The 72,089-nt window shown below is 37.0% G+C and overlaps 2 protein-coding genes and 2 long non-coding RNA genes across 4 annotated transcripts; 3 read left to right on the top strand and 1 right to left on the bottom strand.

The window, feature by feature from the left end:
* The first annotated feature begins 5,634 nt into the window (after window positions 1–5,634).
* Window positions 5,635–7,139, top strand: LOC109148721. Its single transcript, XM_019296452.1, has 2 exons — window positions 5,635–5,997; window positions 6,948–7,139. Exons 1-2 carry the CDS (start codon window positions 5,694–5,696, stop codon window positions 6,962–6,964), a joined length of 321 nt encoding a protein of 106 aa, XP_019151997.1. The 5' UTR covers window positions 5,635–5,693; the 3' UTR covers window positions 6,965–7,139.
* A 28,076-nt stretch (window positions 7,140–35,215) lies between these two features.
* LOC109148796 lies at window positions 35,216–58,697 on the top strand. Its single transcript, XR_002048884.1, has 3 exons — window positions 35,216–35,228; window positions 45,922–45,929; window positions 58,605–58,697. It is a non-coding gene; the product is annotated as an uncharacterized LOC109148796 (long non-coding RNA).
* Window positions 47,225–48,564, top strand: LOC109148797. Its single transcript, XR_002048885.1, has 2 exons — window positions 47,225–47,329; window positions 48,176–48,564. It is a non-coding gene; the product is annotated as an uncharacterized LOC109148797 (long non-coding RNA).
* LOC109148794 (FT-interacting protein 1) lies at window positions 51,743–55,347 on the bottom strand. Its single transcript, XM_019296525.1, has one exon. It carries the CDS (start codon window positions 55,149–55,151, stop codon window positions 52,083–52,085), a length of 3,069 nt encoding a protein of 1,022 aa, XP_019152070.1. The 5' UTR covers window positions 55,152–55,347; the 3' UTR covers window positions 51,743–52,082.
* Window positions 58,698–72,089: the final 13,392 nt, after the last annotated feature.

Below are 72,089 nucleotides of genomic sequence, written 5' to 3'. Positions count from 1 at the left end.
TATTCACCAAAACACAATTTGTCTCAAATTAAATATACTAGTATAATTTGGAATTTTTGGTCAAGTTAATTATAACACAATTAACGAGAACAAATCAACCAAATTTTCCAACTAGTTGAATCAAACTCATATAATCGTTCTTAGAATATTATTAAAAATATTCAATACTTGAGCTGTGATGCTCACGATTATATAGTTATTCCAATTTTTTGACAAATTGATCCTTGAAATCCGTATTGTTCTACATGAACCTGAACCAAAGTTCGTTACGGGATCTCAACATGTAACACGCTTGTTACATTTCGTTCCGGCCGTTAAGCCATTTTAGCATTTTCCACATAATGCTCCGTGATGCACTACGCACCCTTATTGAATCTTATATATATTAAAAATATCACACAAGAATATTTTAAAATATACAAAGTTCAAAACACACAAATGGAACAATTCATTTTATTCAACAATAAAATGTATCACAAGGATACTACAACATTTATTTAACAAATAAATAAATAGGAAAAATTACATTGGAAACCAATTTCCATTATTCCTATGTAGTAGTCCTTCGAACCCGTGTACCTTGTTCCATTCTCAACCGTCCACTCCACAAAGGGTGGTCCATAGCGCACAGCGGGGGTACCTCGGTTGTGACCTCACTCGTCCAACCATCCACATGTCTTAAACATAGCGAAGTTGTCCTCAACCTTTTCACCAGGATGACGGTTCGCTTTGTAGTGGCATTTCTCCTTCTTCTCGTAATCTTCTTGAAAGCTAAGCTTCCGCTTGAGTTTCCTTCGATTACGGTTGAAGTCATTGGTAACACTACCATAGTCCTTCGACCATGTAGTCATTACACCATCATAGGATCATTCGTGGCTTTTAGCCGATCCGTTAGACAACACAATAGGTACCAATTGTGTGTCACCAGCCACAGGTCTACCGGTTCGTGAACCAACGTTCTCCGGAGCACCATCGTGTGTCTTTGCAACTCCCATGGAAACAACATTTCCAACGTTGCTTCCATCAACTGGCATCACGGAATGTGCAACTTCGTTGCCTTTCCGACCATTTGAATGTGCACCTCCGGCAACATTCACGGATCCAACACTTTTGGAATCCATCGACTTGTTCATTATCAAAATTGATAAGGTTTTAAGATTGTTGGTGATAATGAACCAAAATCGATTTAATATCCGTAAAATAAAATTTATATATATACACACGAAATATATATAAAATATTATTGGATATATATCCGAAATATATATATACACACAAATATATATATATAACGGACCCAACGTTATATATACATGTATATCTCCGAAAAAGATATACCAATATATATCAACCAAAAAGAAAATATAATCCTTAGATTATAATTCCAAAACAACAAGAAAGAACAGATTTTTGCTTAGAGCATAATCCAAAACAAGAAAGAAGAAGAAAGAAAGAAATGTACGAGTTAGGCAAAGTGCATGTCTTTCCTTAAAACCTTATTTGCCACCTCCCAAAAGTGCTAGGAGCGTTGTGGCCTAGGTTTCCCAGGATAAAACGTACAACGGTTCGACGTTTGAGCACCCAAACGAACGAACCCGGCGAACTAGAGCACGGGCAAAACACAGTAGCAAGAAAAGGAGTAGGAGCAGAGGTTTTGAGAAGGAAAATTGCTTATCTTTGTGTGTTGTGTACTCTCGTGTTCTTCCCACACTTGTTGTAAATCACTTGCTCCTACAACCTCTTCTTATATAGGAATTGGAGTACTAAATAGCATTTAGTAGGCATTCATGGCACGTTGGTAACATCTGAAACAGCTGGTCATTAGTGCAGGTTTAATTCAAAACTCAAAATGAATTAATACAGAGATTAATTCCTTTAACGGATGAATTAAATCTCCACTGTCCAGAAACAGCTCTGGTAGACCGAAGTGCTGTTCAGCCGCAGTGCACGAGAGCAACTCTCGTGCTGCATGCTCTCGGCCAGGCCGCAGCGCACGAGAGCAACTCTCGTGTTGCTTGGTCTCGGCCAGCGCACACGAGAGCACCTCTCGTGCTGCTTGTTCTCTGTTCGACCACACTCTCGTGTTGCTCTCTGTTCGGCCTAATGCTCTCGGGCCAGGTCGAACCCAGGCTTTCAAGTGGCTTAGAGTTTGGAAAACTGATACCGAAAGTTGGCATAACTTAGCCCGCAAGGCCAGCCGATTTCCGGACGACATTCGTGCCCGTAGGTGCCGGCGCACACGAGCTCGGGCTTGAATCAAGCCTCTCCGAAATCATCTCTAGTTGGAATTTGAACCATATCATCACCTAGAATAACTAAACCAAATTAAATATTTCCTAACCTATATGTGGCGAGCCACTCCTTAGGTGATATGTGATAAGAACATTCGGAATCAAGAATCCACGCATTTGATAGTTAATAACTGGATGAAATCAGAAGAACATCACCTTCATTACAATCTGAAGTGTTATTCTTTTATCTTTCCAAATTCTAGTTCATTTGAACATTTTATCAAAAATCGTATGAAACTCTATTCGACCCCGCCTTCTAAACTTTCTTACTGTTGGAAAAATTAGCTTAAAATGACATAAAATGGCATATTAAATGGCTATTTTGTGGAACAATTATCAGTGGGGTCCACTTCCGATTTGGGTCAGGTCAAAGTGGATTCGGATTCTTCGTAGTAAGACGAAGAGATTGATATATTGTACGCTCAAAACGGATAATGCGTGAATGAGATATTGATTCTCAAAGTAGACCCATTTGAGTTGGGAAATGAAGGGAAAATAGTGGATTTTGTCCCACATTGGTTTGGAAACAAGATTTGCCCCCCTTATATACCTGAGCTCTTTTGAAGCTTGTAGAATTGTATAGCATAGAGGCTCTCTCGCGTGGGGGGGGGGGGGGGAGGGGGGGAGGGGGGGTGCAAATCAAAATCCAACTAGAGGAGATTGAAAAAGGCTTTATTCAAGCCCACCTGCGGGCTAAGGCGAACTGAGAGCACGAGAGTGGTGCACTCTCGTGTTGCCTGGTCCGTGTACTCTCGCCTAAAGGCTTTATTCAAGCCCACCTGCGGGCTAAGGCGAACTGAGAGCACGAGAGTGGTGCACTCTCGTGTTGCCTGGTCCGTGTACTCTCACCTGCACCCCAACGGTCTGAAACCCGAAAGTTTAGCCCTACGGAATTAATACTGTTTTAAATTCTGAGTTTAATCCTACTTAATGGGTGGCTGTTACAGGTGTTACACAATTGGTTTAATTCCAATTAAAGGCCATGTTAAATGCTATCCCTTCCAACAGCCCTGCCCTATATAAAGAGAGGTAGGGCAGAAGCATTTTACACAGTACAGAAAACGAAAGGAATTCCAGTAGCTTTCAGCTTCTCAAAACTCTGCTTCTGCTCTCTTCTTTACCAACTAGTGTTCACTGCTTTGCTTTGTTTGTCGGGTTCCTTGTTTAGGTGCTTAAACAAGGAATTGTAGCACGTTTTATCCTGGGAAACTTAGGCTACAACGCTCCTAGCACTTGTGGGAGGTAGCAAATAAGATTTTAAGCAAAAGAACTTTGTGTTCGAACTCGTGCTAAACCTATATCCAAACACTCCACATTTTCCTTCCCAAATTTTTCTATTTTCCCATATAATATTAACCTTTTCATAGGATTATTATTTTTGGGATTTTTTCAACCATATTACCCAACACTTAGTACCTTGGGACCAATACACCATATGTTTAAAAGAAAGAGACAGTGAGCACAACTAAATCATCACATTGTCTTCCTCGCTAATCTCAACATCAAGCGGGGCTAGAAATAAGATTATTTGACTAAAGGAATTAACCCGCTAAACTAAGCAGAATCCTTTTGCATTTTCAACCCACAGAGTCTCTGCTTAACATAAAGTTTGTTCATCACAAACTTCTATATGATTTTAGTCTCCATAATTTATCCCAAATTTCCTTAATGACCCGTTTGGTTCACGGAATAGGTCGAGAATGGCATATCATTCCCAGTAATAGGCCTATTCCTTTGTTTGGTAACCATTTCTATTACCAGGAATAATATTCCTGGTAATAGCCTATTACCTCAAATAAGGTAATAGCTATTACTAGGGGCCCCTCTGGTATTAGCCTATTACTGAACGCTCAGGAATAGATTTTAGAATCTATTTTCTTTTTTACCCATTTATTTTACCTAATTTTTTAATCCTATATATAAATTTATCCTATTTCACCACCGTCGTCGCCACCACCACCATCACCGCCGTCGTCGCCGCCGCCACCACCACCATCGCCACCGCCGCCACCACCACCACCATTGCCACAACTGCCGCCGATCCCACCACCACCGCCGCCCCCACCACTGCCACCGCCACCACCACCACTACCACCCTAGCACCACCACCACCATCACCACCACCACCACCACCATCGCCGCCGCCGCCACCGCCACCACCGCCACCAGAACCACCACCCAGCAGCACCACCGCCGCCGCCGCCGCCGCCACCACCGCCACCGCTACCGCCACAACCGTCGCCGCCCCCACCGTCACCACCACCACCGTCGCCCCCACCACTGCCACCGCCACCACCACCACTACCACCCCAGCACCACCACCGCCGCCACCACCACCACCACCACCACTGCTACCACCATCGCCACCACCACCACCTCCACCACCACCACCACCACCGCCACCACCATCTCCACCACCACCACCACCATCGCCGCCACCACCACCGCCGCCGCCGCCACCACCACCACCATCACCACCATCACATATTTTTATAAGGGTATTCATGTCTTTTAAAACATATTTCATTTCTATTCCTTAAATCAACCAAACACTGTAATATAATTCCTAAAGTTTATTCCTTCCGCGAACCAAACAATAGAATACATTTCATATTCTATTCCTTGCATATTCCATTCCTTATGGAATAGCATTCCTATTACCTCAAAATTCATTCCGTGAACCAAACATGTTGTAAGAATTTTCAGAGACATAATGTGGTACATAACATAATCCGTGAAGTACAACCAAATAGTTTCTAATGCACGCTACTTTAGATCCTCCCAATCATCCCCGCTTACCGTTGCCATATTCTTAACCGTAGACTATGGTACCCAAATTTTCCTATACCATCAAATTTCAAATTTCAAATTTTACACTCCACATAACCTTCCTAACAATAATCTAATACCAATTTGTAGAGAAAAATTAAATGTGAACAAGAGCAAAAAAATAAATAAAAATAAAAATAAACGAAGAAGAAGAAGAGTGTACATAATTCGGCTGAGAGCCTACATCCAAAGGAGCGAATGAGATTTTCTATTAACTGTGATGATAAAATATCTAAGTTTACCAGCATCATATTTATAGGCAATAGTAACTGTACATTAGTATCATACCACGGGATCACGGTCTGGCACCCTCCACTCTTTTCGCTGTGACAGATGTTATGTTTCATAACATATGAGAAATAACATATTAGACTAGGACGGCCATAACAAGAATGATAATAACAACAATAATTGCGTTGACGAGTGGAGTTATAGTCAATGGATCTTACTTTTTAAATGCTTATCACAACATACATTTTTTCCTATAAATTCAGGTCGGCATGTTGTGGGGATTAACACAAATTGAGAAAAAACTATTAAAACAAGAGACCAGAAACATCGTGAGAAAACAAAATGAGCAGTGCAAAGGTGGTGTTTGTTCTCTTCAGTCTTTTCCTGATGGGTTTTTGGGGAAGAGCTGATGCATTGACGGCGGCGGAGTGCAAGGAGGAGAGGAGAATTCTGGTGAATGCGTGTAAGGCAGTGATCACGAAGCGGCCGCCGACGGCGTTTTGCTGCGAAAGGCTGAGGGTGACGCACGTTGAGTGCGTTTGCCCAGTCATTACTCCAATACTGGCGGCCCTTATCGATGTCAATTACGCTATCAAGGTTATCCAAGGTTGTGGAAGGCAAGTGCCTCGTCATTTCAAGTGTGGAAGTAAGTTTCAAAACAAATTTCCTTTTTCTATGCCTATTGTTGGGTTTATTTCAGAGCTTATAGTTTATTTTAAAATACAAATGAGTTATAAGCTTTGCTTGGTAAAACATGAAGTGCTTAAAATAGTACTCTTTTTGTCTCATTTCATCCGTCTGGTTAACTATTTATTGGTCAAACTAACTTTTTCTTCTATACTTATTTTCTTTAGTATTTTTTAATTATTTTTAAATTTAATTTCTTTTTTTTTTTTGTGTTTTATAGTACTTTTAATGTAGTTTCACTACTGGAAATTCTGAAATTTCCGACCACCTGAAAGTGATCTTAAATCAAGTCAAAAGCCTTGTTCCGACCACTTTTGGTATCCGGGAAAACCTTTGTTGCTATTTCCGACCACTTTTTGGTATCAACTTTATTTAAGACCATTTTCAGGTGGTCGGAAATTCCATAATTTCCAGTAGTGTTTCTAAATATAGAAATTTAATATATATACTAACTCTAAACTTAATATTGTGAAAATTTTAATTCAAAATAACTACAGACAAGCCTCGTTAATCAAACCGGCCGGACACATAAAATGAGACGGAGTGAAAAGCTTATTTTGAAACGCTACCTTAATTAGCGTCTCAAAATAAGCTCCTTACTTTTTAACTTTTTTTTTTTTTTTTAGCTTTAATATAGAGTACGTAATTTACAAAAATAACACCATCTCTATTCTTCATTAATCAAAATCATAATATCTTAGTTTATCATTTTATGTCTTTTTATACTAATCAACTAATCAACAATTAATTTTACAAAATATTTTTATTTCAATTACTGTAATTAGTTTATTAGCTACCAGCTTTTCAATTTTCAATTTTCAGTTTGTCAAACAGAGTCATCGTGATCACAGAAATTCCTATGTACACTAATAACCTGTCTCATTTTGTTTTTCTTCCTTTTGTCTGCAGGCATCACAACTCCATAGACCTGGGTAGACAATTATCAAACGGTTTTAAATGACTTATGATATATTGTGGTTCGATATATTATGATACAACTCTAAGGGGACATGTTGTGTATTGTGAACAAAATAAGCAAAGAATTCAGTAATATATATACTTGCTATAATAATTTGAAATAGACTACTGTATTTAAATTTTTAACTACTATACAAGTTGCTCTTATCCAAAGATAATCATCTATAAAATTAAATAAGATTACAAAGGATTGCCGCCCCCACCCCTCAAAAATTGGATTACGCATACTTTGGTATGGTACTGAAATTGTTTTATTTTACCCCAAAAAGTAGTTGGTAATGTTTGTTGCATTATTTTTCTTTCTCTGATCTCTATAAAATGTAAGGAAATTTCATAAAGAATCAAGCTAAGGCCAATTCAAAGCCAACTCAAGAACAGTAGAATCGGGATTAATCAATAATGTTAATGGAGTGTAGACGCCAACACAATCAAAATTATAAGAATTAAAAGAAGTGTACGTGTTATCTTAATTAAAAGTTTAATAATAAGACTATAATTTTATTATAAATATATAAATACACAAACAAAGAATCAATTTCTGCCTTACATTCATAAAATTCGGACGAATAAGATAAAAAAAAATTTTTTAAAAAAACGCGATGATATTTTGTTAGTTATCGCCAACTTTAAAAAAATGCAGTGGTGTTATTATAGTTATCGCTAATTTTATTGTGCAACTTTTAACACTATACAATGCACTTTTTAACAATATAAGTGCATTTTGGATCTTTTTTTAAAAAAGAAAAAAAAAATTAATTCCACCAGAGGTCCTTTGTATTTGGTGGTAGTTCCAAATTTAGTCTCATACTATCGTTTTTGCCATTAAACATCCCAGACTATTATTTTTTGGACACTTTTAGAACTTCTCATGACTTTTTCTATTTTTAGTAAGGCTTTTTTGTCTTTCATATTTTTCTATTATTATTTTTCCGGTTTCAATTGATTTAATTGGTTTAGGACTTTAAGTAATCTTTGATTTTTAGTAATTCAATTGATTTTTAGTAAAGTTCTAAATCAATTAAACCAGTTGAAACTGGAAAAATAACAAAAGAAAAATATGAATAGACACAAATAACCTTACTAAAAATAGGAGAAGCCATGAAAAGGACTAAAAGTGTCCAAAAAATAATGATCTGGGATGTTAAATGACAAAAACGATAGTCTGGTACTAAATTTGAAATTGACACCAAACATAAGGACCTCGAGTGGAATTAACTCTTTTAAAAATATTAACAAAAACACTAAATTTTATAGCTAAATGGTAAATACTACACCTAAGCAGTAAAAAGTGAGGTTCTAAAATAAATAAAACAAAAACAAATCATAAACTCTAAAATCCAAACGCTAAGAGCACTGTCCTTTTTAAAGTGCAATTTTTATTACTATAGAGTCCATTTTTTAACAACATTATGTGCATTTATAGAAAATCATGAGAAGTGCGAAATGTAGTATTACAAGTTGTACGGTAAAGGGTTGAACCCCTCTTTTGTAACCAAAAAAAAAAAAAAAAAAAAAAAAAAAAGTTGTACGGTAAAATTTTCAATAGTTACGAAAATGCCACTACAATTTAGTTATTATTTTAAATTTGATATTATATTTTCATATTTCCAAATTTAAAGTTAAGATTGGTTCTTAATTTTCTTCAGGAGGTATGTTGTCATTTGATTCTTTCTATATATAATTATATATAGGTACTGGATCAAATGAGAACAAGTCCTTAGAAGAGAAATAAGAATCAATCTCAACGTTAAATTGGAAAAATCATACGGATCAAGTCAAATTAAAAAAGAATGCAGAGACTTTTATGTAATTATCACCAATTTTACTATGCAAACTTGAACACTAAAATCTGTAATTCTCAGACTTTTTTCAGATTTGCACATTTAGTATTAACGTTGTGCACATTTAGTATTCAAATATTGCAGTTACAAAAATGAGAAAGTGCATTGCACTTAGGGTTTCAATTTTAGAGTTTATGATTTACTTTTTTGTTTTATTTGGTTTAGTGGTTCACTTTTTACTGTTTAAGGTCTAGCATTTACGGTTTAGATTTAAAATTTGACTTTTTCGTTGATTTTATAAAATTTATCAGGTTTGCATATTTGAGTATTCAAGTTTGCTAGTGTAGTAGATGATAATTACAAAAATGCCACTACATTTTTTTTAAAAATCTGATCAGATCCGTTGAATTTTTATAGATGCGTCGAATTTTTACAAATGTAAGGCTGAGATTTGTTCTTATTTATCTGTTATATAGCTAGGATCAGGATCAAATGAAAACATGGTTCTTATGTAAAAAATAAGGAATGATCTCAGTCGTCCATCAACGTTCATTAATAGTTGAGGGTTATACTAAAAAAGAACACGTGTTCAATTTTATAATTATTGAAAACTTTTAAAAGTGAATTTTATTTTATATATAATTATTGTAAACTTGAAAATTTATTAATGATAAAATTCTAATTAAGTTTCAAGACGAAGAATGTGGATGTGTCCATACATTTTTTAGAGAAAGAATATGAAAGATCAAATTTAAAGTGGTAAGATCAAATGAAAATACGATCCTCTTATAAAATGTGCGTACTGATTTCACGCAAAATTTACGTTCATGAACACATAGTATCGTCCTTATTTAAAGTTCACTTGAGAAATGATATTCTCAATCCTCCAACAAAAAAGACAGACTCGTTATCTTCGATGGCACAATAATACAAACAGTCTAAAAATAGACAAGTTTTAATTATTTTAAGTTATGATCAAGTCTAATTAATAAAATAGAATAGACACATAAATATATAATATACTCCGTATCATATTAGAATAGAAGTTGATGTATGATTTAGTTTATTAATTTTCCATGAGCCTATGATGATGAGTGCTGAGGCTAGAACAGCTAAGCTGATAACGAACAAGCTAGCTAAGTTTTTTTTTTTTTTTTTTACTTTTTTTATTTTTATTACAAGTGAAGGGGATATCCAAATATATAAACTATTACACATCTACCGAGCCTCGAACCCATCACCTCCTACATAAGAGAGCAACTTGATATCATTGGACCACAACGTCCTTGGTACAAGCTAACTACGTTACTACAACACATAATATAAATATGACTGCAACAGAAGAGTCCTACTACAACACAAACAATATAATCCTAATACCCCCCCTCCCCCCCCCCCCCCCCTGCCTCAAACACAAGGTTGATGAGCCACAACGTTGAACTTGTTCCGTAGAAAAGTAAACCGTGAACCAGATAGTGCCTTAGTGAAGATGTCTGCTAGTTGATCCTTGGTAGATATAAAATTAACCTGCAACTCTTTCTTGGACACTTTGTCACGAACAAAGTGATAGTCAATTTCTACGTGTTTTGTTTGTGCATGAAAAATGGGATTGACACACAGATAGGTAGCACACAAGTTATCACACCATAACTTAGAAAGAGAAGAAGGAGACATACCCAGATCCTTCAAAAGAGAAACCAACCACGTTACCTCCGCGAATACATTTGCTAAAGATTTATACTTAAGCCTCTGTTGAATAATGAGCTACTGTACACTGCTTCCGACAAGTCCAAGGAACCAAATTATTACCCAGAAACACTGCAAAGCTACTTGTAGATTTTCGGTTGTAACACCCTAGATTTTCAAGACTTTTAAAACTTATATAATAAATAAAGATAGAATCTCATTAAATCCCAAAATACGATACAAAGAGTACGGGGTGCTATGCCACACCCGAGCTAGAGAACTCGGGTGCACAAGCTAAATTCTAAAACCTCAATTAGTATCAATACGAAATCATGGCACGCAGGCCGAAAGGGAAAACTATCTAAGCTATGCCCTAAGCTTCTAGCGCGCTCCAGTGATCTACTCGACTGTGCCTGAAAGCCAAATATATCTGTTCAGCGAGAGATGCTGGTAACCCACTCCAACGTGTTGAAATACAATACATATATATATATAGATATACGAAAACCATTTTCAACATGAAGATATATCCTACGAACTCTAACTTTTAAAACAGGGATAGACTCAACAGATAGAGCTAAGCACAGACAACAGTTATACCCGGCATATACAGTTCACAACAGGCAAGACAGATAAGACAAGCACGATAAATAATCATAACCCAACATGTACAATCCCCGGTACAGTTCCCATAGTCTTATCCCAATTTTACTCATAACAACAACTCATCCATACTTCTTGGTTGGTTATAAGCCTTCTTGGTTTTTCTTGGAGTTTGGCTTGTCGCTCGTTCTTTGTTCAGTCCTTTGGTGACCAAGTGCTTGGTGATGTATTTCTCTTCCTTGGAATGCATTGATTGACTGCCTTTGACGTCGCATGCTGTTTTGGCGATTTTGTGTGTTACATGTACTTCTTACGGTGTCATAAAACCATCAAGGTCCTTGTTCCCAGGTAAGACCCTTATCACCGGGAGGCTCTAGTTGTATGATACTTTCCATGCGTCTGTTGCATCTTCTTGTCATATCGAGTTCTTTTCGACAATTCGTGCTAACGATTGGGAAAAGACGCTGTTTATGTACTACTTTTATTTCTTGCATTTAATTGGCGTTCCCGGTCTCCGGGCTGGGATAGTTGCGCCCATTCTTAACCAGTTCCGGAAGGGTTCGCTCATGCTGGAGGGAGCGGTCTCCCACTTTCGTTACTCTTTCTTTCGGGTTTGTCCCTAAATTCCCCGTTTGGTAGAAGTTGGCTTTACTGGTGTAGGCTTCGCTGGGTGTGCGGGGTTTGCTTACAATTAGGGCCTTCTGGGTTTCGTAGTTGTGGTCTGTCACAGACTTCTTTATCTTGGTTGTCTCTGTAGGATCTAATTCAGGCGCGAAACAAGCCAGTTGGATGGATCGTTTGTGGTATTCCCTGATGGTGGTCATCCCTTGTTTTAGGTGGAGGATTTTCCTCGTACATGGTTGCCCTTACAGGTGCGGGGTGGAATCGTCCCCGTAGCCGTGCCCCTAGGCACTCCTAGTTGAACCCCTGGTTGTTGCCCATAAGTGGGTTCTTCGTGGATTTATCAAAGATCAGCCTCGTGTCTTGAAGTGAAATGAGGTTATCCCTACGCGGCGTTCCTCTGGGTATTCCACTAATCCCGAGGACTTTGTTGAAGGTTCGGGTTCATTCTTCGAGGAGTGTGGGATCCTTGACTGACTTCTTGTTGGCGCCATGCTGCTGGTTTTCAGGGTCAATATTTATTGTATCGATGAGTTAGTGTGCTGCACCCTTACCTTTGTGTGGTAAGCGTAGGGGGAAGTTATTTTAAGTTTAGAGAGGGATAAGGTGAGGGGAGGTTATGTGTAGGTTTCACAATCTCACAGCGCGTCCTAAGATTCCTGAATCCTATGTTCCTAAGTACCTAGAGTTCAAGCCTAATGTCCTAAAGTTCGGTCTTAAGAGTCTTATCCTAGGGTCAAACTTAGGCTCTGATACCAACTGTAACACCCCAGATTTTCAAGACTTTAAAAACTTATATAATAAAGATAGAATCTCATTAAATCCCAAAATACGATACAAAGAGTACGGGGTGCTATGCCACACCCGAGCTAGAGAACTCGGGTGCACAGACTAAATTCTAAAACCTCAATCAGTATCAATACTAAATCATGGCACGCAGGCCGAAAGGGAAAACTATCTAAGCTATGCCCCAAGCTTCTAGCGCGCTCCAGTGATCTACTCGACTGTGCCTGAAAGCCAAATATATCTGTTCAGCGAGAGATGCTGGTAACCCACTCCAACGTGTTGAAATACAATACATATATATATATATATATATACATATATATATATATATATATATATATATATATATATATATATATATATATATATATATATATATATATATATATATATATATATATACGAAAACCATTTTGAACATGAAGATATATCCTACGAACTCTAACTTTTAAAACAGGGATAGACTCAACAGATAGAGCTAAGCACAGACAACAGTTATACCCGGCATATACAGTTCACAACAGGCAAGACAGATAAGACAAGCACGATAAATAATCATAACCCAACATGTACAATCCCCGGTACAATTCCCATAGTCTTATCCCAATTTTACTCATAACAACAACTCATCCATACTTCATCACAGAACACACTTTGTTGGCGCCACAGGACCAATCGCATGCCCATACATGAGGGTGAGCGCATATAGCTCTGACACGGCCCTGCAGCACCCTGCCCCGTCTCACAGCACGGAGGGGTCGATCGCAACCGACCGATGAGCCGCAGCTCTATATAATATTTATATACCTGACCGGTCTTTACCAGCCTGGTTAACAGTTGGGATGGTTCTCAACCCATTCAACTGCCCGTATAGTGGACCTTTGTCCTATATAATATTTATATACCTGACTGGTCTCTACTAGCCTAGTTAACAGTTGGGATGGTTCTCAACCCATTCAACTGCCCGTATAGTGGATCTTAGTCCTATATAATATTTATATACCTGACCAGTCTCTACCAGCCTGGTTAACAGCCGGTATGGTTCTCAGCCCACCCGACTGCCCGTATAGCCCGATTGATCTCAACCAAGTCGGGGTAGCATGCACACATAACACATAGCAAGCACATGCAACCCACATTAACACATTGGGAAGGGGGAGAAGACGTATAATAAAACCTATGCGTGATCCTTCACATACTAAGAATATTCCTAAGGGGTGCATACTTCTTTCACCTAGGTCAACTGGATACTGTTAGGAATATATTGTAAATTTTGATGAGCCGAATGTATTTTTGAAAAATCAAGTAGTCCCCATTTTTATTCTATTTAAGTCAGTTTGAGTCTACGGAGTATGGTGCACCCATATCATGCAACCCATGTACAAGTCTGGAAAATCACATGTTGATTTTAGATGTTAAGCGGGATTATAGCTTAACACAATTATGATGCGAATAAGTCATTAAGAACCATGCTAGAGGAGTTGGAAGAAACGCGTGTGAGCTATGTCAAATGATCCTAAGTTTGAATCTTAAGTGAAGCATTTTTAAGCTTGGGAGACTAGCTTGGACCGTATGGGAGACTAGTTTGGGCCGTATAACAGTATGGGAGACTAGCTCAAGGTCAAGTATATTGGACCGTATACCGTATGGGAGACTAGCTCAAGGTCAAGTATATTGGACCGTATACCGTATGGGAGACTAGCTCAAAGTATACCAAACCGTATGGGAGACTAGCTTGGAATGGAGACTAGCTAAGATTGGAGACTAGCTAAGAATATGGAGACTAAGTAAAATGCACAAGTCTCACAAAAGCCATGCACCATATGGAGAAACACACCAAGTATGGTGAACCAAGCTAGAAATTCGAAACAGAGCATCTCACCATGAACAACAGTGAAGTTTTTACAGAGGTTCCAGTATATTATTTTACAAGGATCATGAAGGAGAAAATATCTGATATATTTTCATCTGAACATCAAATTTTTACGGTGGAACCGGAGACGCTCAAAGAAGGCTGATTCGCGGAGAAATTATTTTATACTCAAGTAAGAATCAGCAGATAAATTATTTGATCAACTTGACATGTCAGAGTATTTATGAAGGACCAGAAATGTCAAAAATTGCCGCGCCGAACTTATTCAAATTTTGGAGGCTACAAAATTCAAGAAACGGCAACGGGCAAATTATTCAAATCATCTGACAAAAGGAGAAAAGACATCTACCTAATATTTCAGATCAAGTTGACAATATTATTTGATCAACTACAAATGAACGATCAAGATCGAAAGTTGATCAACGGGCAAATAGCTTTTACTAGCTATAAATTGTCCAAGCAGACTTGAAGACAAGGAGCACCAATAGATAGACGAGAAGAGAAGAAGAGAGCAGTTAAGCAAGAAAAACCCCAAGAGATTGAGCAGTTCAACATCTTGAACAACGGCTAAAACATACAAGCAAAAGATACAAGCTATATTTTTTATTAGCCGAAAAAGGGGGAAACAGAGCTTCATAGAATAAAATTCAAGTCTGAGTGAGAGAGAAATTTTATTTCTTTGTAATATTCTCTACTGAGTGTAGAAAGAGGGCGGAGTAACTAGAGAGAGTGAAAAACCCTGGTTGAGTGTAGCTTTGTGCGTAGCACTCGTGGTGAAGGGCAGAGTAACAAGAGGAGCTTGTGAAAACCCTTGGAGGACGTAGCTTTGTGCGTAGTTCTCGTGGTGTAGGAGTACAGCTTGGTGCGAAGTACTCGGGAAGGCGGAGTAACAAGAGGAGCTTGCGAAAAACCTTGGAGGAGTGTAGCTTTGTGCGAAGCACTCGGAGAAGTGTCGGTGGACACTTATTCACTATTGTATCTGGGTAATCGAAGAATAGTGAATTTCCTCCTTGAAGTGAAAGGAGAAGAGTGGACTAGGAGGATTACACCACCTCTGAACCACTATAAATCTTTCTCTCTGTTTACTTACTGCTCATACATTTCATGCATGCTTATTCTAACTGCGAACTAACCCGATTACGATTTATCGCATATCTTTATCTGTCTGGGTTTGATAGTTCCCACGTTTGCATGCAAGCCAAACTTTACATACATCATCCTTGAACCATATCAAGTGTTTCTAACGTGTTGCATGTTTAGAATATCTTTTTGAGCACCGCACTTATAAGCATAACACTTTACCGCTACCTATTCCGCTGCACACTCTAAGTTGCTTATCTTGTTAATGCTTGTTACTTAGAGTTGAAATTACCAACGTGTTATTTGCCTTGTGTGTTTTCGAAGAAAGTTGAAAAAGTTAGAGAAGTCTATTCACCCCCCCTCTAGACTTCTCGCCACCCTTTCGAGACCAACAGATACCAATTCAACTAGCATGCAATATATAAGACTCATACGACCTACGAACGGTACCCGAAAATCAAACTAGACATAGGCACGATAGACGGAGTCCGTTGGGATGCCATGGGGGTCGGGGGAACATCAAACGGGGAAGCCAAAATCCCAAATTGGGGTCCAAACCAGCGGGAAGCCGGTGGGTGAGGGATCACCCGCCGGCGGTAGCAACTTCGGGCAGCGGGTGCCCGGTGGGCAGCTGCCCGCCGGCCGGCTGCCCGCTGCCGGCGTTGCCCAAGAAGGCCGCGGGTAGGTGGCGGGTCCCCTACCCCCCACTGACTCTTTCATCACAAAAACGCCCCGGGAACCTTTGTGGAACCCGAAACCGTGTGTAGGTACTTTCAAACGCATTGACAACACATGTAGACAATTAACGGATCAAAGATCGAGAAACATATGGCACATAACCTATCACGCTTTTCTAAACATAATAAACACCAATCATGCGAATTCCCACCCAATATACCAAGAATAATTCCATACGATACAACCTAGGGTTCTAATCACTTTTAAATCAACAAGGACACAATTCACCTTCTAATATCAAGATTCGGTAAGAATATCACATAAACATCAAGAACATCCTACAATCATAAAGAACATCATATAATCATCAAGAACGTCATATAATCATCAAGAACACCATAACTATCAAGAACCTTTCATCATCAAGATCACCCATGGAATCATCCCACCAATCATCAATAATAATATCACAAATCATCAATACACAATAATCTGGGGAATTCCTAAGAGGGGAATCATAGATATGAAAATAGGTTTTGTTGAGACATGGGTTACCTCTTAGCCTTAATTAGTTCCTTGGCTATGAAGGGTCTTTCTTTAAGCTTTCTTCTTTCTTGATTTCTCCATGGGGATTCTTGGAACTTCTTGTGTGGTGAGAGATTATGGTGGTGAAAGATCTAGGTGTCTCCTATATCCCTATTTATATATTTAAGACTCCTAATTAGGGTCTGAATGGTATGGGTTTACTAATTCTATTCCTTATAGGACTAAGGGCTTATTTTAGGGATAAGGGTCCATGGTCCATAGTGGACCATATTAATTAATTAAAGGGAATCATAATCGTAGTCTGAATAGTAAAAGGCCTACTTCCTGTATTCCTAATAGATAACTAGGTCTAGGATTCCTAATTAGAATCTGAATAGTAAAGGGTTTACTTTCTTTATTCCTAATAGGCTTAAGACTCTAATTTAAGCAAGGGTCCACGGTTCATGGTGGACCTTATTAATTAATTAAAGGAAACCTAACCGAATTAGATCATATTTAATTATTATTAACGGGATTAATTAAATAATTAATCCGGGATTGAAGGCCGTAACACGGGGTGTTACATCGGTCACCTGGATCACCAATCCAATCCGAATCATAAAAGGCATGAATATCAACAAACTTGGATTTACTCATGCGAAGACCATAGTGAAGTGTACCTTTAACGTAACGAAGAACTCGTTTGAGCGAACCCCCTATGCAACTTGGTGGTGCATATATATGCTGACAAAGCTTAATAAATGCAAAAGCAAGATCTGGGCGAGTGACTGTGAGATACTACAGCACACAGCAAGACTACGATACTAAGTAGGAACATCATACGCCACCTCAGATTCCTCCTTGCTACGAACCAACGAGACAAGCGTGGTTAAGGCCTTGCAATCAACCATTCCAGCACGTTTTAATATGCATGCTTCATATACCTCTGTTGAGAAAGAAGTAGACCACTACTGACGAAATTGTCTCAATTCCAAGGAAAAAGAAGTATTGCCATATCTCGCACTTTGAACTCAGCCGCCATTTTTGCCACAAGGTCAGACACACGAGAAGAATCAGACCCCATCACCAAGATTTCATCTACATACACTAGAAGCTATAACTGAACAACACCATTAGAATAGATAAATAAAGAAACGTTAGTATTCGAAGGACAAAAGCCTACAGAAACCAAAAACTCATGTAATCGTGTAAACCAGGCACGAGGAGCCTGTTTAATACCATACAAAGACCTCTGCAAGAAACACACATGATCATGTAGATTTTTATCTTGATGGCTGGCGCATATAAAACTTCTCAGACATGTTTCCATTGACAATGCATTATGAATATCCAATTGCCGAACAATTCAACCTCTAGAAGTAGCCAAAGCAAGCAGCAACCAAACTGTAGTAGGTTTTACAATTGGACTAAAAGTCTAAAAAAAGTCATGTCCTGCAACCTGATTAAACAACTTAGCTACTAGCCGGGCTTTATACCTGACGAAAATGGTACCAACTACAAAGTGTTATTCTGTAACAATGCATTATACTCGAGGTCCATGGATTCTCACCACTCAAGATACAACACTGCTTGAGAATAACAAATGGGTTCGGGCACACCTACCTGAGAAACCATTGTCGAGGGCTCCTTACGAGACCGTGACATACAACGTAACACCCTAGAATGAGACCGTGGTGGAGGTGGCTGTCGTGTATGAACACGCTATCTAGCAGGTTGGTGCAAAGCAGTGGCGTCAGTTGGCGTGGGTTTAACTTGAACATCATGCAAACCCGTACGTGTAGCATTAGTGCACTGCCGGTTGGAATCATCATGCATAGACAAAGATGGAGTCACAGACACACTAGAAACACCCCCAAGGCTCCGGTCTCAATGTACTGCCAGCCTGCATAGTCGAAGCAGAAGCAAAAGGAAAAACGGTTTCATCAAATCGCACATGACGATAGATGAACACCTTATTAGTAGTTAGATCCATGCAACGATAGCCACAAAACGAACTAGGATAACCTGAGAAAACACAAGGTGCGGACAGAAACTGCAATTTGTTACGATTATAAGGACGCAACAGAGGAAAACATAAACAGCCAAACGCCTGAAGAAAAGAATAAGAGGGACGAGACCGATGAAGACAATAGTGTGGACTCTCATTACCTAGAACTCTAGTAGGCATTTTATTAAATAAGTAAACCGCAGTCTCAAACACGTAATCCCAGAAACGAGAAGGAATGGACGCTTGAGCCATTAAGGCTAAACCAGTTTCAACAACGTGACGATGCCTACGTTCTACCCAACCGTTTTGTTCATGTTTGAGGGCACAAGATTGTCTATTTTTAATACCGAGGAAAGAGTAGAGTGTAATTTTTTTGTACTCTCCCCCTAAATCAGACTGAACAGGCATAATTTTACGCGTAAAAGAATGCACAACTAAAGAACGAAAACAATAAAAAATTGAATGTAAATTAGACTTTCCACGCATAGAATAGAAGTAAAAAAACCGAGTATAGTCATCCACAAATATCACAAAATATCAAAATCCATTAGAAGAAAGCAAAGGAACTGGTGTAACACCCCGTGTTACGGCCTTCAATCCCGAATTAATTATTTAATTAATTCCGTTAAAAATAATTAAAAAGGATTTAATTTGATTAAGATTCCCTTTAATTAATTAATGTGGTCCACCATGGATTGTGGACCCTTGCCTAAACTAGAGTTTTAAGCCCATTATGAATAAAGAGGGTAAACCTTTTACTAGTCAGATTCTAATTAGGAATCCTAGACCTATATATCTATTAGGAATAAAGAAAGTAGGCCTTTATTATTCAGATTATGATTAGGATTCCTGATTCTATAAATAGGGGATTAGAAAGCAATTAGAACCCTTACCACCCATAGTTATATTACACGAAAATATTCCCGGGAGATTCCCCACCACCGAGCCTAGGGAGATCAAGCGGATGGAAATCTTAGAGAAGAACCTTAATAGCCAAGGGAGGATTAATTAAGGCTAAGAGGTAACCCATGTCTCAACAAAACCTATTTTCCTTGCTATAATCTTCTTCTTTGGCTTCCTCTATATGCTTGTGTCTTGATATGATAATTGTGATGTAATCTTGATGATTGATGAGATGATTTTATGTGTGATCTTGATAATCTTGATGATGATAAGAGGATCTTGATGATTGTGTGATATTCTTGATAAGTCTTGATGTTTCTTGATATTAAAGATGAACTATGATCTTGTTGATTTAAATATGATTAGAGCCCTATGTTGAATCATGAATTTCGTATTGGGATTTTCTTCGTATATTTGGGTGGGAATTCACATTTTCAGGTGTTGATTATGTTTAGAAGTCATGATAGGATGTGTCCTATGTGATCCTTGCTTTTGATCCATTAATTGTCTACGTGGTGTCGTTATTTGCGTTCAAAGGTGTCTAAGCATGGTTTCGGGTTCCACTAAGGATCCCGGGACGTTTATTTTGATAAAGAGTCAGTGGGGGGTAGGGGGACCCGCTGCCCAAAGAGACGCCGTCGGCAGCGGGCACCCGGCGGGCAGGCGACTACCCGCCGGGCAGCCGATGCCCAGAAGTTTGTCGCCGGCGGGTGCCCCTCCACCCACAGGCTACCCGCTGGTTGTTGCCCACCTCGGGACTTTGGCTTCCCCGTTTGATGTTCCCCAATCCCCGTGGTGTCCCAACGGACTCCGTTTGTCGCGCACGAGTCTAGTTGATGTTTCGGGTACTGTTCGTAGGATAAAAGAGTCTCGCTTATTGCATGCTAGTTGAATAGGTAACCCGTTGGCCTAGGAGGAAGATGTATGAACCCCTTAGGACTATTCTTAGTATGTGGATAATCACGCATACGTTTATTTATACGCTTTCCCCCTTCCCAATGTGCTATTATGTGTTACTATGTGTTATGTGAGCATGATACTCTAATTTGGTTGCAATCGAATTGGTTATTCCTGAGCTGCGGTTCAGAAGTTGGCTGCGGTCAAACTGGTTACTCATGAGCTGCGGTTCATTCTCCTGGCTACGGTCAGTGACTCACTTCTTTAGCTGCGGTCCACATGGGCCTCGTGTGCTATGGTCCACTGACTGGACACGCCAGGCAGTGTGTAGGGCCACTAGCCCGAGGAAGGCCATAGTCCACCGAATGAGTGATCAGGCGGTGTGTAGGGCTATGGTCGGCTGCGATCCGCCGAGTGTATGTGCCAGCGGTGTGTAGGGTCGTAGTCTCCGAAGATCATTGCCCACCGAATGAGTCCCTCAGGCTGTGTGTAGGGCTTTGATCGGTTACGACCCACCGACTGAGCTCGTCAAGCAGTGTGTAGGGTCGCAGTCCCCAAAAGAGGATCACAGTCCACCGACTGAGCGCGTCAGCGGTGTGTAGGGCTGTGATCCACCGTTGAAACTATCGACGGTCTATACAGTTGGCTGCGGTCAACTCCTTCATGCTGCGGTATGAGGTAGGGTGTTACGGGGCCGTGTTAGTACTATATGTACTAACCCTCATGTTCGGGGCATGTGATTGGTCCCGTGGTGCCACCAAAGTGTGCTTGTGTGAAATGAATGTTGATTGAATATTGATGTGAATGATTTGAAAGTGAACTGTGACCTTAGATACATGTTCTTTATGGTATTGTCTCTATATAACTGATTATCATTGTTTAATGTGATTATCCCTACCTGTCGAGTCTATTCCTGGTTTTAAAGCTAGAGTCTCCTAAGTATATATCTTCCTGCTTCAAAATTGTTTTCGTATATATATATATATATATATATATATATATATATATATATATATATATATATATATATATATATATATATTTACCTATATTGTATTTCAACGCGTTGGAGTGGGTTACCGGCATCATTCGCTGAACAGATATATTTGGCTTTCAGGCACGGATGATTAGCTACCGGAGCGCGCTAGAGGACCCAAGGTTTAGATAGTTAGATTTCCTTTCGGCCTGCGTGCCTTGATGATGTAATGACGTTGTTTAAAGTTAATTAGTTAGTATGGCATGTGCATCTGAGTTCTCTAGCTCAGGTGTGGCATAACACCCCAGACCTTTATGTTTAGAATGCTCTGTTCGGGATTAATTAATAGAATTGTTTTCCTATTATAAGTTTAAAAAGTTTTAAAAATTTCGGGGTGTTACAACTGGGCCCAAATATCAGTATAAATCAACAGAGCTAACATCATCTGTTGGGAAAGCCATGTGTGCTTGCGGACCTGGAGCCTCAGAATACCTGCGATAACCAGTCAAAGCCGAAAGACCATGGCCATTACAAATTTAACAACGAAGATTAGACCGACACTGATTGCCACGACCCTGACCTCACTACCATCATCCACGTCCGGAGCCACGTTGTTGCGACGAAGACTGGCTAGATTGACCACCCCGTCGAACAACCATGATAGTAAGCACAGCTGGCTCACCTCCATCATTAGCGTAAATAAACTCCCCTGCAATAAGAAAATCAAACAATTCAGTGAGGGTAACTGGATCGCCCTTCGTCAATGTAGCTACCAACGGCCGAAACTCCGGTTGCAACCCTCGGAATATGTAGAGATTTTGATCATCGAGGCTGATCGGACACCCTGCCAATGCCAAATCCTCCACCAAGAGTTGCACCCGTCCAAAATAGTCAGTGATAGAGGCATCGCCCTGACACAACGCCTGCAACTAGCTGAGAAGCCAGAGAGCTTGAGCTCGGGTAGAGGAGCCGAGACTATGTTCGATCGACTTCCGAAGCTGCCTGGAGGTTGTTCTTCCTACGACAAGGTGCATGGTTTCTTCAAAGAGAGAAGAAATCATCACAGACAAGATTGACTAGTCTTGATGAAGCCAAGCATCACGGGAGAAAGAAGACGACGCAGCGCCATCCACCGGAAAAGCCACCACTGTCGTTGTTGGGCACTGGACGGAATCGTCGACAAATCCTAGCAACCCTTGTCCACGCAAAACAAGGCATTAATTTGGTTCACCAAAACAGGTAATTCCTAGAGGTGAGCTTAATGGAAACGAAGTGGTGGGCGGGCGTTAAAGAGTTACTGGCCATAATTGGAACCGACGCAACAACTTTGGAGACGATCCGTTCAGATGGAGCATCGATAGAACCGACAGAACCATCATGAGAACTCCAAACATTAGCAGCCATGAGAAAATCCTTAAACTACTGATACTAGATGAGGATTGAATTATCTAATTATCATTGATGAAACAATACAGAATATAAATATGACTACAACAGATCAAGAAGACTCCTACTACAACACAAACAATATAATCCTAATAACTTCGAACCATTGTGCAACTTTTTCTCGTGTTAAATTTTAATGATGCAATTATTGTGCATAGGTAAAGACTTGTGAATCTCTAAATTTATGTTGCAATTATTACGTTTGATATAATAATTATTCTATTGCATGTGAGGTGGTCAGAATTCCAAATCTAGTTAACCTATTTTCCTAGCGTGATTTCTAGTGTGTATGTTCCATGTCGAACAATGGTTGAAATTACTTTCGGGTGCTCCCAATTTTAAGACAACTTGCCACCATCTAATGGTTTGTCCACTTCTTGACAACGTATAACGTACACTCTAACCTGGAAGTATCAGACATCATAATACGTCTTGGTCTGCTACCAATACTCTGTTATCCTCGCTCGCTGTCGCTTTTTCTTCCAAGAGGTCCAAGTCGACAACCATTTGTTGATCATTCTCTTTAGGGTCATACTGTCATTGTATTCCTGGGAAGTTGGTAACCATGCCTCAATTGGCAGTCCAAATTTGACACCGTAGGCCGAGGAAAGCAGAGTCTCCTTAGTCACTTCTTGATGCGTAGTCCCGTAAGTTCATAGGATCTACGACAGTTCTTTGACCCAACTCCATTAAGCAATAAGCACTATTTAACTTCTTTTTTAGCCCATCTAGTAATGTTCTATAAGCATTCTCGGCCTGACAATTACCTTGTGGATAAGCAACAGATGCGAGAGTTACTTTTAATTTGTATTGATCTTCGCTAGGAAGTTCCATAAGAACTAACCTTCAAGCAGCCTTCTATTGTTGGTTATGATGTGGATTGTCACATGAAATCTAAAAACAATATTTCTCCACACGAAACGCTCACACAATTGAGACGTGATTATCGCCAAAGTTGTGCTCACTAGCTGATAATTAATATGTTGCGACGTGATCTACTTGGAAATGTAGTCCAATGTTGTAATTTTCTTTGTGCTATGAGCCACTCAATTCTTTTAATTTCCCACTCTTAGAACAACGAGCGAACTACCTTCACGCAAATCTTTGCACTTTTCTAAAGGGTGCAATAGTTGTGATGAAGTTCATCAAGTTGCCACATTCTAAGAGTCAACACTCTCTCTATCTGTTTATCTCTTTTTCTTCTTTCTTTTTCTTGTTTCCTTTTTTCTTTTTCTTATTTTTTTTCCATTTTCTGTCATTTTGCCTCATACCATAATGAATTCCATGTCATTCTATCTTACTTTATTAATTCATCAATCCTTTCCCATGAGCACTCCCATTTTAGGTGCACAAGAAGTATGCATAAGTAACCTTACTTGAGTCTATTCAATCCTCACATTAGTGCAAATTGAATCTCCAAGACATTTAGAGAAAATGCCTACCAACCAACATCTCACAACACATACAAGCCAAGAATAGCCACAACACAGAAGCCCTGCAACACCAACTTACATAACACTTACATAATTGTCTTGTTCATTTGATTTACTCTTGTTTGATTTCTATGAATTGTTCTTTTGATCTTGAATCTCTTGTCATTTCTAGCATAATAATGTTTGAGTAATTCTCTTATGAGGGAGATAGGGAGGTAGATTAGGTTCATGGAGATGTGACTTTTGAGTTGGTTATACTGAGTAGGAGATGTGAGACTTGGCTTTAATGATGCTGATTAACATGATTGAGTTTCAAATAGGAAAAAGATTACCTAATATAGACTCAATGGGTTAAGTAACCTTACTTTAGCTTTGAGAAAAGGGAAGTACATACGGGATGTTAAGACCAAGTGTTTGATGAAACTGTAGAGACAATAATGCAGAAAAAAATACTCTTCTGTATTATAATCTAATTTCAACCTATATATACACGCACATCACTTCCTACACAATAAGCAAATCAATTAAATAAGTAAATACAATATTTACATAATATAATCAATTATAAATAAGTAAACATAATATTTACATAATCAGTCAAATTTTTTTGCAGCATATTTTCTTCCTAAGACGATTGCTCATGCCAACAGTACTCCCCCTCAAGTTGGTGAATATATGTCAATCATTCCCAACTTTTTTAGTGAGCTTTGAAACTCTTTTCCAGATACAGCCTTTGTTAGGACATCTGCTATCTAGTTGATCTTTTGATGTGACAAATGGAAGAGCAATTGTACCTTTGTCAAGATGATCTTTGATGAAGTGCCGATCAACTTCCACATGTTTAGTTCTGTCATGCTGAACAGGGTTATTTGCAATTGCTATGGCTGCATTGTTATCACATAATAGCATCATTGGTTTTGACGGACAGATACCAAGATTGTGTAGGATACGTTTTATTCATAGCAACTCACATATACCTTGAGCCATTCCACGAAACTCTACCTCTGCACATGATCTTGCTACAACCTTTTGTTTCTTGCTTCGCCATGTTACCGGGTTACTCCCAACAAATGTAAAATATCCCAATGTAGATTTTTGATCAATTTGACTTCCAGCCCAATCTGCATCTGTGTATCCCTGTAACACCCCCCGAAACACGACTTAAAAACAAGTCTTAACACATGCAGATTAACAACAAAACACTAGCACATCGGAAGATAAAAAGATAACTGGATAAAAGGAATCCAAAATGGGGTGTTATGCCACGTATACCACACTAGGTATACGCTACGGCGACAATCTGCAAGTGTAACACTATCCCAAAAACAACAAACTAGAACAATCTAAAGACATTGGCACACAGGCCTCAACAACACTGTCTAAAGATACAGGTGCTAAGCTACCGGCTCTAAACATCGCGCTCGACTACGCATCACCTGAAAGATACAAAGATAAACATCGGGGCGACGCCCGGTCAGCGAAAGATGCTGGTAACCCACCAATACCGTTAAGTATCATAAATAGGTAGATATATAATATGAAAACCATTTTCGAAACGGAATACATATATATAAGTCAAAAGCCAAGATCAAAAGACAACACAAGACTCACCACTCACAAGGATAAAACCGGGAACACATCCCAACCACAAAGATTAACCACACACAAGGATAAAGACTCACCCACCGGCAACACATGCCAAAACACCACACCACAAGCCTCCGTGACTACACACGTCACGAGAGAAGAGAACTCACCACAACAACGGCTTCACAAGCCCTCGTGACATCACACATCACGAGTTGATATGCCTTCCTTATGCCCTGTTCCAACCTTATGGCTACCCCCAACCTTGTACCTTAGGTGCCAACCATTACCTCCAGAAAACCCCTGTACAGCCAAGTCCAACCTTATTCCGCCGGGACCGTCGTCCCCCACCTACAGACCACCAACGAAAACCCACCAATTCACGGCAACACATGCCCGGATAACACAATGTTATCCCCCAAACACGTGGACTCAGCCACAACTCCATGAAATCACATCACGGCCACCACGCGGACCGCTGCAATACCTTGGTGACTAGTGTCCCATACAACTAATCGTGCAATCCAGGTAGAGCCACATGCGCACCACCACTCACACGAAACGAACAACGGATTGCAAGAGAAGGTATGAAACACTCAATCAAGAGACAGGTCACCACCCATCGACAACAACGACGCTAGCATTAAGATAATAACTAGCAAGCTCAACAACGAGGAAACTCAAGATAGTTCCGAGGAACACACAAGACACCACACGGTTCAACGAAACACAATGTTGAACACTTAGCACGATTCACAACACCAAAGATCCTACATGGATACCTACCATAAAGCTCTAGACCTACGAAACATCAAGAAGACGCTCAAATAGTTCCACAAAAGAACAACGGGAGGCCAAAAGATCAAAGACCAAGACAAACGAAACACGGGGAACAAATCCCACTCCAGCTTCACTGTGTTCCCCGCGGGTGGACCCACGGGTAGGCCCCTACCCGTGGTTCTGCCCACGGGTTCAACACCCATGTTCACGCGTACCGGCGGGTGGGCGGCGGTAGGGCTCTCCCCTCCGTTCCGCCCGCGGGTACACGCTCCTGTGTCAAACAATCCCTTCGGGGATTTTCTCCTTCAAACACAAATTCAAGTCCAAAACATGCCAAATCTCACCAAGCACAACAAAATGACTTGAACCAAAGAAAACGCCAAGCAATGGCACAAAGGAAACCTACACACAAGCTCTATATATGCAATATCACAAGATAAATGCATAAACTCTCACATTTCATATCAAAACACAAGTAGAAGCCAAGAAATCATATATAGGTAAGCAAAATAGGTTTTGTAGAGCATGGGTTACCTCTTGAAGACCAAAAGATTCTTCTTACACCACAACAAGCCTTCCACTAAGCTCACTAGCCAAACCCACTTCAAGATCAAACCAAAAGATCATAAAGATCCAACCTTTAAGAAAAAGACAACCAAGATGGAACCAAAAAGACTAGACAAGCTTAGATCTTACCCTTCTAGATGCCAAAATAGAGGAAAGATTGAATCTTGGAAGCAAAACTTGGAATCTTGACAAAGGCTTCTTTTGGCTAGAAGAACAAGCTACTCTTGTTTTCTTGAGAGAAGGTAGAGATATTTTCTAGGAAGTGTAAGGGAATGAAATGAAGAAGTCTTCTAGGTTTAGGTTACAAGACTAGCTCTTGGTAAAAAGACAAGGATACCCTTACTAACTCTTAGAAAGTGTAAGGAACAAGGGAACTCCTCTCAAAGCACAAGGTACAACACAACTTAAAGATTGACTAGTCAAATACTAGTCCTTGAGTATCAAAAATCAGGATTTTAGGAATCAATTCCTCAAAAGAAATAGAATTAATTAATCAATTAATTCATGGTTTGGAGTGTGGATTTTTGGGGTGTCACAATCCCTTAACTTCTAGATCTCCATTTTTTGCAAAAAAATAACCCTTTTCCTGGAGAAGATTTTAAGTATCATAGGATCCGATACACATGTGGTCTTCGCTCAGTGCATGCATGAATTGACTAACAATACTTACTGCATATGCAATTTCAAGACGTGTATGCGATAAGTATATTAATATCCCAACTAATCTTTGATACCTCTCCTTATTGGTTGGAGTTTGATCTTGTTGAATGGCTAACTTGTGATTCACTTCGATGGGAGTTTCAACAAGTTTACAATCAAGCATACCAGTTTCTGCTAGTAAGTCTAACACATACTTACGCTAGCAAAGAGAGATTCCGTAGCTTAATCTTGCAACTTCAATGCCTAAGAAATATTTCAAGTGCCCAAGGTCTTTAAGTTCAAACTCAGTTGCAAGGTTTTCTTGGAGGGCAGTCATTTCAATTGTATCATTTCCTGTAACAATCATATCGTCAACATTCACAATAAGAGCAATTACCTTTTCAGAAACTTGCTTAATGAAGAGTGTATGATCAGCATCACTTTGTTTGTATCCAATCTTCTTCATGAAAGTTGAGAGCCTTCCAAACCATGCTCAAGGGGATTACTTCAATCCGTATAAGGCCCTTCTTAGCTTTCATACTTTGCCATAACAATTTATGCATGGAGGAGGATACATGTATACTTCTTCTTCCAACATCCCATTAAGAAATGTATTTTTAACATCAAATTGTATCAGCAGCCACTCCCGATTTGCTGCTATAGAAATAAATACACGTATGGTGTTTATTTTTGCTACAGGAGCAATGGCTCTCCTCTTACCGCACAACCGCACCTGGGCGCACCAACCACATTTGAATCTAAATCTTTATCTTTATCTTTATATATATATATATATATATATATATATATATATATATATATATATATATATATATATATATATATATATATATATATATATATATATATATATATATATATATATATAGAGTTGCACTCGGGTGCGAACGGCTCGCCCAGGCGCGAAATAGGAATGGATTCTGTTCGTCCACGTGTCCAGATCTAATGGATGAGAAACACTGATTTTTTAAAAAAACGCGGTGGCATTTTCGTAAATAATTGAACATCGAAGTGCAAGTAAAATGTATTAGGTGCAAGTAAAAATTTACACTGAGCAGCAATACTTAGTTGCACTTATAGTTCTAAGTAGTTGCACCTATAGTTCTAAGTAGTTGCACACATAGGTATAAATAGTTGCATCTAGGTGTATGAATGTTTGCGAGTGGTTTTCAGGAGTATTACTACCCGCTGAACTCAGATCAATGAATGTTAACAAGACAAAATTACATGCACTTATAGGTGAAAGTAGGTGCACAGATAGTTATAAGTAGTTGCACCTATAGTTATAAATAGTTGCACATATAGTTATAAGCACACCCAGATGCATGAATGGTTGCGGAAAGTGAATGCTAACAAGGCAAAATTACATGCACTTATAGGTGAAAATAGGTGTACTTATAAGAGATTTTACTTGCACTTCGATGTTCAATTATTTACGAAAATGCCACCACGTTTTTTTTAAAGTTATTAGATCTGGACACGTGTCACGCGCTGATTCATTCGTATTTCCTTCCTGGGCACTTATTCGCACCTGAGTGCGTCCCTATATATATATATATATATATATATATATATATATATATATATATATATATATATATATATATATATATATATATATATATATAGACTTGCACTCGGGTGCGAACGGCTCGCCCAGGCGCGAAATAAGAATGGATTCTGTTCGTCCACGTGTCCAGATCTAATGGATGAGAAACACTGATTTTTTAAAAAAAAATGCGGTGGTATTTTCGTAAATAATTAAACATCGAAGTGCAAGTAAAATGTATTACAAGTGCATGTAAAATGTATTATAGGTGCAAGTAAAAATTTACACTGAGCATCAATACTTAGTTGCACTTATAGTTCTAAGTAGTTGCACCTATAGTTCTAAGTAGTTGCACACATAGGTATATATATATAGACTTGCACTCGGGTGCGAACGGCTCGCCCAGGCGCGAAATAAGAATGGATTCTGTTCGTCCACGTGTCCAGATCTAATGGATGAGAAACACTGATTTTTAAAAAAAAATGCGGTGGTATTTTCGTAAATAATTAAACATCGAAGTGCAAGTAAAATGTATTACAAGTGCATGTAAAATGTATTATAGGTGCAAGTAAAAATTTACACTGAGCATCAATACTTAGTTGCACTTATAGTTCTAAGTAGTTGCACCTATAGTTCTAAGTAGTTGCACACATAGGTATAAGTAGTTGCATCTAGGTGTATGAATGTTTGCGAGTGGTTTTCAGGAGTATTACTACCCGCTGAACTTATATCAATGAATGTTAACAAGGCAAAATTACATGCACTAATAAGTGAAAGTAGGTGCACCTATAGTTATAAGTAGTTGCACCTATAGTGATAAATAGTTGCACATATAGTTATAAGCACACCCAGGTGCATGAATGGTTGCGGAAAGTGAATGCTAACAAGGCAAAATTACATGCACTTATAGGTGAAAATAGGTGCACTTATAAGAGATTTTACTTGCACTTCGATGTTCAATTATTTACGAAAATGCCACTGCGTTTTTTTTTAAGTTATTAGATCTGGACACGTGTCGCGCGCTGATTCGTTCGCATTTCCTTCCTGGACATTTATTCGCACCTGAGTGCGTCCCTATATATATATATATATATATATATATATATATATATATATATATATATATATATATATATATATATATATATAGAGGCGGGTTCAGGTGCGGCAGTGTCTTACGGTGCGGTTATTTCTTACGGTGCGGCAACACCAATAGTTCACCAAATATGCACCATCAACGTTAGGAAATACACCACACAAAACAGAGTAAACAGAGCCCTGCATCACCAAACACACACCATTAGGTGTGAGTAAAAACACCATACACTGTTCGGAAATACACCATTGGGGGTGGTAAGTTATATGGTGTGTTTTTTTGAGTTTGTGGTGTATTTTGTGATGTTTTATTACATTTCATTGGGGTGTGTTTTTATTACACTGTTGGTGCATATTGTTAACATTGTTGGTGTATTCTGGAATTTGACCGCACCGCCGCACCGTAAGACCCCGCCGCATATGAGCGCTCTTCTATATATATATATATATATATATATATATATATATATATAGTAAATGGTGTTTTATGTATTATAATACAAAAGTCATTCCTAGTACTTAGGAATAGCTAATACCAGAAACCCCTAAGAATGGTTAAAATATGTCTATTCCTAAAAATGATATTATATTTCTGACCTATTTAATTAACCAAACATGCGGTTAATGTAACGTTGTAATAGCTGTCCCACAAAACGATGAAGACAACCGGTTCGTTGATCACACCTGTAAAGCAAAACCATATTGATAAAATTAACCTTATCTATATGTATGTTACAATCAAGACAACATGTCCAAAGGATAGCAGACAAAAACTATACATAAACGAGAAGACTAAAAATCAACCTTAACTATTTGTTTGTGATGATTACCATGAGCGTTTAGGACAGGCCAGGAAGGCTAAGAATGGACATGTATGTTAATTACAATAAGATATTCTGTACGTCCTAGAGAAAAATATCCCCCATTATAAGTTCATGATACTGTACTCATATAACAGAAGTTAAATGTCGAATCATTTGGAGAATTTTTTTTTTTAAACAAAAAAGCATGAATGTTATTAATTCATAAATACGTAACAGAAGTTAAATGTCGAATCATTTGGAGAAATTTTTTTTTTAAACAAAAAAGCATGAATTTTATTAATTCATAACCAATACGTACAAAGTTATTGGTCCCTGCTGATAGGATTAAAATCTAGAGGTGAGTGAATAAACTTTTACAACTTTTTAAATACTCCGTTTTGACTCATTTTGGTTCTTTCTTCGATGGGACCTTATTAAAATGAAAAAAAAAAAAAGAAAGCAAAAAGGATCCCCTTGCTTTGACAATGAAATTCTGCCTATCTTAGCTTGTTTATTATTCATTAGTCAAACCAATTCTTTCTTCATTGCTTTGCTTTGATCTTATGTAATTTTTATTTATTTTGAAATTTGTTTTTTCTTTTGTGTTTAATATTACTTTTAATATAGTTTCTAAATATATAAATTCTATTTACTAATACTGAACTTAATATTATACAAAATTGAATTTAAAATATATTCAGTCAAGTCTCACTAATTGAACCAGACAAACAAAATGGAATAAAAGGAATATTATTTTAATTGAGCTCGATTCAAGAATATAAGTATAAGGTATTTATAATACTTATTTGAAACTTGAAATTTAGCTACATTGCACACCGGAATTCTACCAACCTAATAGTCAATAAATTTAATAGTGCTTAATAGTGCACAGAGGAATTTTACAAATTTTTATTTATTTCATTTTTTTTTTTGACTTAATATAATAGTGCTTTTGACATTGTTTTACATATATAAATTTTATACACAAATATAAAATTAAATAATACACAATATTAAATTTAAATAACTTCAGTCAATAATAAGATTAATGGCTAGCTCAGCTCATTCCACCGGCACTATTTAATAATAAAAGCATTGATTTCACCTTCACAAGAAAGATTAAACTCCGGATCCATTCCTCTCAAGATTAGATAGTATCGATGAAGGAGTAAAAAAATTTGATTAGAAGATTAAATTTACATTGAATTTGTCCATTGAGAAAAAGTTATCATCTCGTGAATTTCCTCATACATGTATATATATCCCATTTGTTTACCCTTCCCCCTTGGAGTAGTTCGTGCTTTCACAGCATAAGATAGAAATGGCAAAACTCCCAACTTTGAGTTTCTTCATTCTTTTACTGTCTCTTGTTTTCAATATTGTCTATGGCCGCCCAACTCAAATTTCTAATATAAACCCTTTTCCATGCTCTACTACCACCCAAACCTGCACTTCTCTACTTTACCAGCACAATGGGCTTGACCCAGAATCCATTTCCACTCTCTACTCTGTCAGCCCCTCAGACATCTTCCCCATTTCGCGCAAGAATGTTAAGGAAACCAAACAAGACTACCTCGTAGAAGTACCATGTTCTTGCGAGGATGTTAATGGCACTGTTGGGTACTTCTACGAAACCCCTTACAAGTTGCAACGACAAGACACATTCGCAACCGTTTCGGTCAACTCTTACAGCGGGCAAGCATGGAAGGTTGGGGGAGAAGAAACGTCGTATAAGGCTGGAGAAACTGTGAGTATGCATCTCCTGTGTGGGTGCGTGGGAAATAGTGAGACTTCACCTTTTGTGACGACTTACACCGTTCAGCCAGGAGATACACTGCCAAGTATTGCTGATTTGCTTTCTTCTCGAGTTGGTGATATTCTCAAGTTGAACCCTCATTTGGCTAAAAATCCAGGATTCATTGATGTTGGATGGCTCATATATGTGCCCATGAACTAACTAGAATTAATTTGGGTATCTTATGAATAATCTATATATCTATATCTATATATATAATAAAACAGAAGTGCTGTAATAAATGTTTCAAGCCCAAATGTGTGTACTATGTTACGTTGTATTTCTTTTTCTTAATAAATGTAACAATTCCTGATAAATGCCAAGTTTCAATTTTCTTATATGTTTAAGAATAAAATGTTGATTATGAACAAAAAATAATATGCATAATACATACTAAAAATTGATGGTTTTTAATTGACCTATCTGAGTAAAATAATAGTAATAATATTAATCGAGTAAGGAGTTGAGTCCAAATAACATTCACAAATCACAACTAAACTACAAATAAATAAATAATAAAGCCAGCCCAACAAAAGCCCAAGTCCAAATTAGATTGGGCCTTTAATTTGACTCTGATCTAGCCCGGCCTTAAGACGTGCGCAAATTATGCTGTGCAACCGAATGCACCTTGCAAGGTGCATACGGTTGCAAAACGGTGCCGTTTTGGTTAAAAAAACACGCGTCCCATTTAAAGAAGAAATCAGGTTCGATTCCAAACAATAGCATTTTTATATATTCAGAAATTCATAACTATATAACCACAATTTCATAACTATATATCCACAATTTCATAACTATATATCCACAGTGAATGAATGAAGTAAAAATCCACAATGAATGAATGAATGAAGTAAAAATCCACAATGAATGAACTAAATATCCACAATATATGATTAAACTAAATATCCACAATGAATGAACTAAATATCCATAAATTCATAACTATATAACCACAATTTCATAACTATATATCCACAATTTCATAACTATACATCCACAGTGAATGAATGAAGTAAAAATCCACAATGAATGAACTAAATATCCACAATATATGATTGAACTAAATATCCACAATGAATGAACTAAATATCCATAAATTCATAACTATATAACCACAATTTCATAACTATATATCCACAATTCATAACTATATATCCACAATAATGCTATTGCTGAGAGTCGAACCTGATTTTTTTTTTTAAGTGGGACGCGCGTTTTTAATCAAAACGACGTCGTTTTGAACCGTATGCACCATGCGCATGGTACATTCGGTTGCACAGCATAACTATTGTAAGACGTACTACTATACCTACCGTAAATTATGCTGCGGACTCGTGTCCACAATGCATTGTGGACACGAGTCCAAAACGATGTCGCTTTAAGGGAAAATGCGGCATTCCAGTTAAAAATTTTTTTTTTTTGATTTTTTCTAGCCGTTAACAGCGTTATTCATTTGTGAATGTACAGTTATGGAATTATGAATGTACAGTTATGCAGTTATGAATGTACAGTTATGCAATTATGAATGTACAGTTATATGGAATTATGAATGTAAGTTATGGAATTATGAACACAGAGCTCTGACATTACGAACTTACAATTATGAACATAGAGCTCTAAAATTGTGAACATAGAGTTTCGAAAATTATGAATTTACTGTTATTGAATTATGAATGTACAGTTACAGAATTATGAATGTACAGTTATGCAATTATGAATGTACAGTTATGCAATTATGAACACAAAGCTCTGACATTATGAACTTACAATTATGAACATATAGTGATAAAATTATGAACATATACTCCTATAACAAAGTGGGCTGAAATTTAAAAAAAAAAAAAAAAAAAAGTGGAAGAGAACGGTGCCAGTGTGCCACTAACGGCACCGAAATGCTGAACGCGGGTCCATAGCATAACGATTGCTTTACCTACATGTTAGTCCTACGCAAGTTAAACTCTAGAAGGGATGGGGGCTGGGGGGCTGAGAGGGAGGTTGAATAGACTTAAATAATTTTTAAAGTGAGTTAAGTGCAACAGAAGTCTTAACTCTTAATAAACTTGCCAAGTTTAAAGAAAAAGTTTGTAGCTTAATTTTGTTGTGAGTGTTGGTATGAAATCGAGTATGAAGGTTGGGTACTCGCAAGATAAGATATAAAGTAATGTAAGTGAGAGATAGAGCTAGAGAGAGAAAGAGAGATTTTTATAGTAGTTCTGAAAATTTTTCTACTCTTCTCATTATAATCCGAAGGAGAATTTCAGTATGTATTACTACAAAATACAAGTGAAGATAAGCTTTTCGCATGCACGACTACTTGCTTCTTCTAGGTAACAGCTCTTGGAATAAGCTATGAACACCATGCCGACTTAATATTCACTACCTAATCAAACTATAGCCAAGGGTTAGCCACCACGTCTCATTACTAGGATGATATTCTACCTTCCTTCAATTGAGAAAGATTATTGATTATTGAGTGTTGGACTTTCAAAATCAGGGATGATTCTTTTTTATCTTAGATTAATATATACTTGGTAAAGCTTTAATGAACTCTCTCATAAATCTTTCAACCAGTAATTTCACCATCACACTTGATTAAATGGGTCTTTATTGGGGCCACATGTGGCAAAGTTTGGAAAGTCAGTGTGCATCGTTCCCATTAGTGGGCTTGGCTTGGTAGACCCGTGGAGGTTGTGGATTGAATCACATCCTTTGCTTGTGGATAAGTGTGTTTGAGAGGTGTCCCACAAAAAACAATGAGTGATCTTGGGGTTTTTTTATTTCCTTAAAATTGGATCTAATTGAGGGTGTCACACTCACTTCAACCTATCTTCAAAGTAGGGGGAGGAACAACACATTCTTGACTTCTTTTGCATAGCTTGTCTACACAACCATTTAAAGGGTATGATTTCTATGACTGTACTTAGTGTTAATAAATGTTATAGTATATAGTTTTATATTTCTTTATTTGTGTGGTTTAGATTTAATTGACCTGAGCTCTCTATTAGATAGGAGAGTTTCACGTTAAGTTATCTTTTATCTCTGATGTATTCTCGTTCGGTTGTAACTGTTCAGATAATTCAATTCTCATTTGGTATCAGATAGGATTACGATCATTTTCTCTCTCCACCCCACAAACACCACCGTCCGATCACCATGTCATCGCACTCCTCCGAGCGTACAGTGACCGCCGGTGGCTCCCCATCGCCGGCGACCGGCGTCTCCCTCTCCGGTGCACACCACCACATCTCCATGAAGCTCAACAGCCGCAATTTTCTCTTCTGGCGAACTCAACTCGTCCCCTTCCTCCGGGGGCAGGATCTACTGGGATACGTAGACGGCTCGACGCCGTGTCCTCCACCGACGATCGCCGCTACCTCTTCCGGCGAGTCGGGCTCCTGTGCGACGACGACCACGGCTGTCGTTCTCAACCCCGCATACAAGGCCTGGGTCTTGCAGAACCAGTCCATCTTATCCTTGCTGATCTCCTCCATGTCCGATGAAGTACTGCACCTAGCAGTCGGACGGGAGACAGTTGCGGCGGTTTGGTAGTCGATCACCTCCTCGCTTGGATCCTCCACCGAAGCTCGCTGTCTCAGCCTCTTAGGCCAATTCCAGACGTTGAGACAAGGAAATCAGACGACGGCCGAGTACCTGGGACGTGCCGAGGTTCTCGTGGAAGCATTGGCGCAAGCCGGACGGCCTCTATCATCCACCGAGCAGAACCTATATGGTCTGCGGGGTTTGCGTCAAGACCTGAGGGTGTTGGCTGCTTCACTTACCGCCACCAACAGTGCGGTCTCTCTCCCGCAACTGGCCGATTTTTTAACGGTGCAGGAGTTCATCATATCCGATGATTATTTGGCCGTAGGTGACGGCGGCAGTGTCCATCCGACGGCCTTATACGTGGGGCGTGGTCGCGGATCCAGTGGTGATGGCGGACGAAGCTTCGGCTCGGGCCAGCAGTGGCGAGGCGGACGGAATGGCAACGGCTGGAACAACCTGGGCAGAGGTGGCCGGAATGGTCATGGTGTTCTACGATGCCAGATTTGCCGTGCTCAAGGCCACACGGCGGTGTACTGCTATAAGCGGTATATAACACAGCCGCCGGCAGAAGCACACGTTGCCACCGCCGGCGAGCTTCCGGCGACCCCCTCGGCTACATCGGCGGACGGATGGTATCCTGACACCGGCGCCACCGCACACGCCACACCGGACGCAAGCATGATGTCCCGGTCGGATGAGTACAACGGGCCCGATGTGCTACGGGTCGGGAACGGCGCAGGTTTGACTATCTCACATGTCGGTCATGCATCGATCCCGTCCGTGTCAAAGTGTTTAAATTTGTCCAATGTGTTACATGTTCCGTGTCTATCGGTCCCTTTACTTTCCGTACAAAAATTTACAAAAGAAAACAGTGTTTACTTTGAGTTTCATAATGACTGTTTTATTGTGAAGGATTCCAAAACCAGGGACATTCTGCTTAAGGGACCAACTTCCGGGGGATTATACAAGCTTCCGTTGTCAAACACTCAGTTTGTGTTCGTCAGTTCCCGGGCCACACAAGACGTTTGGCACCGAAGGCTAGGTCACCCGCATGGGGTCGTTCAGAAACACATTCTTAAAGATTGTCCAGTTTCATCAAATAAGTCAAAATCCGCAGAGTCGTGCACGGCTTGTCACCTCGGCAAGTCGTCCCGTTTTAAATTAGATAGAGTTCATAAATCTAGTACAAATGTTTTAGATTTAATTTTCACTGATGTATGGGGCCCGGCTCCGGTAGTCTCTTATAGTGGTAATCGCTACTTTTTACTGTTTGTAGACGATTACTCCCGGTTCTGTTGGTTTTATCCGTTACGGGTAAAATCTGATGTTTATAAAACTTTTGAACTGTTTCGGGTGTTGGTAGAGCGACAATTCTCGCGCTCTATCAAATGTGTCCAATCGGATTTAGGGGGTGAGTACAGAAAATTACAAACAATGTTTCAAACACTGGGTATCCACCATCGGCAGTCATGTGCCTACACACATGAACAAAACGGGCGAGTTGAGCGCCGTAATAGGCATATTGTCGAAACGGGTCTTGCTCTACTCGCTGCAGGCTCAATACCACTTGAGTATTGGGACTTTGCCTTCGAAACTGCCACGTGTCTCATAAATTATCTTCCTACACCAGTATTAAACTTTGACAGCCCCTACTCTCCCCTACACAAAGTGTCTCCTCCATACACGTTTTTTTGAATTTTCGGGTGCCAGTGCTATCCCTACCTAAGGCCTTATAATCGGCACAAGGTGGAATATCGCTCAGCACCCTGCGTCTTCCTTGGCTATCCCCCGTCTTTTAGGGGATATAGGTGCGTAGACCATTCAACTGGGAAGGTTTATATCTGTCGTCACGTTCGGTTTGACGAGACGGTGTTCCCATTTGCAATTAGAACACCCATCCCGTCTACACCGCCTGCCTCATTGCCGTGGGCGTCCGGGCCCATAGTCCCACGACTTGCCCCGATGGCCCCATCAACCAGCATCATCCCGGTACCAGAGGCTGAACCCGTACCCTTAGAACGTGAACCCATGCCTCGAGCTGTCACGGCACCACCTCGTGCTAAGACAAAACGGCGTCGTACCGAGCCTCAAGACCGTGGTCATGTGATGCGCCTTCGTCATCAGACTCGGGGCACAGATGAGCAGTTTCAGGCTTTACACGTCACAACTGATCCTACGTGTTATTCCCAGGCTGTAGGCCATCCACAGTGGCGAGAGGCCATGGACCAGGAGTTCAATGCGCTGCTTCACAACAGCACTTGGCGTTTGGTTGCTCCAGAACCCCACATGAACATTATTGGCTGCAAATGGGTGTTCCGCATCAAACGCACAGCTGATGGTTCGGTTGAGCGCTATAAGGCCCGTCTGGTAGCCAAAGGGTTCAACCAGGTAGCAGGCGAGGATTTCTTCGACACCTACAGCCCGGTGGTTAAGCCTACCACTGTACGGCTGCTCTTTTCTCTTGCTGTTTCATCCAACTGGACGATGCGCCAGTTAGACGTACATAATGCCTTCCTAAATGGACACTTAGCCGATACTGTGTACATGAAGCAGCCGCCTGGTTACGAAGATCCAGCACACCCGGATCACGTATGCCATCTGCAGCGCTCACTATATGGTTTGAAGCAGGCCCCACGGGCTTGGTTCAAAAGGCTACATGATTTCTTACTCCTTGCAGGGTTTGCCTCGTCGAAAACAGATGTCTCTTTGTTTCATTACACATCAGGCGCGTCTCGGGTGTTTTTGCTGGTCTACGTTGATGACATCATCATGATGGGGAATGATGCACTGTTAATCAACACCTTACTACAGCGTCTAGCATCTACCTTTAAAATCCGAGACTTGGGCAAACCGGGCTTCTTTTTGGGAATCGAGACCATATGTACAGATAGTGGGTTCATTCTCTCTCAACGGTGGTACATGACAGACCTACTGAACCGTGCTGGGATGCTTGACTGCAAATCCCTCACCACACCGGAATCAGTCACAACGTCAGCCGTCTCTACAACAACTTCTTATGAAAATCCAACACACTACCGGCGTATTGTTGGGGCACTGCAGTACTTAACGATCACGCGCCCGGATTTGTCCTACGCTGTGAATCGCCTGTGTCAATTCATGCATTCACCGACAGATGAGCATTGGGGCATGGCAAAACGGGTGTTACGATACATAAAGGGCACTATCAGTTATGGCTTGCGTATTACTTCATCGACGTCAACAGCCATACATGCTTTCTCAGACTCTGACTGGGCAGGTTGCCTGATTGATAGGAAGAGCACCAGTGGCTATGCAGTGTTTCTTGGTTCTAACCTAATATCCTGGTTGTCCAGAAAGCAACGAACGGTAGCTCGGTCATCCACAGAAGCTGAGTACAAGGCCCTTGCTGATGTTTCTGCAGAGGTTACTTGGGTTGTGTCACTACTTCGTGAACTAGGACTTCACTCTTCCGAGCCAGCTACTCTTTGGTGTGACAACCTTGGGGCAACTTATCTATGTGCCAATCCCGTGTTTCATGCAAGGACCAAACACGTCGAGATTGATTATCACTTTGTCCGGGATAAGGTTACCTCTGGAGACTTCGTTGTCAACTTTGTCTCTACGAAGGACCAGCTTGCAGACATCTTTACTAAACCACTCACGGGACCCAGGTTCACGCTTCTTCGCGACAAGCTCAATGCCATCTCGCACCACCCTTGAGCTTGAGGGGGTGTGTTAATAAATGTTATAGTATATAGTTTTATATTTCTTTATTTGTGTGGTTTAGATTTAATTGACCTGAGCTCCCTATTAGATAGGAGAGTTTCACATTAAGTTATCTTTTATCTCTGATGTATTCTCGTTCGGTTGTAACTGTTCAGATAATTCAATTCTCATTCTTAGCACTTATATTTGCTTGTCTTTGTTTTGTCTTGCTTGATGGCAAACAATGTCCAAGTGTGGGGAGATTTGAAAAATGCTAATTCTTAGTACATTTATATGCACAATTGATATAAAACTCATATGGTTTCATGTTAATTGGAAGCTAAATATGTTCTTATTTGATTCCTTTGTGCCATTTAGATGATATGAAGACATTGGTTGTAACATCATGCAAATTGGAGCTCAATTGTATGTGTTTTGAAGTCATCTACTTGACACAAAAGGTGTGTTCCAGGAGTCATGAGAGGTCAAGAAAGTGAAAAAGAGCTAGTTGGAAGTATCATGACATGACTCGGAGATCCAAAGAAACAAATGAGAAGAATACGCATTTTGAAGTGAAAAACATGGGTCACACTAGCATTCACGACGTGACTACCAACGTGACTACATTTTGCTTTAATTTGCACTTTTCTCTGCCAGGTGACGTCTCGGTATTTTGAGCATATCTCGAGCTAAGCGTGTCCAAATGAGGTGATTTTAAGTGGCATTCGAACGGAAATGCAAATGGCTACAACTTTCATGAAGACCACAAAGGCTAGTTCGAACGTCTACAATGTGAGAAATGGCCTAGAAACTAGAACTACTGCGCATAGTGGGTGGTCATGGTCGAGGTCACGGCGTGAACTCGATCGCGACCACAGGCCCAGAATCCTTTTTAAATGGTATTTTTAGAGTGATTTGAGGGGTATAAATAGCCCTAAGTGGTTATTTTTAGACAACTTTTCATTCTCCACTCTCTCTCCAAGTTTTTATGGGAGAGAAAACCTCTGGAAACATTTGAAGAACATTTCCATATTTCATCTTGAATTTTCAGATTTCATTTTCCCTAGTTCTTATTAATTCAAGTGAAGTCTTTCATGTTTCTTTTGCATTTTCTTTCTTCCAAATTTGATTATAATGTCTCTTGTTTCAATTAATGCTTTCATTTACATTTCAATCCATGCTTAGCTAGATTCAATTAGGGATTGGATTAAGTCATCTTTTGTGATTGATGCTATGTGATTTAATTGATTTATGAGCTAGTGTAATGATTTGATGATGAATCTAGTTGTGAGTTTGATGGTTTGTATGGACTCTTGTATGGTTGTGGCCAAATTATGCAAGCGGTACATGGACAAAGTGTTGTTACTATGAGAATAAAGCAACACCATAGCCACACCTCTCACTAATCCAATTCACCTTTGAGAAAAAGGGGTTGGAAAGAGATGCGAACACCACATGTTTGATAAAATGCTTCAATGGCTTTGAGTCACGATGAGAGTAGAGCTTGAAGCTAATTGAGATTCCAACGACCACGAGAGTGGCGTTGGCACCTAGTAGCATCTCCCTAGTTTCAATGGTATATACTAAGTACTCACACACCCTCAAAAGAACAACCTTTATTACTCGAAACAAGTGAGTACAACATATTACAAAATTTTCAAAAGAAATTATAAACAAAAACATAGATAATCTTCCTTACACCTCCTAATGCCCAATTCCTCCCCTAAGTTTCAGCATCACCAACCTTATTACCTCCTTAGTCTCTTGTATGGTCTGTTCTCCATATTCTCTTTAACTCTTTTGGCCATTTCTCCTATATTCTTCACTTCAATATACAACTTGTTGTACCATTATTAGGTCTTGATCTTCATCTTCAAATTCTTCCTCCGCTACTTCTCGAACTCCTAATAGGTACGCAGGAAACTGTTAAACTTCTCCTTGTTGTACCCTGGAATGTTGAGGAAATTTGAAGACTTCATCTAAACCACCTTTCTTGAGTGCTTCGAAGGTAGCCTTCTTATCTTTTCCAAAGCACCCATGCAAGTAATTGTAGTTGATCTCTTCCAATACAACCCTAGCTTGGTATATCTTCTGATCATGCTCCTCCTACACTGCTTTCCCTAAAGTAGATATGCCACGAGCTTTCACAATCTTGCCAACAAGTTTATTTATTTCTTCTTTCGATGTCCCCTTCCTTGTCTCTCCAACTCCAAAAGAATTTTAAGTAGTGCTTTTGGGCTCCCTTGCTACATGAACACGTAAATTGTCGCTTCTCTATCTAATCTTTCAACTCCAAAAGTTGTTCAACCTTGGAAGGCTTCGCATAGATAGATCGAAAACTGCTACTACTTAAAGTTCTCCTTGAGGGAGTTGGGGTTGCAAGCCTTTACCTCTTTCTAAGTTCAAAGGCAAAGTAACTCAAGGTGAATTGATCATTGGTTTTTGGAGTAAATGGCTAAGCACCGAAGGACAAAGAAACTTTGTGAAATATTTCTGTCTCGAAAGGGAAGTAAACCTAACTAATCAAGTTTCTTGAATGAGAATAACCACTTGTATTTTTGTATCAAAATACTTAGTACATGGATTCCTTCTTTCGTGTTAAAAGAGAATTGTGGATCATTGACATCACAAGACTACAGCTTTTGGTGTGATTGGAGATCAAGTATTTAGGGTGATCAGTTACATATATATATATATATATATATATATATATATATATATATATATATATATATATATATATATATATATATATATATATTTAATCCGGTGCATCCCCTCTTGCCAGGTGAGCTCGTGAGCCTAGATCCTGGTCTTTTATTTTTTTCATTTCAAAGCATGAGATTGTTTTGCATTTTTAAGGCTGTGAGCTGATTTATTTACTAGGCAGGGGCATTCTAGTTTTTTGGCATTATATTTATTATATTACCTTATTTATTTCTTACTTTTTATTGGAAGGTGAAAAATCTTTTTTATTCTCAATTCTTTTTTTTCGATCGTAGCTTTGTGAAATATCTCACTCCTCAGTCTCCACAGAGTTTAATCTTCCTCGATAATTTTTCGGCGCTCGCTCATCCGTCTTTGTCGAGCTAGTGGATTTTCTGATGTCGCTTCTGCCTGTAGTGGCGTGATAATCTCAATGGCTAGCTCTTTCTTCAGGCATTCAAAGCGACAAAAGAGGAATTCTTCCGGGTGTCAACAAGGTATTCTGATTTCATGTTTTCTTTTCGTTTTCTATTGGGTTTCATTGTGTATTTGTTTTCATGATTTTTCCGGCATGGTGGGAGCTATGGGTAGTGGCGGTGATTTTTTTTTTTTTTTTTTTTTTTTGAAAGGAAGGTGATTTTTTTTTGTTCGTTCATGTTTTTTTTTTATTTTTCTTTTGGGGGGTTTAGGGTTCCGCAGGGTTGGGTGTATTTTGTTTTTTTTTTGGATGTTAGACCTGGTAATTTGTACCAATTTGGGGGGTTTTGGTCTGGCAGTGCTGGGTGACCATTGTCGGATGGTTGGGGTTCCGGCCGGTGAGAGTATGTTCTCGATGGTGCTTGTTGTAGGATGGTGGGTGACTGTTGTAGGATGGTAATGACTAGGTTCCCTTGGTTGCTTTGCTTCATCTATCAAGTTTTAGGAAAAATGGGGGAAACAAGTTTGTTCTTATTCATTTATACTTGTTTGATACCCTTATTCCAATTTATCTTCAGGGGTTTTGTTTTCAGTTTTTGGACTTGATGCAAGTAGATCTGGAGATTCATAACTTTAGTCGAAATATTTGTGATTGGTTGCTGAAAAATTGTAGGAAGATTTTAGCTTTATGAAGTGAGTTTCTGGAAAAACAAGAGTCATGTTGTGTTTAAGATATATGATCTCTGTTATTTTGCTATATATGGTCTGCGCTTCGGATGGATTTGAGTGGGAGTTTCACCCTCTGCTGGCAATGGATTTGAATGGGATTTAATTTTCACATCCACACCCAATCCCCACCCACCACCCTTGAAAAAACCTTACTTGTGCGTATTGGGTGCGAGTGGGTGCCTGCAGATTGGTTTTTAATTGTCATCCCTCCATCATAATTATACTCCACTTTGATGTGGAAAATTGGAATTATTTATGATGTTAAATGTTTTTGCAAACCCCTATTAATGTTTGCTCTTGCAATCTTCTCATTGACAATGGAATATTGTTAACTTATTTTGATGCATGTTGTTCTTTGTTAATGTCTATAATCATATTTATTTCTTTTGTAGCCTTTGCCTTATATTCCCACGATCACAAATGATACTCAACTATGGACGTGGGTTCCTAATGTTGTTGTTGCTCACGAAAAGGAAGGGATTGAAGCTATTCATCTGGCATATAGAAGTTTAAAGAGCCTTATTTGCTGCTAATCTACATTAAATATGTTATTCCCTATATCTTATATAGTTGATATTGCTATTTTTATTCCATGAGCCTTAGATGATTGTATCTTGATTTGTTTCATTTTGTTTTCATTTCCTAAAGTTTTTATTAGTAAATGGCTATGCCGGGTCAATGATCAATTTATGTTTTGTTGGGACTACATTTTCTTTTTTCGTTACCACATTGTAGTTTGTGCGCATCACATTTCTGGTATGTGGGAATCTGCTGCGCGATATACACTGTCACATTTTGCTATGTGCATGATAATAATGACGTCTGTGCAATAATAGAATTTCAGCATAACACATGCGCCTTATACCTCGAATGCACACTGTCACCAGCATTACGCACACACTGTCACCCGTGTGCGCACAGGCCATAGATTGTGAAATAGAACCTAATTAGCAAATATCTACGTGCTCATTCCTACGCATTCACCTACTTCATTAAGCACACACCAGTTTAATGCGCACGCCTTTATTACCGTTTTATTTTAAAATGCAATCTTACAGCGGTGTGTGCATTGTTATAGTATGGTGTGTGCGTTAGTTCTTGTTGGTTTTTTTTTTTTAATGTATATAAACCATGATATTTTTTTAATGTTATTGCATGTAGAATATAAAAGCGCATGACCTTTGCATTTCTTCATATGCTTTTGTTTTTTGTGTTTGGTGTGTGCGTTGGAGTGTTATGACGTGTACAATAGACCACATGATGCAAAGTTCCATTGCTAAAAATTTGCACACGCCATACCATAAAAATGCACACACCAGTGTAAAAACAAAACTAAAAAAACGACATGATGCTAAGTTCATTTTCCAAAAATTTGCAAACGCCAAATCATACAAATGCGCACACCACTGTAAAAAAAAAAAAAAAAAAAAAAAAAAAAAAAAAAAAAAAAAAACTATTAATTTTTACAATATATTCCTTGTAAAACAAGCCAACCACAAGAAATCACGCACAAGAAAAGGCCTGTGCATATAGTGGTTCCATATTATAAGGATTGTTGTTGTGATTTTTTTTTCACAATCTTTCACAGGCGAAATACACTCATTGTTGTCTATGCATCCTCCCGTCAACATATCGGTTTCACAAACAGACCTGTATGCAACCACCTGAACACGCACACGCTATGCACATAACAGATATTCTAGTTCGTCCACCAACCCCCACCCCGCTCCCACCATCCTAGTGGAAAAAAACCCCAATATTCAGCGTATGCACAGACGATGGCACGTAAATGCACTTACCCGTTCGTTTTCTCCTCAAGCCTTGTTCACGCCAAGTTCACCTCATCAGCCTTTGTAGTAATTCAAAGTATTAATTTCCATCCATAAACTCCCTAATTTAATGCTACATATTCCAATAATATTATGTCCATAAATAAATTAGAATTACAATTACTAATATATCATTTACATTAGAAAATGTCCTTAATTACTACCCTAATCTCTTATAATCTTAACCATTGATGGAAATTGAATCAATGGATATTAGGAGGCCTCATGGTCTCATCTATTAGAGGGAGTGCACCGGATTCGAAGCATATATATATATATATATATATATATATATATATATATATATATATATATATATATATATATATATATATATATATATATATATATATATATATATATATTTAATCAAACCAGACAAATAAAATGAAACGGAAGTAGTATATTAATTTCATATAGGGCTCATTTTTGTTGCTACGCCCGGGGCCTATAAAATGATTGGACCGGGCCTGCTTGACATTAAATGCATTATATATATTTGGACAAACACTATATTGGTAATGGTTGTTAAGTGTTAACAAGAGTCATGAAATGATTTAGGATATTGTCCTTTCAATTTCACAACCAATTCAATGTTAATAAGCCACTCTCAGTTTGGTGGGAGCTCAACTAATTATCCTATATTAGCTACTCCCACTTGCAAAAAAAAGGCATTCATGAATATCTCTTTTTGAAGCTTTACCAGCTCCACAATCCCACTTGCCAATCTTGACTCTCAAAAAGTATAGTAACATTTTGCTATATGTACTCCCACTTTTTACAATTTTTTTTCATATATTACAAACATGACATGTTCTGATTGGTTAGAGAAAGAACGGGATCACAATTTTTATTCATTTTCTTTTCTTTCTTTAACAAAATTTAAATATGCTTATTATTTTCTCAAGAGGTATTTCCTCCCCAATATCGTGCCATAATCAGACATAAAGCATGTAACCCAACAATCATTTTTGTTAATATCAGAAAATCTAAAATATTCTTCTTCTTGTAAAAGATAATGAAAATAACCATATTTTTAGTCTACCTTTTTCATATGGAAACTGTACGAAATGGATTTCTACATATATAATAAACTCCAACTTGTGTGAATTTAGTGCATATATATAGCACCATGGTACAACACAGTTGTAGTTGCAAATAGGTTTACAGAAATTAAGGCATTTCGATCATACAACAATTTAGAAGTTGAAGATGAAGCTCCAACATTTCTTCATTTTTATTGCTTTGTCAATGGCTATCCTTGTCTCTCCAGGTTTAAAATCCCTTTTATTTTCATTTTTAGCCACTTAATAGCACACCTAGCTAAGAGTCCGGCCACTTGCACACACAAAATAAACTTAGATGTCGTCTTAGTAGTGCATGAAATTGACTTTTATTGACTAGCAGTATATATATATATATATATATATATATATATATATATATATATATATATATATATATATATATATATATATATATATATATATATATATATATATATATGTTGGGCGGAGGCCAGTGAAGGGTCAAGTTCAGCAGTGGGTGGTTAGCCGATTGTTGGGTGGAGGCCGGTGAAAGGTCAAGTCTAATATATTGTCTTTCGAAACTGTGGCGCGCGGTATATAAGAATATAAAATTGTGCGCGCCTTCGCTACGAGCTGAGCGAGTTCAAGTCGGGCTAAGTCTAGCATCTTATTTCTCAAAAATATGACCCGATTGATCCTAACAATATACTAATGCAAATTTAATTATTATCATCTCGGGTATTTTCTTTATTAAAAAAAAAAAAAAAAAGATTCTTGCAATTCAATGCAAACGTTATAGAATTTCTTGTATGTGTTATTATGTTGCCATAATTCACCACAAATACATCACAAACAAGAAAGAGAAAGGGAATTATATTTGTAAGAGACTGAATAGTACACGTTTATTCACCTCAAGGCAACAGAATAAATAGAGAACAATCCCGAAGAAAAGGAAACGAGTTACAACAAAATCAAATGAATAGGCGAACTACTACTGACAATACCATACAGTAATAAGTCTTAACAATATTTACTTAGTTTCTTTAACAAATTTGTGAATTAAGTTTGTTATATATTCATTTATATTTCAGGGGAGAGTGTAATAATGAGTGAAGGTGAAGGGAGGTGCATGGCAGTGATGGAATCAGATGGATGTAACCTTTCTTCCTGCAAGCTGCGTTGCTTTCAAGTAAAGAATGGGAATGGAGTTTGCTTAGCCAATTCCAAGCTTCGAGAGGGCTATCAGTGCATGTGCTATTTTAATTGTTAGTTGACTTATTCTCAAAAACCAAACATCTATCATTAGTATCTACGAAACAGTTGTATTTATGTTGTCGGAATCTCATCTCATCTTGTCCCAATTCCATAGTAATAATGGTGGTAGTTGTGTTTGGTTGATGAGATAATTGGTGTGATCATAAATCCCCTTCCCTTCTCAGTCCCTCTCAGTATGCAGTTGACTCAACTTGATTTTATTTCATCACTATTCACTCAACTACTATTGTATCCCATTATTTGTTCCTGTTAAATGCAGTTTAATTAAACGTACTTTTTGAATCTAACAACTTTGTCTATGATTTTGTCGGGGCCGGGGTCGCACCATACCATACATTGGAATTAATGCCCTCGACCTGGATGGTCTAGTCAGCTCAAAAGTTCGAGTGATTTATTATAGTGCAAATTGATTTATAATAATGAATTTCACTCAATAAGTTAAATTCCATTTGAGGTTCGTTGATCTAAAATAATGGATTTTACATTTAAGTTAAAATCTATTTAAGGTTTGAAGTGTAATTTCCCTATTTTACTCTCTAACAATTGTCAAAATTAAAAATAGAATTTGGTTTGCTTCTAGCTTTTGAAGCTCATTTTGAATTTTTACATGCACCCCTACAGGCAGGCATGGCTAGTTTTTAGATTTTTGTGGGGAGGTCCAACAACAACAACAACAACAACAACAACAACAACAACAATAATAATAATAATAATAATAATACTGTATGCAAACTCGCAATGTAAAAGTATTAAAAAAATAGGAAGATGTCGAAAGTTATACCAACACACAAGTTTTGAAGTTCTGACCTCCAAGTCAAAATTGAAATACAATAAACACAAGTTCTTACTATTTTTTCATGGAGCTTTTTAAGTTTAATTAAAAAAATTTAGTTTTTATTTCTAAATTAATTAAGTAAAAATTAAATATTGGGCCTCTAAAATTTAAAATTTGTGTTGTAGTCTTAGTTTACACAGCCTAGAATCCAACCTTGTGACGGTGACAAAAAGTCATTGGCTGCACAATTTGAACTCTTTGAAAAGTTGATTTTGGATTTTGATTTGCAAAACCAGTCATTTTCAATGTGGGACAAAGGGTACATAAAAACCTTTCTAACCTCATTTCTCCATACTCAATGAATAGTTTAATACACTTCGAGAATCAATTTATCATTTATCTTTTATCAATTTTGAGTATATAATATATCAAATTCATCATCTCAACTAGGAGCATTTGAATCCACTTTGATCATACTCAAATTAAATATAGAATAAAATTTTACTATGGAGCATGATCCATGTAGCAGCGTGGACCATGAAGTAGGTATCATTCTAATTACATCTTAGTTTCATTTGACAGTATTGCTTGTTTTTCAGATTAATTTTTCACAAACAAAGTATTATTTTAATTTTACGGAAAATTGCAATTTTCGTCCCAAAATTATAGCGTAATTGTAGAATTCATCCCTAATTGTTGGTATTGCTCACTTTTCGCCCCCTAAGCTAATAAGATATCATTGGTGATGCCATTTTCGTTGTTTTTATTAACTTCTCGTGGTCACTTTTCGTCCATAAGCTAACTTCTAGTGCTGACTTTTCTTCCCTAATGTTTTGTTAGTAAATGGACGAAAAGTGCAATGTTAATTATAGCTTAGGGGCGAAAAGTGAGAAAAACCAACAATTAAGGATGAATTCTACAATTACTTTATAACTTAGAGACGAAAAGTACAATTTTTCCTTAATTCTACTATAGTTTAATTTGATAATATACATTATTGCATAAACTCTATTTTTTAGTTTCATTTTATACAAACACTAGTTTTTTTTTTTTTTTTTTGAAAATACACACACTAGTTTAATTATAGTAATGTTGAAGGATTATTATAATTACACCTTAGGTTCATTTGGCAATATATGTTATTGTATTGCTCTATATTTTAGTTTCATTTTCCACACACACTAATTTCAGTGTAACAACACTAAAGTATCATTTTAATTATACTATAATTTAATTTGATAATTTACGTTATTGAATTAGCTTTATTTTTTTAGTTTCATTTTCTACGCACACTAGTTTCATTATAACAACACTAAAGTATCATTTTAATTTTATTACAGTTTTATTTGACAACTATGATCCGTAGTGTTGTGTGTACCATAGTCCACTTATAAAAACTGAAATATAGACTCACTCAAAATTATATCTCAGAATGACCACATTAAATAAATGACAACTTTAATTATTTTTTTTAACAGCTTTTTTTTTTTTTTTTTTTTTTTTTTTTTGGTTTCAATGTACCAAAATCTTTTTTAAAATAGCGATGCTTGTGATTGACCCGAGGAGTATACAGGGTACATTAGCTACCAAATGTTCTACCATGGATCAAGGTCTATCTTGTATTATAAACTATGATCTACAAATTATTATGTGTTCCAATTAACATATTTTATGTGACATCATTTAACCGATTATGTACCTGTAAATAAATTAATGACACATAATATATTAATTGAAGACATAATATGAAGTTAATGTATCATGTGCATTCAATTTAATTTACAGGCACATAATTCACCTAATATGTTAATTATAAACACATAATGTGAATGTCATTTTTTAACATGATAATACCCTTGCTCCATGGTATAATTTGGCAAATTATATCGTGCACCGCGGTGCATAATCGATTATGCACCGTGCATCAAAACGACGTCGTTTTATTTAATTAAAAGAAACGGAATCTATTTTGCGTCGTTCCGCAAAAAATAACTTTGTTATTCAGTTTCATTTTATATACACTGCAGTTTCAGTTCAACACAACTACAGTTTCATTTCGATTTAACTACAGTTTCATTCAATATTCATACACTCAAATATGTGAAAATGTTATTTAATTTTATTTTATATACACTATAGTTTCATTATAACACAACTACATGATCATTTCGATATAATTACAGCTTCATTGTACAATATACACTCAAATATGTGAAATGTTATTCAGTTTCATTTTATATATACTGCAGTTTTATTTCACCACAATTACAGTATGATATAACTACAGTTTCATTTTATAATATAAAAAATAATATGTGAGGCAGTGTCCGTTAAATACACTGTAGTGTCACTCCGTTAACACTAATAGCGCGATGTTTCTTTACTTAAAAGAAACAACGCCGTTTTGATGCGCGGTGCATAATCGCCGGTCCATAATATAACGACCCTTATAATTTGCCATCAGCCACTGAGAAGATTACACGAGTTGGTATAATGCCTATATGGTCAGTTTTGGAAGTCGTGAAATTATAAAGGACTCAGCCTCCTCATCTGACAACAAAGACAAAAACTAAGCATGTTTCAAGTGGAGAAACTGATAAGAATTAAGTTAAGAAATAAGAGAGGTTATATGAATTTATTTGATGGCCTCATAATCCAATAATCAATACAATATTGAATATCATCTAATCTACAATGGAATAGGAAACAAAAGGAATATAATTGTAATCCCATCCCCTCCCCTGCTGCATATGAACACTACACAAGAAGTACATTCTGATTCTGATTCTGGGGGAGACAAAAGAAAGGGAACTCACTTTCACTGCTATGTCTCTTCTTCTTCTGCCAAGTTTATTCCTTCCATTTATTTACTCAACCATACATACATACATATATGTTACACTTGAACTGAACCAGAAAAATTGATTGATAATTACAACCTTAAAATCTCACAAAAGCATGTCTGATTTCGCTGGCAGTCTCTTGAAGAAGTTAACGGGCACCGATGGCAGCTTGCCCCTGAACCGGGGATGGCGCAGCATGAACAGCCCCACGAGAACCGCTATCACTTGGAAAGGCGTAACATAAAGAAACACAGCCCAGATCAAAGCAAAGATGATGAATATGGCTGTAGCCCGGGGATCCCTCCAGCTTAAAATGGCGAGAGCTCGTTCCCCTTGCGTTGCCAAGTCCCCCAAAACGCTCTGCACCCTCCCCGCCACAGACCTCAGCCTGTCATACCTCAATCTCACAATCTCGTTAGGCCTACTCGACGGGAACGAGTCGAATTCCTCGTCCAGTTCGTCGGGATGGACACTATCCGCCAGAGAAAGGCGTGCGTCCATGGCGGGTGGGTTCCTAGGCCTGAACCGGTAGTTCCACAGGCCAATCACGAAGAGGTATAGGAAAACCGTGGGGAGGATGAGCTCCGGGTAGCAAACGAGGATCAAGAAAAGCACGTGCACAAGGATGGTCGTGAACGGGTTTTTCCAGTAGCAGATTCCATAGTACCACCGGCAGACGGCACTAACCCCGGAGAAAAGCGAGAGAATGCGATTGAAGTTCGCCTTGCTTCTCCTAAGGCTAAACAAATGGTAATCCACATCCAACATATACTCGACCACCTCCCTTCTGAGAGGGGGCTCGGCCCTCGTCAGCCTTGCAGCAACTAAGACCATCGCCTGATGGCGAAGCCAATCGATGTGCCTAACCGAGATAGGGTTCACGTAATGCATCTTGGGAAGCAATGGCCTCCCGTATTGCGCCACCATATTCACCCAAGCGGTGCAAGTAAACCGTATCGCTAAATGAAGCTCACCGTGTTTCTTAAGCCCGGATGGATGAAGCACTAGCAACGGGTAAAAATGAGTATAAATTCTGTCGGTTTCCAAAGTCGAAAGCCTAATTCTCACCTTACCAATCCTCTGGTCTCTCGCGTCCTCCTTGCCATGGATGTGGCAATTATCGAAAACGCCAATGGTTATCACCGTGCAGGGATCGAACACTTCCCACGTATACTGCTCGTTCCATCGGGGATTCAGGTTGTTGAGCACAGTTCTTGTTCGAACCCATTTGTTCCCATACTTGGCTATGCAATAAGCATCGGTAAGCCTACCGTCTTTCCCCTTCATCGGCTGCAGATTCTGGGCATTCAGAATCCCCAATTCAAGAATCCCAACACTGGGCTTCCTCAAGAGCTTGGACGAAGGTTGAAGATCGCTGCTAAAATGCGTGGACTCATCAAGAACATGGTAACCCCCATCCATACAAAGAACGACGTGGAGTTTGCTAGAGAATTTCACTTCCTTCTTCTTCTCATCCTCATCGGCGTGAGAAGGTCTGAGGAGATTAAACCACTTAGAAGGGGGAAGCTTGCTGGTTTCCCCCATCCTGGGTGGAATATCTCGAATCGAAACCATCATTCTCCCAATCACTTCATCCTTACCAGGCCCGACTCTATCAACAACATCTATAATCAAATAATCCTCGAAAGGCTCAGAGGCGACGAGTATAATCTCCTCGTTCCACATCGGATTAATGTGCCTCTGAGCCGGCCTAGTAGTCCTGGCCTGATGGCCAAGCTGCAATCTCACATAAGCCTCGGGCATTCGCCCTTTATCCGCGGGGACAAGATCTTGAGCCTCGATAACATGAACTCTTAGATAAAACAATCTGGGAGAGAAATAGACCTTGGATCGAGTATGAGCCATGCTGTGAGGGCTAACACCATAAGCATCTGAATGCAAAGCATCCGGGAAGGCTTCATCGGCTTGGGTTCCCATCCAAACGGCGAGCATAATTTCTCCTTGGTGGATTCTTTCCCCTTTCTTCCCCACCAATCTGTACCATTGAGGAGCCAAGGGGCTATCTGGGGGGACTCTGAGAGGAACTTCAAGGATATCAAATCCAACTCTCCCCACGAAATCATCCTTCACGAAATCCTTATCCTTCACGACTACCTCGATCATATGGGACTGCATATTCTCCTTTGCGAAGGCGAAAACCTCGTTCCAAACTGGGTTCTGGTTCTTCTCAAAGTGCCTGGTGGTGGCTTTGTAGTTTCCAATTTTGACTTCCACATAGGGATCAAGACTCCCGGTGAGATCCATGACGGGGAGATCTCTGGCCTTCACGACGTGAACATAGAGGAAATACATCTGCTCTACCAAATCATATGTGCTTGCGGTTTTGTCTCTCCCCCAATACCCAGTTCTTGCAGCTAGAGGAGGCCTGGTTTCAACTAAGCCAAACTCCGGCCTTTGCCCGCCCGGCATTTGCATACGCATTAGCCCAGGAGGCATCGGTCCGGCCTTCATGAAATCGCTCCGGGGTTCGACGGCAACCGGAGGAGGCGGAGGACCGGCTCCGCCAGCTCCGGCGGCGGCGGCGGCGCCGACAGAGAAAAAAGTCCGAACTTCCGGCTCCTTTTTCTTCTTCTTCTTGGTTTCGCTCTCTATCTTCGGCTCCTCCTCGAACAAATTGGGGTTGATTTCTTGGAGTGGGGGAGGTGGAGGGGCGGGGGTTTCTCTAGGGTCAGCGCCACTCCCGGTATTCAATGGCACCTCGGGTATAAAATCTTGGGGCACCGGCGGCGGCGGCGCCGGAGCGGGATTGGGATTACCCAGACCCGGCAAAGAGTAGAGTTTCAACGCAATATCGCCCTTAATATGTGAAAACAACCCCCTTTTATCAAGCGGGTATCTCTGAATTTCCGCTTCCGACTCGGAAAACGGAACAGAAAGCCCAGAAAGCTTGACTCTCCCAAGAAACTTGCTATGGTGGCCATGTTTCCCCTCGCTATAAACAGTGACATCAATGGTCCTGGCGGGCAGGTCGCCGGGATCAGTAACGTTGAAAACCAGCTTCTCGTTCCACTGCGGGTAGAGATCCTTGTTCTTGGTCTGGGTCCTCTGGCGCTGCCCATCAAAGCTCACCTCCACAAAGGGATCCGCCGAGCCCTGCCCATCCTTGGGCATAAGATCACTCGCATCCAGCACCTCAACTACAAGCCTCGCCATCAAAAACTCAACTACTGTGCGCACGAAACGTAACGTACGGTGGCGCCGCGGCGGTGTTAGGTGGCTATGGTGATTATATGGGTTATGGGTATGGATGTGTCTACTTTTGTTTTAGAAAGAAACTGAATTGGGGAATGGTCCCCCGCAATATTCCGGTCGTATATCTCTTTGATTCTGTTGAGGAAAGAGGAAAGAGTAATTCAGTTCTGTAAACTTGTCTAATTTTTTCACAAATTAATTCAAATTTTTCGTTATCACCTACGATTCTATGAATCCCTCTTGTATTTTCCTAAAAACTTCCCTTCTAATTTCCAAAGTGGCATCATATAATTAATAGCTAAATTTATTCTTCCAAAAAGAAGAACCCCAACCCCGGGTGTTGGTGAGACTTGATCCCTGGTCATTCTTCCAAAGTTTTACCTCTATGACTAGTTGAGCTACCCATGCGGACATTAATAGCTACATTTATGTTTTAATTAATGGTGGGTCAATCAATTTACCGAGACTCAATAAATAAAAATCACCTTATAAGAAAAATAAGAAAGTGAAAAGTGTATTTTTTAAATTATAAATAACTAATTGTCTAAATAAAAGACTCATAATTTAAATGTCGCCTTATTGATGCATCACAAAAATAAATCAAAATTAAAGGTATGCAGAATAATGTAATTCATATTTACCAAAATATATTTTATAAGAGTATGATTCTAACCCAAAATAAAAAATAAAAAATTGAAAGGTGTAATTAATTGTAATGATAACTTGTATAATATGTAACATAAATTTATAATTTTTTTAATTTTACATTTCTTTTTCGTTTTCTCTTCTAAATTGTTAATGACATTAGAAACTTTCTATTATATAATTATTTATGTATTTGATGATTTCTAATTATTCTTATTATCATGTTTTAAATTTCTAATGTTTTTCCAATTTGATAAAATTATAAACCAGTCTCCTAATTATAAAAAATCATTATACATTTTTTACATTACTTATTTACATTACAAGATAAAAAGTTTGTTGAATTGAACCCAAAAAATAATTATTTTCAAAAAAAAAAAAGAACCCAAAAAATAATTAATTTATTGTGATTTTGATTACTATAAATAATTAAAATAGGAGCGTTATAGAAGTTACTTGGGTATATACGTGGAACCTAAGGAGAAAGTCATATTTCATTCCTAGTAAAAGGAATGTCGCTTTCAAAAAGAAAATAAAAATAAAAGGAATGTCGTTTTCAACTGTGATGGGCGCGTCAATTTATACATTTTTTTATATATAAAGAAAACATAAAATACAAGCTGTGTGGCATTGGTAGTTAGGGATGATAAATAAATCATGTTAGATAAATATTATGAAAAGGATAAGTACATTGTATTCAGTTGACACTTTTACTTTTGAGGAAAGGTCATACAATTAAATTCAGAGGGTAGGGTATTGATTTTTTGAACTATAATAGTTTCGGATATTTTCTCTTTGAGCTATAACAGTTAGAGAAAGTATATTGAACAGATAGTATCTTATAATAGAGTTGGTAATATTTAAAAAAAAAATTATAAAAAGGGAAAAATATTATTTCTTTGAATTTGAGGATAATTAAGTGGATATTAGGACGCAAAGGTCAACAGCACAATAAACTTTGTGCTAAAATCGTCAAACTTTATCCTCCAAGAGTACACGTATGTCGGTAGGATTTTACTACGTACTACGTCAAATTGTGTGGTTGCCTTTGGATTAAAGTAGAAGAAATTTTGATCATTTTATTGTTGTGACTTTTGTTCCGGAAACTCAGCTTACAAATTTAAGATTTAATGTTTATTAAGATTTTTTTTCTAAATAATAATACATTCTATTTCTGAATTTACTTCTTTACGTAACAATATTTCATTAATTTTATTATATTTGATTAATTAGTATATTCCTTTTTTATTAGCGTGTAGGATCAACCAATACACTGTAAGAACATAATAGTCAATGAGCAAAAAATTATTCACATTAGAAGATGAATATTATGAGATAAAATTATGAGAAGAAAATATTATTATTCTATTTTTATGTGAAATAATATGCTTCCAACTAATAAATCTCTATTACAATCTACACAACATTATATAAAACATAGCTTTTAATGAGATTTGAATTCATGATTGAAAGGATAGTCTTAATATTCTTGTTAATTAGTCAATAAAAATTAAAGTAAAATAAATTTATTTGTCAAATTATTTTTATATCAAATTTTATTCTAAATAGAATTTCACGTAATTAACTTATATTAAAATCGATCAATTTACGACAAATGAAATTAAGCAAGCTTAATTTGTATATGGTTTAAAAATTATTACTTGAATGTCATTTTATTTTGTCTCATTTACTTTTTTATTAGTTAAATAAATTCTTCTTTCTTCGTATATTTTCTATAAGTATTCTTATATTTTAAATTTTAAATTTTTGTATTTAGTAGTATTTTGAAATAGTTTTATAAATATATAAACTTTATATGATAATATTAAACTAATAATATTACAAACATTTTGATTGTGAATAATTTTAAGTAAAATTTTGTTAATTGATGACTTGATGTAAACAAACAAAATGAGATAAAACTGAGTAATATATTTCAATAAGGTACACATGTATATTTGAATCTTTACAAAAGAAAATTCTACAATATTGTTGCCCTAAGGCCGAAAATAATGAGGTAAAATGGGTTAACAGTAACGATAGTGTTGACTTTTGGTAATAAATGAATTAGTAGATAAGCTAATCTACTTGCTAGTGTAGTAGTGTTAATGTATCTAGAAGTCTCAACACAAGGTTTTCATCAAATAAATATCAATACAATAAATTAAGGATAGGTTTTTGATAAAAATATTAGAATCGGTCCAAAAAAAAAATGAATGATTCAAATCAAGTGAAAAGAAGCCCGGATGTTCAGGGTAAGCAAGGGGCGTTCCCGATGAGGCTGGCTAGACGATTGTACACGGAAGCGAGTATTCGAGTCCCAAATTAAAGCCTGGGTACGTGCTGGGCCTGGCCAGGACTGTCACCGGACACCTCGGAGCCCATCTCTGGGTCCTAGACGACTGGATTTGGCCCAACCCTACAGCCCACGCGCGCGGGTCTTGACTCGGTTCTATAGCTTACTACGAGGTTAGCTAGATTAGTTGGAGTCTCCTTGTATAAATTGGTATGGTTCAATTATTGCAGTATCATGTCCAATTTCTACAGCATTCTTGTAACGTCAATACACTTATCCATTCAATACTAATACAATTCTTCTCATTTATCATTTTTATCCCTTTAATTTATGCGAGTTTAGTATATCCGTTTAGAGTCCGGGTCAATTAGTTTCATCACTTTTCATCAAATAAATATTAATAAAATTAAAGATTTGAGAGTAAAGTGTGTAGAACTTAAAGTAAAGAAATAAGTAGCTCAAACTACACGGAGTGATTCGAAAATGGGTCACACTTGTGTGAGATTGTCTCACGGATCCTTATTCGTGAGACGGATCAGGTCGGATCAAGTCAATATGTATGCAAATGTAATATTTATACTAGTAAATATAATATTAAATCCGGAATAAAATATTTGTTACTTATAAGGAAAAACGTAATACTTCTAAGAACAAACGTAATACTTTTATATTTTGATGTAAAGTATTACTTTTTCATCAGAAATATAATATTTTCCCTTATGAGTAATGTTAAGGAAAATGTAATACTTTTGATGAAAAATGTAAAATTATTATATTTTTCATATAATAAACATTTTATTTTAATTTAATATTACATTTACTAGTATAAGTATTACATTTTATCTCAATTCAATCAATTTAACGGATAAAACCTCGTGAAACAATCTCAAAAATATTTACCTTCGAAAAATAGTAACGCATTAAGTACAATTACGTTAAAGGAAGTCAATGGGAGGTTGATATTGATAGCTTTGGAATTGATGATAACCGTATATATGGTATTTTTAGTGTGTCTGGTTGGAACTTGGAAGTTTGAACCAAAATCACTAAATTTAATTCATTATATTATGCGAATGTCTAAGTGAGTGTATTCAATCATAATTTTCATAAATTTTTAAAGATTTTTATGAACTTTAAAAGTTTAAAGATATTTAATTCAAATTTTTAGAAAATTGATATATAAATGACTTTATGTTGAATTATACCACTGATTATGATTTTTTTATAAGATGGATTACTGATAAAATTAATGTTTAATATATTAAAGGTTTATATATAATATAAATATTTATTTTTTTTATAACTAGCTAATACTATGTATTTATTAAAATAATTAATACAATAAACTATTACCTATCAATTAAATCAATCAATTATCAATTAATGGTCAAACATCACAAACCAATAGATAACGTCAACACTATTCTTAAACCAGAAACTAAACGCTCCTCATCCAAAAGAATAGTCCACCTGACCGGCTGAATCGGGAACACAGTAGAAGAGTTTAATTTACAGCCGACCTTTGCTAATATTATAGGGTCAATTTTCTATTTCTTTTTCTTCTTTTAGACTTTTACTCTTTTTCTTTTTTGAGATGTGACATCCGCATGACAGTATGGATAAATATGATAATGCCACATATTGCATTATATGTAAAAAAAAAAAAAAAGAAAAAAAAAATCACAAATATAATGCATTACATAATTCGCATTATATATATAAAGCTCTATTAGGCACGCTTAAATAAAAGTTGAAAGCTGAAAAACTAGTAGTTAATAAGTTAATTAATTGAAATTAAAGTTTTTAGTAAAATTAATTGTTAAATTAGTTGATAAGTGAAAAGATATAAATTATAAAAGGATAAATTAAAATATTATAATTTTGAATAATGAATAGTAAATTGTGTCATTTTTATAAATTAATAAAGATAAAAAAAATTAAAAAGTCATGAACTTATTTTAAAACGTTATTTGGGATAGCGTTTTAAAATAAGCTATTATTTTAAACTCTTCATATTTTACCAAACATAGATTATAATATTGAAATAATTTTTAATATTATCTAATTATACTTTGTATTATTGGAAATTATTTTTAATTATATCAAGTGTAATCATACTATTGTTAAGGTCAAAACGAAAAAAAAAAAAAAAATACTATTGTTGGTGCAAATTAATCCTAAAAACTCAACATAATCTTTAGGATGAGCTTGATAATATAAAGAAATAGATCGAAGACAATAATTTTAACATAGAAACTCAAAATAAAACTTATGGACTTTTGGCTCTAAGAGGTGATTGTGTGAAATCTGTCTTCTTGAGTCAACTTTCATGGGCTTCTAAGTCACTTGAGTCATTGGATCAAAGGGTCTCAATGATATGAGGATAATAATCCCAGCAATCATATACCGTACCATTGAAAATAGTTTGTAATAATACCAAGTATAATCAATAATTATACCTAGTATAATTGGAAATAGTTTGTGACAGTTTTCGATAATACCAGGTACAATATGGTACATTGAAAATTATTTCATATTGTATTTAGTATTATTGAAAACCATTTCCCAATGATTCCATCTACAATAATAATAGACTATACTTGATATTATTAGAAATGATTTTCAATTGTACCTTGTACTATTAGAAACTATTTTAATATTTTACAAATACCAACACATTACATTTAAGTCTACATTGCTATCAAAATCACGTGGTGCTTGAAATTGATTGTCTTGGTTTGGAGCAAGCCATCAATTCTCACACTATAGGTCTTTCATACAAGGGCACGATAGTTGAGGTCATTCGTGGGTTGAGAGATTTTGATAGCATTAGTGGCTTTTGATAGGCGTTCTGCCAATATTGTTGCACATTCTTTTGTTAGAGTCAAGAGATTTCAATCTAGTATTAGTGAGTGGATTCCACGCTCTCTCAATTTATTTGTTATGTCTTAACTTTTATTAGTGGAGTTTGGCTTTTTAAATTTCAAACCACCCCCCAAAAAAAAAAGTATCTTATTACTATTTGTAAAATTTATTTTTTTGGGAAAATCCCTTCCATTTCCCCAACGCATAACATGCATTTTAAAGAAGGCAGATCGAGTATCAGGAATGTGATTGGATGATGATTCATGAATGGCAGAATGCCACTTTGTCACCACTTCCTTGGTACTTTAGAATGGGATTCAAATAGATACTCTGGCTTCAACTTTACCCACAGATACTTGCATTAGCTATTTACCAACTTTTCAAAAGTTGAAGGGACCCATTGCCCAAATATTGGGTTTATAATACTGCAATCAAACAAAGTGACTAATTTAATAGGACAACCTAAAGGTGCACTGGGCGTGGGGTGTGGGGGACTGGGCAAACATGGACCCATCATTTTATATATGTTTCTTAAGTGTCCTGTTTTTTTACCCTATAAAACTTCATAGGTAAGGTACATTATATTATGGCCTTAGGTTAATTAAAGTGTTCTACAATATATAAGATATTGTATTGGAAGGGTTGCTAGCTACTACAAATCGACAATGGTAACTTTAATTTGATTTGTTATTTGTCCTCATTATTACATGATACATGGAATATAATGTGATTATCAAATAAATATTTTAATTTTGTTATTTATGAACAATTTAATTTTTAAAGTTGTGTATGATTAAATTATTAATTACAAATTTACAAATGTAGTGTGTCTCTCTCTCCTCCCCCCCCCCCCCCCCCCCCCTCTCTCTCTCTCTCTCTCTCTCTCTATATATATATATATATATATATATATATATATATATGTGTGTGTGTGTGTGTGTGTGTGTGTGTGTGTGTGTGTGTGTGTGTGTGTGTGTGTGTGTGTATATATAGAGAGAGAGATAGGGTGTGTGTGTGTGTGTATATATATATACACACACACACACACACACACACACACACACACACACACACACACACACACACACACACACACACACACACACACACACACACACACACATATATATATATATATATATATATATATATATATATAAAAGAGATCAGGTGCGAATTGAAGGAGTTCCCAGGTGAAAGACGGGGTGAAATCTGAGTCGTTGATCTAATTTAGATCAACGGCTCAAATCAAGAAAAATTATTTAAAAAACACCTACGCAGTGATCTCAAACTGATCTGAAGATTCAGTTCTATAGCCTCTGAAGATTATAGTCTGCATTCAATTCTATAGCCTCTAGAGATTCAATAGCCACGTCACTGTAGTGATCTCAAACTCATCTGAAGATTCAATTCTATAGTCTCAAACTGATCTCAAAAGTTATAAATCTAAGCACCTTAAGTTATAAAACAACGCACCTTAAGGTATAAAACAATGCACCTTAAGTTTAAACTGATGCACCTTAAGTTATAAAACAACGCACCTTAAGTTTAAACTGCACTTTAAACTAGAAAAGTGGTGTACCTTAAGAAGGAAAACAACGCACCTTAAGCTATGGAAAGATGCACCTAAAGCTTTAGACTAATGCACCTTAAACTAGAAAAGTGACACACCTTAAGTTTTAAATATATGCACCTTAAGAAGGAAAATGACGCATCTTAAGCTATAGAAAGACGCACCTAGAGCTTTAGACTGACGCAATTTAAAGTTTCAACAAAAAAATCCACCTTAAGTTCTCAACTAAAGAACTGACACACCTTAAACACAGAAATCACGTACCTTAAGAAGGAAAACGACGCACCTTAAGAAGGAAAACCACGCACTTTAAGTTTGACCTAAACGTAAAAAGACCAAATTGTCACCACGTTTTTTTAATCCTTGCTAATCCTGAACGTTGATCTTGCCAAAATCAATGACTTTCATCTCTCCCCACGTTCGCACCGGAGCACACCATCTACATTTGATTAATATTATATATATATATTTATATATATATATATATATATATATATATATATATATATATATATATATATATATATATATATATATATATATATATAAAAGATTATATGAGAACATGACCTTCTAATGAAAAAAATATGTAATGACTGTTGGTGATAATGAACCAAAATCGATTTAATATCGCAAAATAATATTTATATTTACACATAAAAGTATATAAAATATTATTCGATATATACACACACACACACACACACACAAATATATATAAATCAGATCCCCACGGTTATATATACATATATATCTATAGAAAAGATGTACAAATATATATCAATCAAAATTGGAACGTATAATCCTCAGATATATTATATTCCAATCCACAACTAGATCAAATAGAGAGAGGATTTTTGCTTAGAAGCATAATCCAAAATCGAAAGAAGGAAAAGATGGCTCGTGTATGGGTATAGGGTTTTTAGCGCGAGTCAAGAGATCACTCTTTCCTTAAAATCTTATTTGCCACCTCCCAAAAGTGCTAGGAGCGTTGGGGCCTAGGTTTCCCAGAATAAAACGTGCTACGGTTCGACGTTTGAACACCCAAACGAACGAACCCGGTGAACTAGAGCAAAGCCTTGAACACAGTTAGGCAAAGAAAGGAGTAGAAGCAGAGTTTTGAAGCTGGAAAAACGTGCAAGTGTGTATCTCTCTTGTTGTGTTCTTGTTCTTGTTCACAAATTTCTGCTGCTCAACTCCCTTTTTATATAGGGATGAAGGAGTTAATAGCATTCATTATGGCCTTTAAAACTTGGCCTTGTAACACATGGCCACTAAGTGAGATTAAATTCAAAATTTAAAATTAGAATTAATATACAATTAATTCCGTAACGGATGAATTTAATCCCACAAGTATTGTCCCATCTGTGTTACTTTCGGCCTCCTCTCGAGGAACTTTCGACTTCCTCTCGAGGAACTTTCGACCTCCTCTCGACCAAGGTCCAAGGCCGAACTTTCGACCTCCTCTCGACCAAGGTCCAAGGTCGAACTTTCGACCTCCTCTCGACCAAGGTCCAAGGCCAAACTTTCGACCTCCTCTCGACCAAGGTCCAAGGTCGAACTTTCGACCTCCTCTCGACCAAAGTCCAAGGTCTAACTTTCGACTAAGGTCCAACTTTCAAGTGACTTTGGAAAAATGATACTGAAAGTTGGCATAACTTAAATCAAGCCTTTTCGATCTCAGTTTGAGATTTGAACTTGAATCAAGCCTTTTCGATCTCAGTTTGGGATTTGATTTGCACCCTCTTGCACGCAAGAAAAAACCTCTATGTTATACAATTCAATAATAATCTAAAGGACTCTTGTATAAATAGTGGGACAAATCCTCTTCCCAAACCAATGTGAGACAAAAGCTCACTTTTTCCCTTCATTTTCCCAACTCAATGGGTCTACTTTGAGAATCAATATCTCATTCACCCATTATCCGTTTTGAGCGTACAATATATCAATCTTTTTGTCTAACTACGAAGAATCCGATTTCACTTTGACCCGACCCAAATCGGAAGTGGACCCCACCGATAATTGTACTACAAAATAGTTACTTAAAATACCATTTTATTGCTATTTTTCCAACAATGACCACCTCCGTCTATTTGAGTTGATCAATAATTGAAGAAATGAAGAAAAAAATATAATAATACTTTCATAAATATTAGTTTTATTGTCCACTTTCACAACTCACATCATATGATACAATATATACACACTCTTTCAATCTCTTCTTCCTATTTCTATTTGTTTTACTTTCTTTTGTGCTCCATTTAGAAATGACGTTCCAAACTTTACAAATAAAAATTTGAACACTTTTACATTAAAAGAAAGAAAATTTATTGTCCCCTCCCTCCACGGCTCCACCTCCTCTTTCTCCTTTTCCTTATCGTCCAAAACTGATGTCCTTCTCATCCTCTTCGTTCTTATATACTCCGTATAAAGCAACCAAACCTACCCAAACTAATATTTATATTATATGTCTGCAGTTAAAATATTATGTGTATGTAATTAACGAATTATGTGTTTGTAAATAAATTAAAGACACATAATATGTTAACAATATACACATAATATTTTAACGGCTTGCAGTTAACATATTATATGTCTGTAATTAATCTATTATGTAATTTCAAATTATTACCGGTACATAATTTATTAACTGAAGGCACATAATATGTTAACGCATAATTTTTAAAATAAAATTTACAATTCAAGGTGGAAGCTGGTCCATAGTATAACAATTGCCCAAAAGTTCTATCCAACCTTATAGTTAGATGATTTTTTCAATCACTTCTCATCATCCATTTTAAATATTTATATAAATTTATAAATAAAACATTAGATGTTAGAAATGCGGCCATTTTTGTCCTTTTTTTGTTAGTAAAAAATAACACATATTTCAACTGTGTATCCAACATAATACATCTAACAATAATATTTAAATAAAAATATACTCTTTATGATATTATGATGAAATGCAACTTGCTATTTGGAATGGAAAAATAGTGTTTGAACTCCCTAATTCTACTCTCAATTTTTATTTTCTCACTTAAATTTTTGATGTGGACATTTTTCTTGGGACCCATAAAATGAAGACAACTTATCAATGGTTGTCACGTCAAAAAATAAAAGTAAGGGAGCAAAGAGTTCTACTACATGGACTCTCAAATCTTACTTCCTAAATTTTACTCCCTGGTGTGATGACGGGCCTGATAAACTACATATTTCATATGGGTCCCAATACAAATGTTTACGTCAAGATTAGAGTAAAAGTTGAGACTAAAAAATTAGAGTACACATAGTATTTTTTAGGAAGAAAAATTGAGAGTCTATGCAATAAACTCATTTGGAATATATTCGTATCAACATAATGGCAAAACTAAAATAATCCTTAATTATGAAGAACAACTCCAAAGTCCATAACGATATTTCAATTGGAGTAATAGCAAAGACCATGGAACTATACATATAGCTGCATTTAACAATAATTGTGAATTTTTCTGCCTTATAAGTTGATCTGATCTGTATTATTTATTTATTTATTTATTTATACTTTTTTCACAAGTATTTTTTTTTTTTTTTTAAATTTCGGACATAATATATAGCTTTATGGAAATAGAGGTTGTGTAGGTCTTAAGTGAATGATGATTAACATGGGTGCAGTGGAAGAAATAATGAGGCCAATATGGACAAACCACCTTTACATATGGACTTAAACAACATTTGTAATCATGGTAGCAATGACACCATAATTAATATGATCCTATGAATTACAAGGTAGCTAGAAAGCTACCAAATCATTTTGTTTTAATCAAAGAGAGAAACAATTAAAAAAAAAAAAAAAAAAAACACTAACTATAAGACACCGAAAAATGTCCTAATCCCACAGTCATGGGTAGCAAGGCTCACAGTAACTGTATCCTTATATTAACAGAAAAAAAATGCTAATATTAATTTGTATTCTTTACTATGATTTAATTTGGTTAGCCGCATGACATCTCAATTGGTAACAGAGGTGAAGTTTGGAAACAATGACCCGTGATTGAGTTTCACCAGCAGTAGTGTGGGAGCAACCTCTCAAATTAAAGTGAAGGACTGTTGTACGCAGTAAGCAAATATCTAGCTTCTGTATTCAGCTGAATTACCACGATTTACATCCTCCCAAATGCTCTGTCGAGCTGGGGCGTAGGAGCCCTTGAGGTTGGAGATTCAACTTTTTGGGAACAATGATTTAATTTGGTTAATTATGAGTATAAATTTGTCAAATTTAAAGTATTTAATATATACATAAAATTTTAACACTTACTATAAATTATTATTATTTTGTCATTTTATACCATTATTATGAACTATTTTATAAATTTAACATTTCTCTTTATAAAAGATAGGTGACCGTTTAATTTTCTAATTGAGCAATAATACATTTTTTTTTACTCAATTTATTACTCAATTATAATGTGACATGTTTTAATTAATTTAAGAAAATGAATTATATTTTTTTCTTCTTTTAGTAAAATTAAAATATATAATATTTATTGTTTTTATTTAAAATTACACTTTTTTTTAATCCGATCAAGCTAAGGGAGGAAACCTAAAAAGATACTAGTGATATTTCATATTCATTGTCATGTCACACGTGCCTACTTTTGGCCTCTTTTATTTGGTATTTTATTCTAAACAGATGACCCCCCACCAACCCTAGGAAATAATAAATGGGATTAGGGCTATGAAGGACTATAATACTGCGCCTTTCATATTTCATTCTCAAAATGAAGAAGGTAAACCTTTTTGTTTTTTTAGTTATATCACTTAGACTTATACATTAAAAATACTTTTTTATTTTACTACTACTGACTATGTTACAATGTAGTATTTGTTCAAAATTACTTTTTCAACCTACTGAATGGTGATTTCCCCACGGGAGATCAAACTCATTCTTCCAAATGGTTGAACCCCAACCCTAAGGGTCCCCCACACTCCGGTCCGACAGAGCATTTGGGAGGCGGGAGAGAGATCAAACTCATGACCTCCCATTTGAGAGAGAAACTTCGTGCCACGAGACCACAGGGGTATTGGCATAATAAAAGTAATATATTTATTCTCTTCTTAAAAAAATACAGAGAGACACATAAGATAAATGTATGGGAAAAAGTAATTTTAGTTCCTCAATTGTTCTTTTGCTAGTTGTTTTAGTCTCAAACTTTTTACTGTTGCAATATATACCCAACTTTTTAAAAAAGTTGTGATTTTAACTACTGGAACAACAAAACTATTAAACTCTATTAAAAATTTACTTAGTATTTGTATTTTAGTACTTTTTAATATTTGTTCTTTAATTATAATCCTTGTTAGTCTCGATATCTAATTTGTAAAATAAATAACATGATTTTAACAGGTTTGTGTAAGGAAATCAAGAATGATGTGCCACAATTGGAGAGGAAAAAATTAAGAAAGATGATTATCAATTTTCTATTTTACAGATTAAATACCAAAACTTATAATGTTATAAAGAACAAAGATAATACAATTTAAAATATCAATGTATCAAGTAAATTTTTAACAGAATTTAATAATTTTGTTGTTTTAGGGGTTAGAAATGTAATTTTTTGAAAAGTTTAGGGGTGTATATTGTAACAGTAAAAAGTTAAAAATTAAACTGCTAGCAAAGTCATTCTCAAAAAAAAAAAAAAAAAAAAAAAAAAAAAAAACAACTGTTAGCAAAATATAATTGAGGGACTAAAATGACATTTTTCTCTAAATGTATTTTATGTATGTAATAAAATCAACTAAACGCACAAGCCATTCCCCAAATAACAATAAAGTTCTTTTAAAAAAAACCATTTAACTATTAAAAAAACTCTATTTGAATTTCTCAACTCATAAAACTTGTACAATTAACTTTTTTAGTCCGTAAATTCTATTGTCCTATAAATGACATCTTGTTGATATTGATTTGTCTTTCTCTCAGTCTATATGTTGTTGTATTGTAAAAACAAATAAATTACATGCTATGAAGTAATAGTGATGTCCAATAACCAGCTTTGTTGGCGTGAGTGGTCGTGCACTCTCATCCCTTAAGAGAGGTTGGGAGTTCAAATCCCCTCTCATAAAATAAAAATCAATCTGGCCAGCGCTTTGCCCCTTATAGGCATTAGTCTGAATATGGTATAGACTTAAAGGTGCCTCCTACACTTCAGCAATTATATTGTGGACCAAGGTGCACTATTACAGTTAACGGAGCACGCATGTTTGGTGTATTAATTACCAACTGAAACATGGTGATTAGAATCCCTTGTTCTCCGGGGATTATTTGGGAGAAATCAAGTAATTCGTAAACCCTAGTTTATATTATGAACTGTTTGTGACTTTGTGTTATATTATGATGATTTGTGGTGAATATTGGTGGAAACCCTTGAGAAATTGATTTCTGCCTGTTGATTAGTGATATATTATGGTTGTGAACTTGTGATTTCTGGCTTGTAATGTCCCAATCCGAGTTAAAGGCTTAAATGTGAAATCTCCAGTGTTAGAATTTCCATTTATTGGTGGAAACCCTAACTCAAATCCAGATAATGATGAACTGGAAAGAGTTCTTGAATCTAGATTTGTTTGTATAATAGTATATGTTATTATATTTATCAATTTATGGATGTATGACCCTTAAGTGCTAGTTGTGAAATCTGGAAAAATGATGACACAAACTACTGTGTCTGATTCTGGATTTCTTTGTATGTTTAATATGTGGTTGTTGACTTGTTGATTGAATAATGAATTCCTAAAAACTGAAAAGTGGTGCCCATCTTTGTAGATGGATAGTGCCACTAAATCTGGACTTCAGCCCTCAACTCAGGAGGGGCATGGAAGACTAGCCCAAGGCACTGAGACAACTGCTTAGCAGCCTTAGGTGAATCCTGCTGTTCCTGCAGAGAAGAGAATGGAGGTTGAGTCTAGATCAAAGGTCTGAAATCATTTTGAAAAGATCATTGATTCTGAAGGAAAATTAATGAAGGGGAAATGTCTATACTGTGCTAGACTCTTTGCATGTGAGTCTAAAAAGAATGATACTTCCTCTTTAAGGAATCATATGATTAGCTGTCTAAAAAATCTCCATTCTAAGGATACTAGACAGTCACTGCTTACTTTCACTATTGAAACAACATCTGCTAGTCTGCTACTGAGGGGGGTTCTGAAGGGGTAGTGGGGGAATTAGGGACTCGGGTTTTCAATTAGGAAGTCATTAGGAGGGCATTATGTGAGATGATAATAATTGATGAGCTTCCATTTAGGTTTGTAGAGGGGAAAGGGTTTAAAAGGTTTATTTTGGTTGCTTGCCCTAGATTTTGTATACCTTATAGGTGGACAATTTCAAGGGACATTTACCAGATTTACCTTGATGAAATGTTAAACCTTAAGAAGCTATTTAGAATTAACACTCAAAGGGTTAGTATGACTACTGACACTTGGACCTCTGTGCCGAGGATCAATTATATGTGCATTACAACCCATTTCATAGATGATAAGTGGAAGCTGAATAAGAAAATCATATCATTTGTCCCTATTTCTTCTCACAAGGGGGAGCATATAGCTAAGGCATTAGAGAGTTGTTTGATTGACTGGGGGATTAGGGATGTCTTTACTGTCACTGTAGATAATACCTCTTCCAATGATACTGCTATGGGTATTTTTAAGTCCAAATTGTAGCCTTGGGGTAAAACCACTTTTAGGAGTAAGTACATGCACATGAGGTGAATAGCCCACATTTTAAACTTGGTGGTCCAGGATGGGCTAAAATTTGTATATAGTTCTGTTAAGAAGGTCAGGGATTCTGTTAGATGGATGAGGAACTCACCTGCAAGGCTCAAAAAATTCAGAGAGCTTGCAGAACTGCTTGGGGTAGAAGCAAAATGTTCTTTACAGCTATATGTTCCAACAATATGGAACAACACCTACATGACGCTTAACACTATCATATAATACAAGAGTGTGTTTGATGCATATTAAGTGAATGGGCCCTCATTTTCTGCTGATCTGCGTGATTCTGTCCCTTCTTTTCTTGACTGGGTATCTGTTGAAAGCTTGGTAGTTCTGCTGAAAGGGTTTTATGAGATGACAGTGAGAATATCTAGTTCTCTCTATGTCACCTCTAACAGTTTCCACAGTGAGGTATCTAATTTGAGTTGCATGTTGAGTAACATGATTGTTGTTAGTAGTTCTATAGAGGCAATGAACAATCTGAGTTCTGATTTTGTCATTTTGTGTGGTTAAACTTATTTCTGAATTTGTATTTAATTAATTGTTTTCTTAGGTTATTGGATCCCAAATGAAAACTAAATTTGAAAAGTATTGGGGAGATCTTGAAAAAAATGAATTTCTTGATTTTCTTTGTCAATATCTTGGATCCAAGAGATAAGTTGGAATATATGCCATACCAGTTTGATGAACTATATGGTAAAGATAATGGGAAGAAGTGTTTAGAGAAGGTCCAAGCTGCCATGGTAGAATTATTTAGTGACTATGCAGCAACATATTCTGTCAATGTGCAACAATCATCTTCTGATTCATCTTCTGGTAGCCAATCAGATGTGCCTCTTGTCCAGTCTCATACCACAATTGGTAGACCTCAATGTATGTTAAAAAACAAACTCAAAAAGCAAAAAATGGAGGCTGTTGGAAGCTGTAAAGAAACAGAGCTTCAAGTCTATTTAAGTGAAAAAAATTGTGGAGGATTCTCTTGACTTTGATATCCTTAGGTGGTAGAAGCTAAATAGTGAGAGGTTTCCCACTCTCTCCAAAATGGCAAGGAATACCCTAGTATGTGCACAAGACTGGTTGAGGTTACCAAATTAACCAGTTAAGATTGAGGAAAATATTGATGATGTTGAAAGGCTTGAACAAGGTAATTTATTTAAAGTTTACATTTTGTTTTTACCTTCTTTTTTTTAAATTTAGATTCAAATTGTAATTTATTTGTTTTTATGTGCACTTTGCAAAGTTGGCTACTAGAATTGGAAGCATAGGACCTGGGACAGCTGGTTCTTCCCTTCCTACCATTCCTGTAATGTTTTATTTATAGTCTTTCATTTCATTTTCCTGTGATATACTGATATGTGATTTTACTGAATTCTGATTTGATTTCAATGAGGAAAATTGACAAGCAAAACATGGGACAATGACACAATGTGGGATATTGGGATAAGGTTTAAGGACAATATGACTTGGTAACTACTAACAATTCAATTGTTGGGTTTGTTGCTGCCCTTGATTCCATTTAATCCTTTGAGGAGTTTGATCTCATTTCTATGATACTATGATAGTATGAGTCATCACCATTCACCCATAAGGTATAACAGTATCAGCCTATATGAATATCATATATGGACATCTGGTAATACCAGTCACTCTCCCTTATTCTCAATTTCTCATCATGTTTTTTTCTCATTACTGTACTTATTGACTATTTGGCTATGATGATGCTTCCACCATTGTCTGAAATGGTTTTGGGTTGGTATGTTGCTCATTAGTTTTGGTT

The sequence above is a fragment of the Ipomoea nil genome, unplaced genomic scaffold, assembly GCF_001879475.1.
Source record: "Ipomoea nil cultivar Tokyo-kokei standard unplaced genomic scaffold, Asagao_1.1 scaffold2144, whole genome shotgun sequence".
NCBI classification, from domain to species: Eukaryota; Viridiplantae; Streptophyta; class Magnoliopsida; order Solanales; family Convolvulaceae; genus Ipomoea; species Ipomoea nil.
Note: the sequence above shows the minus strand (reverse complement) of the source record. Positions and strands in the feature narration are given on the sequence as shown.

Excerpts from the sequence above, each read along its gene's own strand:
- LOC109148721 (XM_019296452.1), top strand. The coding sequence starts at position 5,694 with ATGAGCAGTGCAAAGGTGGTGTTTGTTCTCTTCAGTCTTTTCCTGATG.
- LOC109148794 (XM_019296525.1), bottom strand. The coding sequence starts at position 55,151 with ATGGCGAGGCTTGTAGTTGAGGTGCTGGATGCGAGTGATCTTATGCCC.